We start from the raw sequence: 72,089 nt of genomic DNA on the forward strand, positions 1-72,089 counted from the left end.
TCGGTATTATCTTGTGTACCTATTTGTCTACACTTGGCTTTGTTTGTAAGCCGAGTGTAGACAAATGGCTTAATTCATGATTTGGACCAATATTGTTGGTAATATTTTTATTGTATGAATTTTGAACAAGTCTGTTCAATGTATATACAGTATCTCATAAAAGTCAGTACAACCCTCACATTTTTGTAAATATTTTATTTTATCTTGTCTCCTGACCCCCACCCCTTCGACCTCTGCAGCAATGCTGGCAGCACTCATACAACCTCTGGATATGGTGCTGAGCATGTGCACTCAACTTCTTTGGTCGACCATGGCGAGGCCTGTTCTGAGTGGAACCTGTCCTGTTAAACCACTGTATGGTCTTGGCCACCATGCTGCTGCTCAGTTCCAGGGTCTTGGCAATCTTCCTATAGCCTAGGCCAGTGATGGCGAACCTTGGCACTCCAGATGTTTTGGAACTACATTTCCCATGATGCTCATGCACTCTGCAGTGTAGTTGAGCAGCATGGGAAATGTAGTTTAAAAACATCTGGGGTGCCAGGGTTCACCATCACTGGCCTAGGCCATCTTTATAAAGAGCAACAATTCTTTTTTTTCGGATCCTCAAAGAGTTATTTTCCATGAGGTGCCATGTTGAACTTCCAATGACCAGTATGAGAGATTGAAAGCAATAACACAAAATGTAACACCTACTCCCCATTGATACCTGAGACCTCTTAAAACTAACGAGTCACATGACACCGGGGAGGGAAAATGGCGAATTGGGCCCACTTTAGACATTTTCAGTTAGGGGTGTACTCACTTTTGTTGCCAGTGGTTTAGACATTAATGACTATGTGTTAAGTTATTTTGAGGGTACAGCAACTTTACACTGTTATACAAGCTGTACACTCACTACTTTACATTGTAGCAAAGTGTCATTTCTTCAGTGTTGTCACATGAAAAGATATAATAAAATATTTACAAAGATGTGAGGGGTGTACTCACTTTTGTTAGATACTGTAGAAAGTATCAGCTATATATGAAAGGCAAAACATTAGAAATACTCTTTTTTTTTCTCTTTTTTATAAGGGATCACATTCCCTGTTCTCAGCTGCAAAAATCAACAGAAAGCCAGGCGCAAAAATAGATGATCAAGGAAACCATATTGAAAGGGTAATACCAAACTAAGGCCGCTGCTCCCAAACTCAGAGGACCAAGTGAGAGGGAACAAATAAAAACAACTAGGGGAGCGCTTTTCCAACAGATGGTATGCAGTCAATGATAATTAAATCCATAGGATTCCGGTAAACTTTATTGGTGAAAAAAAAAAACAAATAGTGTGTATTGCTGCCAACGAATACATATATATATATATATATATATATATATATATATATATATATATATATATATATATATATATCCGAAACAAGGTAAAATTCAGCAGATCAGATAAAAAAACTCACGATAGCCACAGTAGACACTGAGGAGCCAGGAGGGATGGATGAATGACTGTCCCACGTCCAGTGCTGCCTGGGGGATGAGGCGGGTGCACCAGGTGTCTGAAGGGACCTGATGGAACTCTATCGTGATGTAAATGCTCAGGACCATTGACAGAAGATCCAGAGATGTTAGAAGCAGATTGCTGTCCGCCAGCCTGAAACTCCAGGGTGCAGGACGCCCAGGGAGAAGATGGTCCGGCTACGTTCCCTATGGTCCAAGGGAAAGTGCAGCACATGAAGTCAACCGGAGAAGTAATGAGAGCCGCCTGCAGCTTGACTCCTGGGTCTCCAAGATCGTAAGCACCTGACCGGCCAAGTCAATTGCAGCAGATGCAGACAAGCATTCACTTTGTAAAACAACCCATTCAGTTTCAAATTTAAATGAAAGGCAAAACATTATAAATACTTTTTCCCCCTTTTTTTAAGGTTGAATATTTGTTTATTATTAAGGTTCAGTTAACATTGAACACAGTAAGAAATAGTGAGGTACTCAGCAGTGAAGGTCTCGTAGCATTTTAATGATTTACATTCTATTTTGAATCATTTGCAGGGCCCCCAGAGTGAGGGGATCGCGTCTTTCTGCCTTTCGGCATACCACAGTTGTAGGGCCTCCCTCTTACGCAGCCTTGCTGTTGAGAAAGAGGTCAGATGAAGAATGATGGAGCCAAGGATACCATAGAGAGGTGTATTTATCCCATGTATCATTTTGTTTTGCCTGTAATTCTTCCATGAGCATAATATCGTTCATGGTTTCTGCCCACCTCGTAATTCGGGGGGGGGGGGGGGAGGTGGTATCTGTCTTCCAGAATTGCGATATAACGTGTTGAGCTGCAGACAGAAAAAAACAAAGTAGGCTCTTTCTGTGTGAGCTTAGCGGCCCTGGGAGAATGGATAGCAAAGATATGTGTGGTGACGGTAAAGAGACATTATAAAGATTATTGTGAATATTAAATACCTTGTCCCAAAACGGGCGAACTCGATCACAGTCCCAACATACATGTTTGTATGTGTCCTCTCCTCCGCGGCAGCGCCAGCATCTGTCCAAAGTTCCTGGGTACATTTTGCTCACCGTGACTAGATCCCTGTACCATCTTACCAACAGCTTATAATTTTTTTCTTGTGAAAATCCGGATATGGAAGACTTGTGAGTTAGTATGAATGAGGTGTTCCATTGTGCAGGGGAGATTTCCATTCCTAGATCTCTCGACCATTTTTGTGTGAAGTTCGGAGGTGTGTTGCATGTGTGTAGTTGTATGTCTTTGTAAATCAGTGATAGCGGATGTTTGATAGAAAGGATGAACCACTGCTCCAAAGTAATCCTCGAGGACTGAAGCTCTGTCTCCTATTGATGAGCCCCAGGTGCTGACCATTACACACACACTGAGCAAACAAGCAGGACAAAACTCTGGACAGCCGCACACTGGAAAAAGACTTGAAATCCCATCTTTAATTGAAACAACGTGGGTCACATCAAAACAAAATAAAAAAAAATCCACAGCAAAATGAATAACAGGGTACAGGAAAATGTTGACGCGTTTCGCACCGTAATCAGTGCTTACTCATAGCGAATGTTTGGGCGTCCGAGAGAGACCACACATATTCTCAAAGGTTGTGAGAGGTCTATGGACCTGTCCAGAGAGATGAAGTGTCTTACAGTGTTGTGTTAGGGCTAACATGGAAATCCAATCTATTGGGGTGGAAGGTTGGGAGTCTGCTTGTGGTTGGAATAGACCTGTGGAGGCCTGTATGAATTGCCTGGCTGTGGGCCATTGTTCTCTAGTGTATGAACCACATTGCCCTCCTATGTTGGGAGTGCGGAGTTGTCAAATAGAGACAATAGTGGGCTAGGGTCTGTGGAGATGAAGAGGGTGGTTTGTTTACGGGACCAAGTAGTTAGCACTGCCACCATCAGTGGGGAGAATCTGTTCGTGTTGCAAAATTTCGTATGGTAGCCCCATAGGAGAGCTCTGAGGTCTACCTGAGCCATGTTTTGCTTGATAATTGTAGATGGTTTGGTCAGTTCGCCCTTTTTTTAAAGGAGATCACATTCCCTGTTCTCAGCTGTATATGTTCTGGGGGGAGGAGATACAGCATCATACAAATCTTCCCAGCAAATCATTGTGCAGGAGGAGCATGTCAGGACAAGTCTGATCACTGGAGGAGAGCAGGCTGAGTTCCCAGCACACCTAGAGAACTGATCTCAGTGTGTTCTCCTGCTTAGTGTGGTCAGTTTTTAGTAGGAAAGCAGAGGGACTGGCATGAACACCAGGGATTTCACATAAATGAAGCACTACAAAGAGAAAGGGATACTTTTTCATACAAGTACATGGTACAGCAGGCACATATCAGAAATATGAAATGCTGGGGTAACAAACACTGTAAGGTTTTTATTTTTTTTAAACTATACAAAAATAATGATAAACATAGTTAGCAAGATTTTGAGATCCAGGAACTTTAGTAGCCAAACTTTGAAGTCATACATTAAGTCAGGACTGTTCCCAAAAACCCTGGATGGGCGAGCCAGGAGGAGTGGAAGCAGGCAGAACTGACCCAGTGCCCTAAAGCCTAGTACACACAATGAGAATATCGGACGAATGATGGTCTGTTTTTTTGTTTTTGTTTTTGCATGCTAGTTTCATACCGAAAAAACAAATACAGTAGGTTACTAAAGTTATGAAAATAATTCAACCTCGGAAGTGATGCAATTTATTATATTGTATTGTAATGTATTCTTTCTTTTCTGAGCGTGCATTGGTCTTGTTTTTTTGCCTACAAATACTATTCAAATTTCACAAAAGTCGCTCATTCTGTTATCTTATGAAAAAAAATGTTCATGCTTGGCCCTTCGGATATTTTTGCGAGAACTGTTGTGATAGGCTATCGAAAGCTGTGTACTAACGATCAGATTAACAGATTAATCGCTCCAAATGTGGGATTTTTTTGGCCAATCTTCTCATCATGTGTACTAGGCATTAGTCTCAAGACTAATGAAAAAAGTAGAGTAGTAGTGGTTTGCAGGTGTGGTCTCAAAGGTTCACTACTATGCAGTAAAAAAACAGCCCCACCAAGAAATAGACCACCAAGAAACTGTGAAGCCCAGGATCAAACATCACTCTGTCTTGTCTGTTTTTCTGAAGGCATACCTATAGAAAAACTGCTGTATTTAAAGCACCAAACATAGAACAAAAGGGGTACGGAGAAAGGGAAGGTTGTGGTGGGGGGAGAATAGGGAGGGAAACCTAAAGACAATTTGTTCTTTGCATTTCAAGACCCTATAAGTAAAGTTTAAAGTATAACTAAAGGCAAAGTTTTAGTTTTTTAGTTTTGGATAGAGTGGAGTGGAAATAGAACACCTGTCAGATTTATTGCTGTCTGTGCCCCCGTTGAGTAGAGTTTCCCCTCTCTATTCCTCCCCTCTATGTCAACCTTACCAACTATGCAACTATACGGGGATATGGGAAATCATTTTTCTACACACACATCTATACAGGTTGAACTGGATGGACTGTTGTCTTTATTCAACCTTGCAAACTTGGTAACTATTTGTCCTGTTTACCATTATTATTGAAAGTGAAAGTAAAAGTAAAAGAAAACCCAAATTTTCCAAAGGGGACACTAGTTCGGGTCCTCTTCCTCTTTGATTACCTGCAAAGGTAAAGCATAATGGACTACTATGCATCGCATAGTAGTTCATTATGTGTCACTTACCTGACACAGGAGCCAGCGAAGTCACCGCTGTCCCCTGTAGTCCGGAGCCTCCATCTTCTTGGTGGGTCTTGCTGCTCCGGCGCTGTCATTCGTTGGAGCTGTGATGACGTCACTCCCGCGCATGCGCACGGGTGCCGCCACTCGCGGCATATCGCCGTTAACTGCTGCACGCTCAGTTTCGGCAAATATCTCCTAAACCGTATAGGTTTAGGAGATATTTCTGGGTCCTACAGGTGAGCTGTAGGTCAAAGTGGTTAATAAGGGTTTACAACCACTTTAATATATCCAAAATGAAAAACAGTTTTGCCTATAGTTCTACTTTAATCATTAGTGTTGAAATATGCTTAGCATTATTACCTTTATGAGGACTCTGCCAGCAAAAAATCCAAACCTGACATGAGGTCAAGTGTCACTGTCAGTTAAAGTAGAACTAAAGGCAAAACTTTTTTTTTTTTCACTTTGGATGGAGTAAGTGAGGATTGTAACCTCTGTAAGTTTTTCGCAATATGTGTCCAATTGAGGAGATTTCCCTTGACATCCTGTCCCATAAACAAAAAAAAAAAAGTGAGAGAAAATGAGGGAATCCCTATTTATCACCAAGATCACCAGAACCAGTGTCACCATTGGAAGATTTCCTCTTTATTAGTGTTCTAGGAACAACTCCAAAAAGAGAAATTATCTTTCACTTTAATTTTCAGTAATAACTGCAAATATGATAGGGAGGGTGAATCTCTTGAATGGGGGCACAGACAGAAATAAAAACCTGAAAGGTGTTTTTATCCATCTCCACTCCATCCAAAACAAAACTAAAAATACTTTTAGACTGGGTTCACACTATTGCGAATTGGGGGCGGGTTTCCTTGCCTCCAATTTGCAAGTCAGGAGCCTGTGACCGGTTCTCAATAGAGCCGGTTCACACAACTCTGGGATGGCTGCCGAGTGAATTGCACAGGGGTCCTGTGTATCTTCTGGTCCGTTTCAAGTCCGAATTCAGCCAAAAATCCAGATGGAAATCGGACCTGAAGCGGTGAACAGGGACGCCCCGGACCCATGCTGTGAGCTGCTCCACACGGAGATGTGAGCCCAGCATGTTATACTTTAAAATGACCCGTCAATCAAACAAGTGGATAGCTGCACACTGTAGTAACTCCAAACTTTGTTGAAACGATATCCACAAATAAAATATCACAATACCAAACCTAAAGGAGATGTGTTGACATGTTTCACGCTAAAGGAGCCCTTACTCATAACCTAAAGCAACTCTGCTGTTAAGTTTGATATGAATGCTGTCTCCAAAATGAAGATAATAGATACTATCCTGCTTTGTGTAGTGACATAGGGGTGGATGGGACAAAACACTAAGCTCAGCATTGAACAGAGAAAATTGACACTTCCAGAAGTGTCAGTTTCCGAAGAGACGTCAAGGGATGATTTCTATCATTGGAATGGCATTTCAGGTCATAGGCAATAGGTAAATATCCATTATCCTCTTTGCAGGAGGAGCATTTATTACAAAACGGGTACGACGACAGAGTTTAGATGGTATATTTAGATGTTCAGACAAGCTGGCCAACAAATGGATGCAATGTTATAGCTAATACAGACTCCCCTCACTTGATGACCAGGTTCCGTTCCACTGCCCAGGTCATTAAACAAATTGGTTGTTAAACGAGGAGCCACAAGTAATCAATATTTTAAGCTTTCTTAACTACTGTACTGTATTGTGAAAAAAAGGTCTAAACACAAAACTCCAGCTCAATAACGTTGTTTTAATTTGCATAAGTACAGAACACAAAATTCTGTACTGTACATTACAATGATGTACACCGCGTCGTTTGGTTGAGAAAATCTGGTCATAAGTCCAAGTGGTCATTAAGCAGGTAAGTCCTTAAACGAGGAATATCTGTAGTAGATATTAAATTGAATTTGTCCTGTAATATTGAAGATGTTTCGCCAAAGGTGCAAGTGGCTTTGTCAGTTTTGGGAGCATACTCCCAACATGTAAAGCCAAACAAGTAACTCAGTCATCTGGTGCCATTATTGGGTCAAGGCAGATGTTGATTGTCCAAAAACATTACCGTAGGTGCTCTGTTTTTATAATCCAGTCACCATAGTGATGATGAGTGGTGAAATGTCTTCAATATTACAGAACAAGTCCAGAGAAATGAGACTGACTATTCCTAGCTATACCATGACCTGGATAAATGAGAACCTTCACAACGCTGTCTTCCTTTTTCTCACTATACACTAGATTCCCTTCTTGCAAGGCATAATCTATCATTCACTTCCAACCATAACATGCACTGCATAAAATAATATTGGTCTGAGAGCCAGCAGAGAAAAATGGATGTCCCTTTGAAAAATAGAGGACAGTATAGATCTGAGCATAGTGACAATACATGCAGTCTGATAACAGATTGTGCTGCAAAACCCATTTAAAAGTTGTCACTTTATTATATGAAATTTATTTAATACAAGACCTAGCTATGCAGACCTTAAACATTTGGAACAAAACATGACATATTCAAAATTAAATCATAAAATACTGTAATTTTTTTTTTTTTTTAGCTTTGTGTTTATTTTAATGCAAGCATCTTTGTTTTCTTATATTCAAAAATAATTTATTCACACACACACAAAAGGAGCATGCAAAACAAAGGCGCAGTTTTAAAATCAAAGAACTCGATGAGGAATGATGTACAGTATGAATCAAAATGACATTGACATTTAATTCAATGATATAAAAATATAATACATTTTAGGGAAAATCCCAATTCATTGAAATTGAAGAGTAACATTTTCGTGGCATGCCTCAAAAAAAAGGTAAAAACCAGTGTTGTCAGAAGGGGTTAAAAAACATGCCATAGTTTAATAAGTGAGGCTTAATAAGGAACTTCAGTCCCTGTAATGATGGCCCCACACCTTCATAAACGTCACCACCTTTTAAAATCTGGTGCATGTGCAGATCAAGCAGTGTTAATGTAATCGAACGAAAATATTTTAGTCAACAAAATTAACACTATTTTAGTCAACTAAAATACAACTAAAATGAAAACAATTCAGATGACTAAAATACGACCTATGCTATGTACACACAAGCATTTTTTCAGTCGGAATAAACTGTGAAGGTTTTTCCAACGGAATTCCAACGGAATTCCGCCCAAACTGTCTTGCATACACACGGTCACACCAAATTCCGATCATCAGCATCTACAACGGGACTAGAAAAAGGAAGTTCAATAGCCCGTAGCCAATAGCTTCCGTCATTTTTAGAATGTCAGAAACAGCATACAGACGAGCAGTTTTCCCGATAAGAATTGGTTCTGTCGGAAATATTTAGAACATGTTCTCTTTCTAGGTCTGTCAGAATTTTCGATGTAAATGGGGCATACACACGATTGGAATATACGATGAAAAGCTTCCGTCTGACTTTTTCTGTCAGAAATTCCGCTCGTGTGTATACGGCATAACACTAACATTCCATTTTAGTCAAAAAGAAATAAAGAGGGGGAAAACACTGCGCTACAGCTTGTGAAAAGATGGCCACAACGGCCACAACAGCAGCCAACACCAAAAACAAACAAAGTTCAACAGATAAAATAATAAAAACAGTGTAGCGCTTCAATAATAATAAATGTAATCAACACAAATTATAAAAATAATAGTAGCAAAACAAAAAATCGCACAGAACCAAATGCCTGGAAATAAAAGTCCAACATAAGGCACTCATTCCACTATGTTGATGGCATAGAGGTGACCAATCCGTCACATGGAAGGAAAATGGTGTACTGGACGAATATGTTCATGCAGGTAAACTTGATTGTAAACATCAGTGAATAGTAGATAAATACTTCTTACCGGAACAGTTGGACTCACACAGTCATATGACGGTTGAGTCTAGAGGGCTTGGGGTCACAATCAAGGACCAAAGAGTGTGAGGAGAGAGGTCAGTTGAGCTGGTGGAGGAGCTCCAGGCGGTTGTAGGCTCAAAGATGGATCCTTTCAGATGGAACATCAAAGGTCGAAGTAATCAAGCTCAAACGCAGCCCGTTGGACCAATACTCCAGCCTCCCCCGAATGGGGAGGGGGGTGTTTGTGAAGTTTTAAACCAGAACAATGGAGAAAAGGAAAAAGAAAAAAGAAAAAAGAAAAAAAGGCTCCACATGGTGCGGGTCAAACGATATAAAAACGTTGGTTTATTGAAGTCAAAAGGTAATAAATGACTTGGTGATCACATAAAAAAACGAAATGAACTTAAAAGCAATGTGGGGTACCAACAGCTCGCCCGACGCGTTTCGACATATGTGTCTTCAACTGGGGCATGTTGGAACCCACCACATTGCTGACAAATATATAGAGAATGAGAGAGAGGTTCCGCCTAACAAGAGGCGGGACATCCAATCTCAGACAGCCTCTTAAAGCTACAGTGTACAATTTAGTCAAACCAAAGTATGCCAATTCAGACACTATAAGCAAATACAAATAACATCTCAAAATGTCACTCATGCAGACTGTTAGATAGGTATTGATGGCAATAAAATCTAGAAAATAAATAAAAAATAAGCCGCCATGCTCACGCGTGGATAGCACTGAATAGATTACATTATTCATAGCCTAATCAGATATATAGATGCAACATGATTCAATTCACTTATAAAGCATATGCAAAGAACACATCAAGCATTAATACATAAAGATCAAACCTGCGTTGTTAGTTATACATAAAATACATTAAACCTTTACCAGAAACTGTCAGTTTGTATTTGCATTATTCACAGCCTCATCAGACTTATAAATTGCAAACAGCCCCAATGCACATACAGAGCGCATACAGAGAGCACATCCAGTTCTAGTACAAACAATCAGATATGCACTGTCAATTATACATAAGCTGCACTATACTGTCCCAAGAGCAAGCTGATTTGTTTATATTATATCATAAATAGAGCTGTAAAGTTCTCAGTGGTAATGTCTAATAGAGATCTATCATTAGATGTCTCTTACTTGTTGTACCAGCAATGTGTAACCTGGGGATGTGCATAAGTAATCGTGGTGATAATTGATACGTGATGATCGGTTCTGTAAAGTTTAGATCAGATAATCTGAAGTGTCATGACATGAAATGACACAGGAACGACTAAACCAATCACTCAATGCGCGTGTCATGTGATTAAATGTGGGAGTGGTTGAGAAAGGCTCAAATCTATGGAGTAGAAGCGTGTATATTTGCATATCATTAAACAAGAGTGTAAGGAGGAGGTGTCATTCAAAGCTTGGCGCCAAATTACTCCTTGTTATGCGTTCCACGCTGCGGGTCACAGCAAGCTTCGTGAGCACTTATAGGTGCATGACGACGAAATGGGGCGTGTGCGTACAAACGTCACATGTTACGTAGTCATGCAAAAAATAAGTAAGTGAAAGGGGGCGTGTAAACGTCACGCTCTATATCTCTCCACGGAAGTGTAAGGGAGGGGAAAGCATTTGCATCTGGCGCCAACTTCACACATGGAGAGCATCACACGCCACTGGGCGTGGCCGGCAGCAGAAGGGCCAATCCGAGAGTCTGTCACTCTGCACATGCGCCCTGACTAGTGACGTAATTACGTCATGTCATGCGCAGTGATGGATCGGGGGTGGATGCAACGAGGTAATCACGGGGACTGTAGAAGCTCCCATTTTAGTCAAAAGACAATGGCTAAAACTAAATCAAAATGTTATGTCAAAATGAACACTGCACTACCCCATAAGAATAAATCAGGGCATCTACTAAGGTGCCGAATGAAAAAAAATAAAATAAGAAAAAGGCTTTTTTTCTTAATATTTGATGTTGGTAATATATTCAGGTAATATGTGCAATGGCAATGCAGCCATTAGAGGTTATAGGTTGTTTGTTTGTTTCTTTTTAAAGTTGCACTTTTGTTTGCAAAAAGCAATATTTATGTTTGTTTGTTAAGGGGAACCCCATACCCAAATTAAAAAAAGGAAAGGCGTGGGGCCCCCAGGCCCTATATACTCAGAACAGCAGTATACAGTCGGTGCAAACAAGACAGGGCCTGTGTAGGTTTGTTTTTAAGTATAATCTGTTTGTAATTTAGAACTGGTACATTTTTAAAGTGTAGGTCCAGTCAAAAAATCTATTTTTAAGCTTTTTGGAAACCATAGGGAAGGGTTATCACCCCTGTAACATTTTATTTGCTGTCTGTGCATCTCTTCAGAAGATGTCACCTCGCTTTCTGTCCCAAAGACAAATGTTTTTAGAAAATTTGGGGTTTTTAGTAAAACAAGGATTGGGATAAAGCATCAGGGGAGAGGAGACATGTTTTCCCATATCAACTCTTACAGGAGAGAATTTCCCTTCCTAGGAGTAGATTTCATCTCACTTCCTGTTGTCTCCTTCCGTTTGCAAGTAGGAGACGTTTGTAAGTTGGATGTTTGAAAGTAGGGGCCTGCCCTATATACTCTGCAGAAATTTGGGCCTAAGGTGTTGGTGTTGCCACAACACTGTAAGCCCTCAAACTGACTCTTGGTGGGTGCTGGAACGCCCTGCTGTGAACTATTATATCAAGAATTGTAATTACATGCCATTGTTGAACAGTGGTAGAAAAATTTGGCCTTTGGTGGTGGTGGTGTTGGTGCAGGTGCCATAACACTGTAAGTCCTCACAGTTACTCTGGGTGGGCGCTGGAACGGGCCCTGCTGTGAAATATTATATCAAGAATTGTAATTACATGCACCTGTTGAACAGGGGCAGAAAAATTGGGCCTTAGGCACTGGTGCCACAACACTGCAACACCTCCCAGAAACTAGTTGGAGAGCAGGAAAGAACCCTGCTGCAAAGTATTGCATCAAAAATTGTAATTACACACACCTGTTAAACAGGGGCTGGAAAATTGGGCCTTAGGCACTGGTGCTGGTGCCACGACACTGCAACCCCTCACAGATACTCTAGTTGGAGCCCAGGAATGAGCCCTGCTGCAAAGTATTGCATCAAAAATGTATAATTGTAATTACACGCCTCTGTTAAACAGGGGCTGAAAAATTGGGCCTTAGCCTTAGCCCTTTGCCCAGAACCAAAAATGTTCTTCCAAGCTATCAGCAGGATCATTGAGGAGGAAGAGGATAGTCAGTCAGCATAACAGGATAGTCACTCAGCATCAGATTAGGCAGTCAGTCTTGAAGGGATCTGACATTTCAAAAAAAATATTTGGTTACATCAGCTTCAGGTGCTCTGTAGCTGGTGGTGATCCAAGACTGATTCATCTTTATGAAGGTCAGTCAATCCGAGTCGGTGGACAGGCTCACCCTGTTACAAAAGAACCCTGGATGTAGGACAGGCCTGGACAGGACAGGCCAGTAGCTCAATTGCATACTGTGCAAACTCTGGCCAGTGATCCATCCTCAAGACCCAGTAACCCAGATTATTTATGGTGGGAAAGGTGTCCAAGTCTGATCTTGCCCCTAGGTATTCCTGCACCATGTAAATCAGATGCTGGCCGATCATACTTTGGGGCTGTGGACTAAAAAATTGTCTGAACGCATCAGTCAAATGGCCACCTTCTCCACTGCTCCTTCTGTGACTGACCGAAGCCTCAGCAACACGTTGTCCAGGACAAGGAATTTGTAACCTCCCAGTCTCTGGAAATGCATTGCACAGACCTTTCTGCAAGGCCTCCCGAAGATGTCTCATCCTCTGCTCCTCTGCGATGGCAAGATAAGGTCTGCAACCTTACCCTTGTACCGTGGATCAAGGAGAGTTGCCAGCCAGTAATGATCCCTCTCCTTGATCTGCTGAATACGAGGATCCTTCTGCAGGCTTTGCAGGATCAGGGAGGCCATGCAGCATAGGTTAGCTGAGGCATTTGGTCCGGAGTTCTCTGGGTCACTAAGGACAACATGATCCACAGTCACCTCCTCCCAGCCAAGTACAAGTCCACAGGTTTCTTGGGACTGTAAATCATCCCTAAAAGACTGCTGCTGATGCTGAGTGCCAGGCTCCACCTCCATGCTGACACAATCTTCCTCCTCCTCTTCCTGTGTGATGGGTCAGCAGGAACACTGTCTGGATATAGGGGGCCTTGATAGCCAAGGAAGTCCTCCTCTTCCTGACTCTGTTCTGCCTCAAGTGCCCTGTCCATTATTCCACGCATCGCGTTCTCCAACAGGTGGACAAGAGGTACAGTGTCACTGTTGCATGCACTGTCACTGCTCACCATCCTCGTGGCCTCCTCAAATGGACAGGATGGTGCATGCATCCCTGATCATGGGCTACTGGCATGGGGAGAAAAAACCGAGCTCCCCTGACCCTTTTCTGGTTCCGAAGTTGCACAGGTACTCAATGATGGCCCTCTACTGCTTGTGCAGCCGCTGCAGCATGGCCAAAGTTGAGTTCCACCTGGTGGGCATGTCACAGATTAGGTGTTCTTGGGCAGGTTCAATTCCCTTTGCAGGTCGGCCAGCCGAGCACTGGCATTATATGACCACATAAATGCACACAGACTTTCCTGGCCTGCCTCAGGGCATCCTGTAAGCCCGGGTACCTGCCCAAGAACCACTGCAGCACCAAGTTAAGGATGTGAGCCACACAGGGCACATGGGTCAGTTGCCCCTGTTGGAGGGCGGAGAGGAGGTTGGGGCCATTGTCGCAAACCACCATTCCTGACTTAAGGTGGCGTGGCATCAACCACCTCTCAGCCTGCCCCTGCAGAGATGACAGAATCTCTGCCCCAGTGTGGCTCCTGTCCCCCAAGCACACCAGCGCAAGCACGGCATGGCATCCTTTTGCCTGCGTACTTGCGTAGCCCCTTGAACGCCTATGGAGCACCGCTGATTTCGAGAACAAAGCACAGGAAGAAGTCATGGAGAAAGAAGAAGAGGAGGGGGTGGAGGAGAGAGGTGTGTCACAATCACCAGTAGTACATTTTGGAGGCGTGGTGGCGGAACAACCTCCAACACTACTGCACCTTGTCCTGCATCCTTCCCAGCTGCCAGAAGAGTCATCCAATGCGATGTGAAAGATAGGTAATATCCCTGTCCATGCCTTACCTCTGACCGCCCTGTCCAGCGAGGCATGGACATTGCCTTCCACATGCCGGTAGAGAGACAGAATCGCCTTCCTTGAGAAAATGGAGTTTGGGAACCTGCCACTGAGGAACCGCACATTGCAAAAACTCACGGAAGGGGGCTGAGTCTACCAACTGAAAAGGCAGCAGTCGAGGTGCTAGCAATTTAGCCAAGTTATCTTTCAACCGCTTGGCATGTGGATGGCTGGGAGTGAACTTCTTTCGATGGTGCAGCAGCTGGGGCAGGGAAATTTGCCTGGTACAATTGGACGTCGGTGGACCGCTAGCAGATTGCCTGCAAGTACTTGGCTGTGACACACCTAATTCTACACCTTCATTCCTCTCAGTGCAGGTTTCAGAGAGGACTGAAGGTATAGTGGGGTTGGAGATCCCAGCTGATGAGGAGCAAGGAGAGGTCCACTTTGTTCTTTGGTGTAGGTCTGTTAGGTACGCTTGCCACCAAACTGCATGGCAGGTCGACATATGTCTGGTCAAGCATGTGGTGCCCAAGCCGCTGATGTTTTGGCCATGTGAGATATGCTTGAGACATATGTTGCAAATAGCAGCGGTGCGATCTGATGCACTCGTCTCAAAAAAGGACCACACCAAAGAACTTTTGGAATAACTTGCCCTGTACAGACGGAGCTCTGCAGTGTGATGTAGTCAGTGTGCTGCCCTTAAGCTGGCCCCTGGAGGGCATCCTGCCTCGTTGGAGATGCGCCTTCTCCTACTCCTCTCTCCTATCAGGCACCCACGTGGAGTCAGTGACCTCATCATCCCCTCCCTCCTCATCACTGGAGCAAACCTGGCAGTATGCTGCAGCTGGGGGAACATGACTGCCAGATTGCTGTTCTTCTTGGGCATCCCCTCTCTCTGGGCTCACATTACTGCCTTCCTCTAGCTGGGTATCATCATCAGAGCCTTCAAAACGCTGGGCATCCTCATGGAGCATGTACCCAACACTGTGCTCAAACAGTTCAGGAGATGGGGCTAGGGAAGGAGGGACTGATGCCATTGAAATGAGGGAAGAGGCCGCATTGGCAGCTTCTTTGCCAGTATCCCAAGCCTGGATGAGAGAGGATGAGGAGGATGAGGAGGGCTTGGTTATCCACTCTACCAAGTCTTCGGCATGTTGCAGCTCAACATGTCCAGCTGCCGAAAATAAGGAAAAGCATGTCCCATGGCCACGTGCTGATGAGGCTGTACCGTGTCCATGACCAGCACTGTTACCTCTAGACACAGAGCCTGCTTGCCCTCTTTTATTGGCTTGTGACTGTCTGCCTCTCCTTGTTGGCCTTCCAGACATACTAATGGCCTGCAGTGAGATGTAGCTGCACAAAGCTGGGACGTATATACTGATTATACTGCAGCTAGCAGAATCAACTGCCTGTCTGTAGTATTATTACTATGAGAACACCAGCAATTGGGGTAGCTTTAGGCGTACACTGTGCATATGGCACAGTACACCGCCTGTAATTGCTGCAGCTGCCTACCTGTGGTATAGGATCAGCAGAACACCAGCAATTGGGGTAGCTTTAGGATCACATTGTGCAGATGGCACAATACGCCGACTATAATTACTGCAGCTGCCTGCCTGTGGTATAGGATCAGAAGAACACCAGCAATTGGGGTAGCTTTAGGTGCACACTGTGCTGATGATACAATGCACCGACTGTAATTACTGCAGCTGCCTGCCTGTGGTATAGGATTAGAAAAACACCAGCAATTGGGGTAGCTTTAAGTGCACACTGTGCAGATGACACAGTACACCGACTGTAATTACTGCAGCTGCCTGCGGTATAGGATCAGTAGAAACCCAGAAATTGGGGTAGCTTTAAGTGCACAATGTGCAGATGACACAGTACACCGACTGTAATTTCTGCAGCTGCCTGCGGTATAGGATCAGCAGAACACCAGCAATTGGGGTAGCTTTAGGTGCACACTGTGCAGATGACACAGTACAGCGACTGTAATTACTGCAGCTGCCTGCCTGTGGTATAGGATCAGAAGAACACCAGCAATTGGGGTAGCTTTAGGTGCATACTGTGCAGATGACATAGTACACTGACTGTAATTACTGCAGTTGCCTGCCTGTGGTATAGGATCTGAAGAACACCAGCAAGTGGGGTAGCTTTAGGTGCACACTGTGAAGAGGACACAGTACACCGACTGTAATTACTGCAGCTGCCTGCCTGTGGTATAGGATCTGAAGAACACCAGCAATTGGGGTAGCTTTAGGCGCACACTGTGCAGATGACACAATACACCAACTGTAATTACTGGAGCTGCCTGCGGTATAGGAACAGCAGAACACCAGCAATTGGGGTAGCTTTAGGTGCAAACTGTGCAGATGACAAAGTACACCGACTGTAATTGCTACAGCCTCACTCTTCCCCCTTCAGATACAAATATATTGTTTAACTGACATATTATACTAAATATTGTTACTATTTATGTCTTTGGTCAATTATATTGCCATCGATCATTTGTCAATCAAATTACAGATACCCTCCTGATGAAGCAGAATTAGTCCGTGAAACTAGTTGAGATGTTATCAGTGATCAACTATCCCACTGTGCTCTTCCCTGCTTGGGGATCATTATTTTGGTTATACACATGGATTGTTACCATGCTTTTAACCTGTAACTGATTATTTGTTATGCGTTATTAATTTTGTATTAATAAACTTTTGTATTGTTTTATATATCTACTCACATACTTGAACTCACCCCCTTTTTTTTTACTGTACGGAGATAGTGCAATTTCCTTATTCCTTTGGGGAGGCCTGGTTGGGGACCAAGCTCCCGATCCCTTTGTCTAAAACTGAAATGGCATTTTAGTAAAAAAACTATGACTAAAACGAAATTTGACATCCAACACTGGTGCCTTTCTTGCAACTCACTTTACTGCTGCTGTGTTACACAAGACTGCTCTCATGTTCTAAGAGATAGTTAGAGAATACCATGCAGTGTACTAACACTGTGAAGGACAGCTGCCATATACCAAATGGTTGTTATAAACATGGGACTGCTCATACATCAAGAGGTAGAGAAGAAACCTATACTTATGACCAACCAATGTCCATCCATTGTAGAGATTTCCAAATTGTAGATAGATAACATCTATTGGTTGGAATGGATGAGGGGTCTCTAAACTACAGCCTGGGGGCTTGCCTTTATCTGGCCCTTGGGGTACCATTCTTCCCACTGATACGCGACACAATTCTGCCAACTGACACCAACAATGGGTCGCCATTTCTCCCAATGACACCAGCAACAGGGCACTATTTCTCCTAATGACACCAACAATGAGGCACAATTTTTCCCAATTACACCAATAATGGGGCACTATTTTGCCCAATTACACCAAATATGGGTCACCATTTCCCCCACTGACACCCACAATGGAGCACCATTTCTCCCACTGACACAAACGATGGGGCACTATTCCTTCCAATGACACCAACAATGGGGCACCATTTCTCCCACTGACACCCACAATGGGGCACCATTTCTCCCAATGACATCAACAATAGGGCACCATTTCTTCCACTAACACCCACAGTGGGGCACCATTTCTCCCACTGACACCAACAATGAGGCAGTATTCCTCCCAATGACACCAACATTGGAGCGCTATTCCTCGCCCAATACCAAATGTGGTGATGTTTACTCCAAATGATGCCAGTAAATATTCCACTCCCACTGACCACAGTTCGCCCCCCCCCCCCCCCCTAAATTCTTAAGGAAAATAAAATGGCCCTTTGTTTAGAAAGCTTGGAGACCCCTGAACTAGATGGATGGACCTTTGTTTTTTTTCAGCCTAACAATTTGAGAACCATAACCTTGGTTAGGCAAAATTAATTATAAATGCCGATATAGCAAGTACTCAACTCCAGCCAAAAGGAGCACACATCAAATAGACAACTAAGCAGGCAAATGATTCTCCTGCACAGAGGCTTTATGTAAAAGAAAAATGATGTGCCCACATGTTTCAGAGTATTACAATGTTCCCTTCTTCATGGCTTGTTTTTGGAGAAATGCCTTCCAGTTGAAGTTGAGAACAATCTTTCTAGTCAAGTTGCAAGAGGCTTCCTCTGTGTTAAAGCTAACTGATGTTTAGATGGCATTTTCCTGGACCTTTGGAAGAAGGTAAATTGTATATAAAATTAGGTTTGGGCCCCTGTGGAAAGCTGATCTCTATTGGTCTATGTATTACACTCTTGTCAAGATGCTGCTGTTTGACAGGATGCAACCTCACTCATTTGAAGGAGTACCTTCTTCCTCAGAGCTCTGAGGAAGAAGGTACTCCTTTGAAACGCGTCCACCAGCAGTGGTTCTGAGGTCCTCCTCTCTGCTCTCTGGAGACTGTCAACTCTATGATTGATTTCCACATCCAAGTGGTCTTCACAAGCTTTTTATTCATCACATGTGTCACGTACCTTCTAGTAGCGAGCCCGGATTGCGGAGAGAGGCCTCCTTTACGACTCCCACTACCGGTTTCCTGGCAATGTAACAGGGAACACAGGAGTAAGGAGGGGTACAGGTGCCTGGCAGGATCAACAGATGGGTAGGATGGGTAGGCGAGGTTCAGTGGAGCAGGTAATCACAGTGAAGGGATCAGCAGGTAGTTTATAGCAGATACACAGTTCAAAGGAGCAGGTAACTTGGCAATAAGCAGTGCAGGAAAGCAGGCCACTTGTAGCAGGTGAACAGTGTAATATACACAAGTGCTTGCAGCAGATAAACAGTCAATATAAGCAGGCACTAGGAGCAGATGGACAGTGCAATACTAGCAGGTTACTAGTAGCAGATGACACAGTTCAGTATAAGCAGGTGACTTGCAGCAGATAGGTAGTTCAATATGAGCAGGCACTTATAGCAGATGAACAGTTCAATACTAACAGATTACTTGTAGCAGATGACACAGTTCAGTATAAGCAGGTGACTTGCAGCAGATAGGTAGTTCAAGATGAGCAGGCACTTATAGCAGATGAACAGTTCAATACTAACAGATCACTTGTAGCAGATGACACAGTTCAGTATAAGCAGGTGACTTGCAGCAGATAGGTAGTTCAAGATGAGCAGGCACTTATAGCAGATGAACAGTTCAATACTAACAGATTACTTGTAGCAGATGACACAGTTCAGTATAAGCAGGTTACCCTTTTAGCAGACGGATGGTCAGAGCAAGCCGGATCGGATACCAGACAGGAACGAAGTACAAGGGAACAGGCAGGAGAATAGTCACAACAAGCCGAGGTCGGGTGCAGGCGGATAGCAGATAGGTCACAGGCAGGCCGGGTCAAACAGGAACAAACAATACGGATCAGGTCTCACAGATATAACGCTGTAGAGCAGACAGCAAAGACTGTTGGCAAGAAGCTGGTTTAAATAGGCCGTTTGGCGCCAATACGGACGCACGCACGCGACCGCGTGCGTGCCCGCGCACGAGCACCTGTGTACGAACGTAAGGGCGTTCGTACGATCGTGCGTACCCGCGACGATCGTACATCAGAAGACCTCGAGGACAATCTCTTCGTGAGATTTTCATGACAACATGTTTGTGAGTAGTATCTTTCTGAATTTATTTATTAATACATTATCTTAGGATAATGCACAAGGCTGGTGCGCCCTTTTCTTTTTTTATCTTTTTTGTGACTACTAGGATATCCCCTATCTGGGAGGGCAGCCAGGCCAAAGACACTATCCCTTAAGTCATCAATGACCCGGCCATCACACTAATGCTTAAGAGTGTTTGTTTGCAACCTCACTATGCATGACTCTCTATCGCAGGCTTGACACTTGCTTTACCACAAATAGAAGAAACCAACTTGAGGTCCAAATTGGTCTGCATGCTTTTTTTTTCATATTCTGAATAGAATACAGTATGTCTGTTTCGTTATTTATCTTTTGCTGCTTTCTCTGTAGCTAAATTGAAAAAAAAAATGATAAAACCTATCACAAACCCCTGCCATCACCTGTCTGCCCTCCAAACATCCCAGGGTGGTAAGTAACCTTCGCCTTGAAGAAACATTACATGTTGGCAGTTCAAGTTGAAAGCATTAGGTTGTTATCACAGTAAACAGCAAAGAATAAATAGCCATTCATGCCTCAAAATGTAAGTCTGTTGTGTGATGAAAAGAATTGTTTGAGCCTGACCTAAGTAACCCAGTCTGCTATTCCAGCTCCCGCCATATAGGATTATGATAGTCTAGCATTAGTCTTTTTACGCAGTAGGACAGCAGCACGTGATCAGCATGAAGAGCTCCGGGCAGATCAACAACAAATAGACAGAGCTGCTGATAGGAAGCTTCCAAGATTTATTTTGTATTTGAACAACAAAGCATTTACTGTGAGCATATGGAAGCCTACCCCATGTTCCCTGATATACCAAGTCTAAAGCCACATCACATAGGCACATGCAGGCCCAGCTCTGAAGATCAATCCTCTTTTAATTATCCATCTGTCGCCTGCTCAATAAGTAATTAACATGTTGATTATCTTTACTAGTCTTCAGGTTTGTCTATTTTGTCCTTTATTGAAAGTCCAACTCTGACAGATGAACTGATTCAAAGCAGGGCAGCTCAACAATCAAACTATAAAAAAAATATTAATTAAATTTAGTTCCTCACTGGCTTATTAGGAAAGACTTCGGAGAGTACATAGATCCATTCATATCAGCCCCTGCTCCAGAGATGCTCGCAGTCATCTGTCCCTAGAACAGTCATTCAAGTGTGAACACACTGACTGGCAATACTATCCTTGTAACAGATGGCAGGGATTCTGTTGTGGGTGTTTCTAGTTGCATTGCAGCTCAGGCATGGTTCTAACTTAAGCAAGCAGCAGGGCTCTGCCTCCCTGCCCCATCACCGTGCCAGGGCTAATGATCTCTATGTAATGACTGTGCTCAGGTGACACCTTCACCTTCCCTTTGTCTATGGTGCTCTACTTCCCATTCTCAGAACATCATCCTTTCTGATTAACCCTCATGGCCAAAGCTCCTTTCTGAACCCATTACTTACTGTACAGCTTGTGTGATAAGCTGGTTCCAAGTTCCTTACTTATAAAGGTTATGAAGGCTATAACTATCTACAACTCTGTTGTCATCTTGCTCTTGTAGCGGCGAGCTCCTGAAGAGCACGCACTATAGGTTTTTCAAAGTTAAACTTTAGCCAAACTACAGTTTGGTTTGGGTCTATTTGCCTAAATTGGACTTCTGTGTCAGTCTGACTGGGCTGTGAGCAGTGGCGTAAATAGAACCTTCAGGGCCCCTGATGCAGGAAACCATGGCAGCCCCCCCCCCCCCCCAACCTCCGGACAGGGCTCTTTTCTCTGAGCTCGATGGAAGAACACCAGGGCCCAGTCCCAAGTGGGTGGCTGCATATAAAGGAACCGATTTAAAACACATCAATTACAGCTACTGTGCCCATCAAACGCCACCACTGTACCATCAAACGCCACCACTGTACCATCAAATGTCACTACTGTGCCCATCAAATGCCACCGCTCTGCCCATCAAATGCTGCCAGTGTGCCCATCAAATGCTGCCAGTGTGCCCATCAAATGCCGCTACTGTGCACATCAAATGCTGTTGGTGTGCCCATCAAATGCTGCCACTGTGAATCCCCACTGCCCGCTCGCTGTCTGCCGCCACTTACCCTGTCTTGGTGGGGCAGCGGCTAACGGCCATGAGCGGGGTCCTCCATGCATCTCCTGTCATCCTCATCTCCCGTCATCTCCTCCTGATGGGCGTCCAGTAGCTGTGTCTATCATTTCTAGGCGGTTCAGTGTTAGGAAAGTGAATATTAATTCACTTTTCTAACACACCTGGGTAGACTGTGAGCGTCAAGCATGGCGATCGCAGTTCACCTATTTTTAAGTCTATTAGAGCCCATGGCTCTAATCAGGTGCTGCAAACCCCCCCCCCCCCCCCCGCCGCTGTAATTCAGGCGCCCGGCACCCCAAAAGGGACCAGACACCTAAATATGGGGGTGGCAGCGGTGGCCATGGATAGATTCATGCTATGCTATGCATGAATCTATCCATTGGTCATAGAGGGGGTGAACCTGTGCACCCTTTTGGATGCACCGCCACTGATAAACACATGCACATTCACATACATACATATTCATACATGCACACTCACATACATGCGCACACACATGCATATATACACATACATATATGAACACACACACACATACATGCATGCTCTCACACACACACATACAAGTATGCTCACACACACAAGCATGCTCACACACACACACACACACACACACACACATACAAGCATGTTGACACACACGCACATACAAGCATGTTCACACACGCACATACAAGCATGCTCACACACACATACAAGCATGCTCACACACACACATACAAGCATGCTCACACACACACATACAAGCATGCTCACACACACGCACATACAAGCATGTTCACACACGCACATACAAGCATGCTCACACACACATACAAGCATGCTCACACACACACACACATACAAGCATGCTCACACACACACATACAAGCATGCTCGCACGCACACACAAACATGCTCACACACACACATCCATGCATGCTCACACACACACGCACATACAAGCATGCTCACACACACACATACAAGCATGCTCACACACACACACATAAGCATGCCCACACACCCACATCCATGCATGCTCACACACACACATACATGCATGCTCACACACACGCACATACAAGCATGCTCACACACACGCATATTACAAGCATGCTCACACACACACATACATGCATGCTCACACACACGCACATACAAGCATGCTCACACACATGCCTCTACAAGCATGCTCACACACACGCACACGCATGCTCTCACACACACAAGCATGCTCACACACACACACAAGCATGCTCACAAACACACATACAAGCAGCTCTCACACACACATACAAGTATGCTCACACACACAAGCATGCTCACACACACACACATAAAAGCATGTTCACACACACACATACAAGCATGCTCACACACACGCACATACAAGCATGTTCACACACGCACATACAAGCATGCTCACACACACATACAAGCATGCTCACACACACACATACAAGCATGCTCACGCACACACATACAAGCATGCTCACACACACACACACACACACATCCATGTATGCTCACACACACACGCACATACAAGCATTCTCACACACACACACACACACACACACACATACAAGCATGCTCACACACACACATACAAGCATGCTCACACACACACACATAAGCATGCCCACACACACACATCCATGCATGCTCACACACACACATACATGCATGCTCACACACACGCACATACAAGCATGCTCACACACACACATACATGCATGCTCACACACACACACATACAAGCATGCTCACACACACGCACATACAAGCATGCTCACGCACACGCACATGCATGCTCTCACACACACAAGCATGCTCACACACACACAAGCATGCTCACAAACACACATACAAGCATGCTCACACACACGCACATACAAGCATGCTCACACACACATACAAGCATGCTCACACACACGCACATACAAGCATGCTCACACACACACACACGCATGCTCACACACATACAAACACAAATACAGTAGCTAGTCTTATTAAAAAAAATGGCAGACATTTACCTTGGCTCTTCCTGCCAGGTACTGCACTGTAGGGGGAGACAAAGAGCACACACTGTGCTTTCACTAAAGGCTAATGTGAGGAGCTCCCGTACAGTGCCGATTTCAGTTCGGCTGATGATCGGGGAGCTCCTCTCAGCCTCCCCTCCTATGGAAGAGTACAGGGGGGCCTCAAGGGCCCCCTGCAGCAAGGGGCCCGGTCGCCATGGAGATCTTGGTGACCCCTATAATTCTGCCACTGGCTGTGAGATGTTCAGCCTAGCCACAGGGGGCACTGTCTCTTGTGGTCCTCCTGACCAGCCCCCAGGAAGGCTATGGCCTGGGGTGTGGATCCACCCGACTTTGATACCCTGGGGCTGGCTAGCCCGAGGCAGGGAAACTAAAGGAGGATTCTGAGGTGGTTGGGTGCCGTCCCCGGTTCGGGAGAGACCCATTGTACTTCAAGCATTCCAGGGGAGGACTCTTTAGAGGAACACCACGTGTGAGTTTGGTTTTCTTAACAAGAGCCTGAAAGGGCTGAAGTAACCGAGAGAATCCGGTCTTGTGGATATCGTCAAGTGGGCTGAAAGATCCAGGTATCCTAATGCCGTGTACACACGTTCAAACAATCCGGTGGAAAAGTCCGGCGAACTCAAGTCCGCCGGACAATCCCCCCGTGTGTAGCCTCCGGCTGACTTTTTTTTACCCAAAAGCACTCCAATCTTCCCGTCGGACTTGCATTTCGGCGGACAATCCGGCCATTGGTATGCCAGTCCGCCGTACTTTTGAAATGAGCAGACTTTTCCCGCGCGGAGAAAAGTCCGCTCATTTTGAGCACGTCTCCAGGTAGACGAGGCCAGAGAAGGAGGCGTCGCTGGCCCCGTCACCTGGTATGGACTTAAAGGGGAACCCCAACGGCGAAAAAATCGGTGAGGGGTCCCCCCCCAGGTCCACACCAGACCCTTGTCCGAGCACGCTACCTGGCCGGCCAGGAAAGGGGGGGGCGAGCGAGCGTCCCCCCCATTCCTGAGCCGTACCAGGCTGCGTGCCCTAAACACCCCCACCCAAAGCACCTTGTCCCCATGTTGATGAGGACAAGGGCCTCTTCCCGACAACCCTGGTCGTTGGTTGTCGGGGTCTGCGGGCGGGGGGCTTATCGTAATCCGGGAGCCCCCTTCAATAAGGGGGCCCCCGGATACCGGCCCCCCATCCTATGTGAATGAGTATGGGGTACAATGTACCCCTACCCATTCACCTGTAAAAAAAAGTACACAACACACAAGGGTTAAAATAGTTTATTGCACAGCTCCGGGGGTCTTCCGTCTTCGGGGGTCTTCTCGCCGGACTCCTCCGCTATCTTCTGCTAGCTCTTTTGCTAGCGGAGGAGCCCGGCTTTCTTCTTCGCCGTCGCCCTCTGCTTCCGACTTTGGGGGTTTTGTCCCCCTCTTCGGTTCTTCTTGCCGGGCTACCGCGCCTTCTTCTAGCTCTTTTACAGGCGGTGGCCCGGTCTTCTGTCGCCGCCGTCGCCGCTGTCGACGTCTTCTGTTCTTCTCTTCTTCTCTTCAGATGTTGCCTCGTCGCTCTCTCTGCTCACAATGACCAGGACACGGCGCGCGGTGACTTATATAGGGACATCACCGGATGATGTCCCCGCCCAGTATGATGTCACAGTCCCAGCATCCTCTGTGTGTTGTGTTTTAGACAAAGTGGTTTGTAAGGGTTTACAACCACTTTAATCATCAACTCTCCAGACTGTTTTTATGGCAGGATCAGATCACATTAAGCCCTTGTACACACGGTCGGAGATTCCGACAACCAAATCCGTCGGATTTTGTCCGTCGGATTTTGTCAGACGGATTTTGTCCGAAACTGTTGTATACACACGGTCAGACGAAGTTGTCGGACAATCCAACGTGATGACGTTATTTCGTTATGACGGGACTATGTTCAGGCTAGTAGCCAATAGCTTTAATGTAGGAATTTGATCTGAACATGTGTGGCACTTTGTCCGATCGGAATTCTCTACACATGATCGGAGTATGTCCGATCGGAGCATTTTGTCAGAAAATATTTCTGGCAAGTTGGAAAATTTGGTCCGACGGATATTCCGACGGAAACAGTCCGATGCATACCACACACAGTCGGAATATCCGACAAAATGCTCCGATCGGACACATTCCGTCGGAATCTCCGATCGTGTGTACAAGGGCTTAGGACATGTTTACACTTGCTTCAACTTCAACACACATTAAAGCGTCTACTGCTTCAACATGCTTTTTTATGTGTTGTTGATGTGTCAGTGATGCTTCAGTGATGCTTCAATTATGCTTCTTTGAAGCTTTAATGAGGCTTGGAAAATGCCCTGTGTGTGTGTTGATTTTCTATTTGTTTTAAAGGAGCCCAGTAGAACTCCAGCTCAGTAGTACCCCACTCAGCAGATTCCCTACTCATTATATCCCCTGTTCAGCAGATTCTCCACCTCATTAGCACCCCTCATTCAGCATATCCCCAGCTTATTAGTAGTCCTGACAGCTCTGCTGATGCCCCACTCAGTAGTATTCCCAGCTTTCCTGATCCCCCACTCAGTAGTAACCCCCAGCTTTGCTGATCCCCCACTCAGTAGTAACCCCCAGCTTTGCTGACCCCCCATTCAGTAGTAACCCCCAGCTTTGCTGATCCCCCATTCAGTAGTAACCTCCAGCTCTGCTGATCCCACACTCAGTAGTAACCCTCAGCTTTGCTGATCCCCCACTCAGTAGTAACCCTCAGCTTTGCTGATCCCCCACTCAGTACTAACCCTAAGCTTTGCTGATCCCCCACTCAGTAGTAACCCCTAGCTTTGCTGATCCCCCACTCAGTAGTAACTTCCAGCTCTGCTGATCCCCCACTCAGTAGTAACCCTCAGCTTTGCTGATCCCCCACTCAGTAGTAACCCCCAGCTTTGCTGATCCCCCACTCAGTAGTAACTTCCAGCTCTGCTCATGGGGTAATACTCAATGTGTAAACTGTTAGTTTACCATTTTACTTAGTGACAGGTGCTTTGATTGGCATTCAGAGAACTTTAAAAATGCATCCCAATGCCACATTTTGAAGCAAGTGTAAACAAGTCCTAAGACACCAACAGAAGTTCTGTCTCTTTCATGGTGCCCAAAGCTTTGTTCTACTTTAGGTTGCATGTTTGCTAGAGGTGGTTCCTACATGTTGCTGAGTGTCAAAGAAGTAAGGATAACTGATCACTAGACCCTCTCTGACATCACCTAATGAGCCACCAGATACTTGGAAAAGTCTTCTTTATCGCTTTCTCTGCAAACTCTTACTTGACCACAAAAAGTCTGATTCATGCATCAATCTCCTTTCAGACACATTTATCAATCTGAGACAGGCTGCAGGTTGTCTCTAGAACACGCAGATGTAAAAGGCATTAACCCTTTCTACTAGTGGAATAGTTACAGGAACACTTACAATGACCTGGAGGATGGGGTAAACAGTTCAGTATTATTCTCTCTGTAGAAGAGACGTTTGAGAGGGGATATGATTTCAATATACAAATACCGTACTGGTGACCCCACAAAATGGATACAACTTTTTCGCAGAAGGGAGTTTAACAAGACTCGTGGTCACTCTTTAAAATTAGAAGAAAGGAGGTTTAACCTTAAACTACCTAGAGGGTTCTGTCATGATTATGCAGTGATGTGTGTCTGTCAGCTTATCCTCGCCATGTGTTTCTTAAGAGGCCAGTCACTTCCACCGGGTGGTTTTTATAACCTCTCCTCTAAGCATGGCTCCACCCCAGGCCCTATCAGGGAACCCTATATTAACCTTTGCACTGCAAGCCAGCGGTGCTGATCAATCATTGTTTATACTTTGTGTGTTTGGCTCCCTGTTTCCTGCTTGCCGTGTGCTCTGCATTTGCTTCTGTTACTGACCTTGGCATTCTCTACTATTCTTGTCTGCTCATTACCCTGACCTTTTTGGCGCTATCCCTGTTTGCCTGTGACCCTGAAACTTTGACATGAACTCTGTTGTCCTTATCTGCTTGTGGCCCCAACCTTGGCTTATTCCCTTACTATCCCTATCTTCCTGTTGCCTACTGTGGGAGTGAGCTGGGGGACCTGGAGCCAGTTGCAGCCCAGTCCATCCTCACCACTAGAGGCTCTGGTGAGCACCAGCTGGCTCTTAGCCCCTGTACACACGGTCGGAGAATCTGTCGGAATGCGTCTTATTGGACCGTGTCGTCAGATAATCCGACTGTGTGTGGTATGCATCGGACTGATTCCGTCCGAATCTCCGTTCGACCCAATTCTCCAACATGTTGGAAATATTTCCCTACCAACTGGGCCGGTCGGACCTAATCCGATCATGTGTAGAGCATTTTGATCGGACCAAGTGCCACGCATGCTCAGATCAAATTCCTACATCAAAGCTATTGGCTACTAGCCTGAATGTAGTCCCATCGTAACGAAATTACGTCATCACGTTCTGAAAGTTCGGATTTTTCGCAAACTTGGCCCGACTGTGTGTATGCAACAGTTTCCGACACAATCCGTCGGACTAAATCCGACGGACAAAATCTGACGGATTTGGTTGGCAAAATCTCCGACCGTGTGTACAGGGGCTTAGACTCCGCGCCCTAGAGAATTTTACGTTCTAACTCCGGTGGGATCCGTCTTGGTGTTCCAGCGGCCCTGCCTTCCTTACCACCTTGACTCCCATTCGCAGCAGTCAGCCGTAGGATCCACTAACTTGCGGTGCACTCCTGATCTCAACAGTGTGCACCTGTCACCTAGCCTCAAGGTGACCTGACAGGTTCTTTACTGTAAGAGTGGAAAGGATGTGGAATTCCCTTCCACAAGTGGTGGTCTCAGCAGGGGGCATCAATAGTTTCAAGAAACTATTAGATAAGCACCTGAACGACCGCAACATACAGAGATATACAATTTAACACTGACATATAATCACACACATAGGTTGGACTTGATGGACTTGTGTCTATTTTCAACCTCACATACTATGTAACTACTGTATGTAACTTACTGTCTAGGGTTAATTTAGTCAGTAGCCCGCATCCAATTCACATGTCAGGAGATTGTGTCCGGCTCTCTATGGAACTGGTTCACGTCTCCGGTGTAAATTGCACAGGAGTCCTGTGGGTCTTCTTATCCGTTTCAGGTCAGAATTCAGCCAAAAATTCAGACTGAAATCAGACCTGAACCAGTGAACAGGGACACACTGGACCCGTGCTGTGAGCCGCTCTGTGATTCAGTGTGAACCCAGCCTAAGACCCTTTATACACTATACAACTTTTTTTTCTGATTTTCTTTAAATTTACCAAAACCATGTAATGTAAGGGCCTGCCTGATTGCATACAATTTGAAACTCTTATGCCACGTACACACGACCAGACCTTTCGACAGCAAAGGTATGACAGAGTGAATCCGTCGGACAATTCGATCGTATGTGGGCTCCATCAGACCTTTGATGTCCAAAAATCTGACGGACTTTAGAAATAAAACATGTTTTTTCACCGGAACTCCGGCGTATCCAGTTCCTATCTAGAAATTTGCTCGTGTGTATGCTAGTCCGACGGATGAAAACCGACACTAGGGCAGCTATTGGCTACTGGCTATGAACTTCCTTATTCTAGTCCGGTCAAATGTCATCACGTTTGAATCCATTGGACTTTGCTGTGATTGTGGGTGCCCAAGTCCATTCATTCGGAAAAGTCAGTCGGAACTCCGCCGAAAGTTCGTCGGGAAGACCGCCGGACCTAGTCCTTCGAAAAGTCCGGTTGTGTGTACGTGGCATTAAGTTTTGACCTCATATACACACACATGAAAAACATACAAATCTATGCAAATAGCACCACTGAGGAAAACTGAAATCCAAAATATTTGTTAGCTATTGAATTCATGTATGTCTCATTTTATGTTTCGAACAGTTCTTCAAATATTCTGTGTGCCAAATGTCAAGTGGGTGTTGTCCATAGACACCGGGGTCAGGTCTGCCTATGGAATAGTCACTGAATGGCTTTCAGCATTTACTTTTTGTTATTAGATCTAAATTGCACCAAACAACTTATCACTTTGTGCACACAGGATAGTTAAGCCCGCATTAGCATTATGGAAAAAATAATTAATACTATACATTAAAGTTGATAATATCAGTGTTTGGTCTTACAGTATTCAATTTGTTAGTAAGGTAATGTGCCATGCCACAATCAGAAGAAACAATAAAAAGCTTAATATGTGGTAGCTGCATTAGTTTTAGTTTTTTTTTAGTTTTTTTTTCCACCCGACCAGTGATGCCTTGTACACACATTCCGACAACAAAATCCTTTGGATTTTTTACGACGGATTTTGGCCCAAATTTGTCTTGCATACACACAGTCGCACAAAGTTGTCGGAAAATCCGATCGTTAAGAACGAGGTGACAACCAACACATACAACGGGACTATAAAGAGACCAGTAGCCAATAGCTGTTGTCTCATAATTTATTCTGAGCATGCATGGCACTTTGTGCGTCAGAATTGGCTACACCGGGGGGCCGGTCACTGCCAGGTGTTTTTTCACCTCAATGCATAGGATAACATGAGGGTTTACAACCCCTTTAAGTAAGCTACAGTCCAATCAGTGGCGGAATTATCAGGGTCGCACCAGTCGCATTTGCGACTGGGCCCTTGAGTTCCGCCAATGTAGGGGGGCCCGCTGCCGCCCGGGAGATAGACATGCCCGGGAGATAGATGGGCTGCTTTGCCTATCTTCTCCTCCCATCCTCTGCTCTCAAACTCACGGGCACAGTCCCCGCCTACTCTGCCCATCCTCTCCGCCTGCACATTCCCCACCCACTCCGCCCATCTTCACTCACAGTCTTCTGTCACCGCCTGTACTCACGGGATCAGTCCCCGCCCGCCCCGCCCATTTTCTCCGGCTCCGCCTTCACTCAAGGCCACGCCCATCCTCTGTCACCGCCTGCACTCATGAAATCAGTCCCCGACCGCTCCGCCCATCTTCTCCGCCTTCATTCAAGGCCCCGCCCATCTTCTCTGTCACTGCCTGCACTTATGGGCACAGTCCCCGCCATCTTCTCTGGCCCCGCCTTCACTCACAAGCCCCGCCCATCCTCTCTGCTCACCCAAGCAAGACAGCAAGGAAGAGGAACCACAAGTGATCTGCAAGTGAGTGGCACCCATGCCTCAATATCAACACTGCCACTGATCCCCCCCCCCCACACCACTACTGTCACAGGCACCCCCCACACCACCACTACTGTCACTGATTCCCCCACACCACCACTACTGTCACTGATCACCCCCACACCACCGCTACTGTCACTGATCCCCCCCACACCACCGCTACTGTCACAGGTACCCCCCACACCACCACTACTGTCACAGGCACCCCCCACACCACCACTACTGTCACTGATTCCCCCACACCACCACTACTGTCACTGATCACCCCCACACCACCGCTACTGTCACTGATCCCCCCCACACCACCGCTACTGTCACAGGTACCCCCCACACCACCGCTACTGTCACAGGTACCCCCCACACCACCGCTACTGTCACAGGTACCCCCCACACCACCGCTACTGTCACAGGTACCCCCCACACCACCACTACTGTCACTGATCACCCCCACACCACCACTACTGTCACTAATCACCCCCACACCACCGCTACTGTCACTGATCCCCCCCACACCATCGCTACTGTCACTGATCCCCTCCACACCACCGCTACTGTCACACGTACCACCCACACCACCACTACTGCCACTGATCACCTCCAAACCACCACTACTGTCACTGATCCCCCCCACACCACCACTACTGTCACTGATCCCCCCCACACCACCGCTACTGTCACTGATCCCCCCCACACCACCGCTACTGTCACTGATCCCCCCCACACCACCGCTACTGTCACAGGTACCCCCCACACCACCACTACTGCCACTGATCTGCCCCACACCACCACTACTGTCACAGGTACCCCCCACACCACCACTACTGTCACAGGTACCCCCCACACCACCACTACTGCCACTGATCACCCCCACACCACCTCTACCGCCACTGATCCGCCCCACACCACCACTACTGTCACAGGTACCCCCCACACCACCGCTACTGTCACAGGTACCCCCCCACACCACCACTACTGCCACAGGTACCCTCCAAACCACCACTACTGCCACTGATTCCCTCTCCCCACACCACCACCACTGATACCCCCAACACAACCACTACTACCACTGATTCCCCCCTCCCCCACACCTCCACAACCACTGCTGCCACTGATCACTGCTGCCCCACCATGACCACTACTGTCACTGATCCCCCCACACCACCGCTACTGTCACTGATCCCCCCCACACCACCACTACTGTCACAGGTACCCCCCACACCACCACTACTGCCACTGATCCCCCCACACCACCACTACTGTCACTGATCCCCCCCCACACCATCACTACTGTCACAGGTACCCCCCCACACCACCACTACTGCCACTGATCACCCCCACACCACCACTACTGTCACTGATCCCCCCACACCACCGCTACTGTCACAGGTACCCCCCACACCACCACTACTGCCACTGATCACCCCCACACCACCACTACTGTCACAGGTACCCCCCACACCACCACTACTGCCACTGATCACCACCACTACTGTCACAGGTACCCCCCACACCACCACTACTGTCACAGGTACCCCCCACACCACCACTACTGTCACAGGTACCCCCCACACCACCACTACTGTCACTGATCCCCCCCACACCACCACTACTGTCACTGATCCCCCCACACCGCCACTACTGCCACAGGTACCCCCCCACACCGCCACTACTGCCACAGGTACCCTCCAAACCACCACTACTGCCACTGATTCCCTCTCCCCACACCACCACCACTGACACCCCCAACACAACCACTACTACCACTGATTCCCCCCTCCCCCACACCACCACTGATACCCCCCACACCTCCACAACCACTGCTGCCACTGATCACTGCTGCCCCACCATGACCACTACTGTCACTGATCCCCCCCACACCACCGCTACTGCCACTGATCCCACACTCCCCACCGCGGCCACTCATCCCATCTCTCCCTCACCACTGCCACTCATCCCATCCTTCACCACCGATGCCACTGATCCTATCCCTCCCCCACCACCACCGCTGCCACTCATCCCAGGGGCGTAACTACAAGGATCACAATTGCATTAGCGCACATGTTGCCCCTGAACACCTGGATGGGGTGGGGGCATTTAGAGGAACAAATCCCCTCAATTTTTCTCCTGCAGCCACTAAAAGTCTGCATCTCCTCCTCTCCCTCTGATAGGCATTAAGTGGCTGCAGGAGGAAAATGGAGGGGATTTGTTCCCCCTTCTATCCAGGTCCTGTTCCCCCGGGATCAGTGGGAAGGGCCCTGGCTGGAGGTCAGAGGGGCCCTCCGTGGTTTCTTGCACCGGGGCCCTGAAGGTTCTAGTTACGCCACTGAGTCCAATGAATATTTACATAAACATTCTTTTTTATCTGCCGGGATTTTCCTAACAGCAAACACAATACATTATAATCTCTGCAGGTCAAAGTTCTAAAAAGCAAAGTAAACTATTTCGACAATTCATTTTCTCATTGCACCTATACAGTGCGTTTTGTCAAGCACTGATGGATTGCAAGGTTATGAACAAAGAGTATGGTTAATTGATGAAATGCTGCTGCTGATCCAGGTAACCTCAGGAACCTCGTCTTGCATCGAGGAATGAAGATGTTGAAAACATGGAAACATGTTCATTACTTTAAAATCATTTTCAATTGATATTTATGTGTCTATTTTTTGTCCATTTGTTTTTTTTGTTTTTTGTTTTACACAATAGAGCTATGAAATAAAATCATATAGTGGAAAAATATGTGGAAAAATAATTGAGGTGGAAAAAAGTCATTAATGGCCAGCGGCGACCTGTCTATTAGGGGCGTTCTGGCCCTGCCCCCTCTCCCCACACCACCAAATGGATAGATTCATGCATAGCATGAATCTATCCACACCCGCCGCAGCCACCCCCTATTCATGCATCCGGCCCCTTTCAGGGCTTCGGGCATATGAATTATAGTGGCAATGTTTTTTTTTAAGCACCTGTTTAGAGCCAGAGGCTCTAATAGGCTTCAAAAAAGGGTGGGCTTAGGTCGCAGAGAATGAGAAAGGAGCCCACCCAAGTGTGTTACAACAGCGAATGAATATTCGCTGTTGAAACACTAATCCTCAATTTGGCCAATCAAAGGTGGGTGTGAAACCCGTTTTCTGTTTTTGGCCGAAAAGAGAAGACTCCCGATTACCGCCAAGGAGGAGTGAGGAAATGGAAGCCGCCGTCACCGTGATGACCTGTTGAGAGCAGGAGAATGGGAGGCTGCCACCTCTGAGCAGGGTAAGCTGCCGTTGATGGGGTAAATGCTACCGACCGACCGACTGAAGGAGGGTTTGGTATACTGTTTGACCCCCCCAAAAAAAAATTCCACTGCCTGCCACTATTAATGACTTTGACTGGTAAGTGTTCTTAACCACTTCAATACAGGGCACTTTCACCCCCTTCCTGCCCAGGCCAATTTCCAGCTTTCAGCGCTTTCACATTTAGAATGACAATTGTGCAGTCATGCAGCACTGTACTCATTGATAACATTTTTATAATTTTGTTGAGACAGGATTTTCTTTTGGTGATATTTATTCACCATTGGGTTTTTTTATTTTTTGCTAAACAAACAAAAAATGGCTGAACATTTTAAGAAAAAAACAAAAAACAAAACAAGAAACGTGTTTCTGTTATAAAATGTTGCAGCAAATAAGAATTTTCTCTTCTTCACTGATGAGCCTTCAAGAGACTGTACGGATGGGCACTTATAGGCTGATCAGTGCTCTGATTATCAGTGTAAACAATGTACTGACTGCCTTGCCAGTTATCGGCTCTCCCTTCCTGATTCAGACACAGCAGATGAGGAAAGGATTGTTTACATGTGATCATCTGGGATTGGACACAGCCAATCACATGGTAAAGGGCTGCTGTGATTGGTCCTTTACTGAAATCTGTGATCAGTTGTATGCTAAGGACACTGTAGTCACAGAACACGGCCGATGTGCGTCCCTGGAAGCAGGTCCTGGAGTTCTGGGAGGACATCCACGAATGCCCTACCAGAAATGGAGGACCGTGCTGTAGCCGTGGAAGTGGTTAAAATTTCTCAACTTGCTGATGTCTCTTCTGCCCTGTCCACCAAGCACTGAGAGTGAGCAGGGCTCAGCCAACAGAGTGACAGCAAAATCATTGCCTTTCATTATACATAGAGGCAGCATTGAGGCCATCAATAACTCAAGTCAGGAATAGCAATGGACTACAGTCCAGTGGGCTAAGTGGTTAGCACTTCCACATAGCACTAGGATCATTGGTTCAATCCCAACCACGACACTGTTCTTCCTATGCCTGCATGGTTTTCCTCCTACACTCCAAAGGCATGCTGGTAGGTAAATTGTCTCTAGTATATGTATGTATGAAAAGGATTTAGGGATCTTAGAGTGTAAGCTCCTTGGGGGCAGGGACTTATTTGAATGTACAATATATGTGTAAAGTGCCGTGAAAATTGACAGTGCTATATAAGTTCTTGTAAAAAGATAAATATGGTAGGAAATAGGAGTTGGGGGCATTATATATATACAATGGGACCTTCTGGGTAGGTTGAGTGGATACAGGGTGCTTTTCTCATTTAGAGGAAGCTAGACTTAGTTTTCTTAGAGGTTGGTAAAACACGGTAAAGTCCAGAGACTTTACAGAGACTTGGGAGGGATGAAGTCTCAAATCCTGGGTCCAAGTTTTGTATACAACCAGCACACTGGGCTTTTATTAGAGGCACGACTAATAGTTCAGGGTTCCATCCCCACGCACAGAGGAGGTCTTGGCCCAGGAGTCAGGAGGGCTCTACCTAGGAAATATTTGGGAGCCAGCGCAGCAGGGAGCTGCAAAATTTTTGCTTCATTATGTCCAGAGCTCCCCCTCAGAGACTGGTGATTTGCTGACTGTAGGGGAGATATTTAAAATTTGTCAGGAGAAGATCAGAAAGGATGGATCCAGAGAAGGAATGAAGCAAAAGCAGGGAGATCTTTGCACTGCAGGTTCTCAGGTACGGTTTCCTTTCTAGTAGTGAGTGTGAATCGCAATGGTGACATTGGCAAATCTTTCTCCAGATCTCCTGGATGATCTCACACAGTAGACCTACAGTTTTGAGACCTTGGGCACAAGAGTGTTTTGACATTTTTTAGGAAAAAAATCAAGGTAAAGGTACATGTTTCAGGGTACTGCTTAGGGAAAATTAACTTTGTTAAGGTCACATCTTCACTTTTTGAGGGTAGGTCCACTTTCATGCATGCACTCTAAATGAAACATAATTGTAACACTTGTATGTATTTTTTTTGTCTCTCGCAGAGATCACAGAACTCTGACAACACTACCAATGCGTTTACCTACCTTTCTCATTAAAAGGGCAATGCTGTCTTTGTTCATACATCATTTATGGTCTGCATCTTCTTCCTGGACTGACATACTGGCCCAATGGGAAGGCTTCTACCTGCCTGATGACATCATTCTCCCAGATTGGACCTCTAACTAGGTTTAGTCCCTTCATTCAGAGTTAAAGGACTGATTTTTAATGATAATAGCAACAGTTTTGTCACTGTTAGACATGTGTGCCTTCAATAAATTTGTTTAGTTTTGTCCCGTTCCATTTCGTGTTAGAGTTAATTAATATTTCGTAATTTGTGTCCGAAATTCCATACGAAATAAGAATTTTTGTTAGGTTCGTTAACTTTTTGTAACAATTACGAATGTTCGTTATTATGAATTTATCATTATGAGGGGCTCCCACCATCCCTGTGCTGTGCTGAATTCCTGCAGTTTTAACTTTTAGGTTTGTGTCAGGGCTGGCTTAGCCCTTCCTTCTCTGGGCTGGCTGCTCAGCTGTCAGCTAATTGCCAGCTCTCATCTCTCTCCACAGTTACCAGCTGTTCCTGATCCTGCTCGTCTGATCCGCCTACTTAAAACTGTCCAGCTCACTTCATCTCTGCCTTCGACTTGGTCACATCACAAGAAACCATCTCCTGTGTACCTGTTTAAAGACTGGATTGCTGACATCCCTTCTGGCTCCTTATCCTGCTTGCTATTCCTCAACTTGGATCCCTGACTTCTGGCCTGGCTGATTACCCGATCTGGTTATTGAACTCTGGCCTGGCTGACTACTCGATATGGTTACTGGACTCTGGCTATGCTTTGACTACGCATACTCTATTTACCTTTTTATTTTTATTTAATAAACAAGTGTGATTTAATTGTATTTCTGTCTTGGTTTGATTCATGGTTTCTGACAGTTTGTTAGGAATTTGGATCCCTAATTTGTAAAGTAAATTTCGTATTTCGTACAGAATTCGGAAGCATAGCAATTCGTATTTCGGATCCTCCTGAATGTACAAATGTATGGAAATTTGCACAAATTTTCGATTCGTACAAAAACGAATTGCAAAACGAATTGCACATATCTAGACTGTATATTTTAACATATTTTAACATATATATGGACGATTTTCAAAAAATTACGAAAATTCACGGAATAACATTCTATTTTTGCTACTAAAAAAATTAGTGGCCTTCCAAGGATTTTTCGTAATTTTTTGAAAATAGTCCATATACTGGATATTGAAAACATTCTGGATATTTGTACACGAGGCTCAATTGGTTAACAAGACAGTAAGACTCGTTTTCTCTTTTTGTGTCATCTTTTTGAAGCTTGACCGTGTCCTGAAGAAGCCTTACGGCGAAACGCATAGACGTACAAGGGCTCACTGTACAAACTGTATAATTTTATATGATTTTTAACACTTGTGAACACTGTGTATATATTATGTAATTTCTTTTTTTCAATAAATATTTTCTCTACTTCTCCATTTTTTCCATGCCTCTAAAGTCCGATTCAAGGCTACTCTTTGAGTACCCTTTTTTTTCTCCTAACTAATAACTAACTATTCAATTATAGGTATTGGAATTTCCATTCAAATTTAGCTGTTGTTTAGTGAACGTAACAAATACGAATTTATTCGAAGTTACGGATTATCCGAAATAACAAATGTCGCATCTAAACAAATGGAATGGAACAAATTAAAAATAAATAATAATAATAACAGAAAGTTGTTATTATTATTATTATTATTATTATTTATTCATATTAATTTGTTACGTTCCGTTTGTTTGGATATGGCATTCGTTATTTCAGTTAATTCGTAACTTCGGACACATTTTTTTCGTTACGTTCAATAACAGCCAAATTTGAAAGGAAATTCCAATACCTATAATTTAATAGTTAGTAATGGTTAAGTTTTATTAGGTATTATTTCAGATTTTTGAGTTTTTGAATTGACAAATTTATGAATTTACACATTTTTTAATTCACAAATTTTTGAATTTACAAATTTAAAAATGTAAAAATTTTCATAAAAATTTGTTAAACGGCTTTTAGTTAATTGTGATATTCATAAAAATTTGTTAAAAGGGTTTTCCGTTAATTCAGATATTCCCGAATTAACAAATTTGTTGAAATTCATTAAGAAACTAATTTGGAACGAAACTAATTGCACATGTCTATTCAGTAACTGGCTCCCCGTATCAGAGGCATGGGCAGACAGCCACACAGACAGTCTGCAGGAGAGTGGCATTACACCCATGATCTGCTGATTGTAAATGCAATGCTTTACAGGCTCCTAATAAAAAAAAAAAAAAAAATGAATATTGTTTTAACCTGCAAAAAAATTTACATTTTTTTTTTTTTTTTTTGGAGAGGTGAACTTATTCTTTAAAGCAAAATGAAAGCTGTTGACAAAATGTATTAATGGCTTCTGACCCATCAACTTTCAATTATCACAGACGATTTGGCTGAACAACACCACAATTGAATTTCAGGATTTGGAATTTTATTTAAAAAAAGAATAAGCAAAAGACGTTAATACATTTAGTGTTGCCATTCGTGTATGACTTTATCATTAGGTTAATGATTTGAGGTTATTATTTCAAAGCTTTTTACTCTAAATCTTCAGATTACATTAAACCAAGTGTGTGCACTCTGTCTCACATCACATAGCGGTACCTTAATGAAAAGAATGAAAAAAAATTATGAACAGCCAGGATTTTTAATGCAGAAGAAGAGACATTCCTTGAAAGATTGTTATTAATAATCCAGAACTTAGTAAATGGGGTAAAGCTTCAATTTGCAAGGAATATCCAATCACATGCAAGGAGAATAAAAAAAACAGCAATTTTACCTGCATATGATTGGATGAAAGAAATTAGCAGAGCTTCCCCTCATATCTGGAGTAATAGCATTTGCAGTGCACAGTATATTTTCCTTTAGTAAATCAACCTCTAGGTGTACTGGTGATTAGTGTTGGGTGAACGGTCTGGTCCAAGCATGAGTTCAGGCCAAACATTGGCTGTTCGCCCCATTTGGGGAACCCCCAAATTTGCTGGGTGTTCAACGGGTGTTTGCCCCACCGAACGCCCTGCAATGCACAACATGCTGCAGAGTGCGTTCTGCTCCCTGATTGGGCAAAGCTTTGTTAAAAGCTGGTTGTTAAGGAGCAGGGCCAGGAAGCCGGCCACACAATCCTTAACAACTAATGAGCCATCAGCTGTAATGGGATTCCCCACTGACAGCTGATTAAAAATAAAAGACATTTCCGGTAAAAAAAATAGTAAAAAAAACAGCAATTTTTTTTTAAACGCTTTGTCCCCACCCCCAAATCCATACCAGACCCTTACCCGAGCATGCAGCCTGACAGGTCAGGAAAGGGGGGGTGAGTGAGCCCCCTCTCCTGAACCATGCCAGGCCACATGCCCTCAACATGTTGATGGGGACAAGGGTCTCTTCCTCATAACCCTGGGCTGTGGTTGTGGGGGTCTGCGGGCAGGGGGCTTATCCAAATCTTAAAGCCCCTATAACAAGGGGGTCCCTAGATTCCGCTCCCCCCATGTGAAGGAGTAGGGGTCACCAAAAAAGTGTCAAAAAGTATTAAAAACACAAACAGTTTTTCACAATTCCTTTTAAAAAAAAAATAAAGAAACAGTGCCCCCCCCCTCTCCATGTAAATCCATAATCAATCACGCCGCCTGCTGCACCCACAAAAGAACAAAAAAAATGCTCTGCCTTCATTGACAGCCAACTGCCTAATGCCTCTTCTGCCATTTAACAGTTCTTATATAGGTAATGGCGAGGCCACCTGGTGACATCACCTGGTGGCACCTCCCTCTTGTGACTTCATCAACCCAGCATGCACCGGTCTGCTTTTTTGTTTATTTTTTTCAATAGTTGGGTGCCAGCAATTGCAACCACGAGTCCATTTAAATATGATTTGACTTTTTTTTTTCTTTAGGAATGTATTTTTTATTTTTTTTGTAATTTTTGCTGCATGCTACAGATGTGCCACTTTACAGGCAGACTAAGGGAACCCCCCAGGCACTATACGGTGCATCTGGAAAGTGTTCACACGCGCTTCACTTTCCACATTTTGTAGTGTTACAGCCTTATTCCAAAATGGATTAAATTCATTATTTTCCTCAAAATTCTACAAACAATACCACATAGCAACAAAGTGAAAGAAGTTTTTTGAAATCTTTGCAAATGTATTAAAATTAAAACAATCTCATGTACATAAGTATTTACAGACTTTGCTCAATACTTTGTTGAAACACCTTTGGCGCCAATTACAACCTCAAGTCTTTAAGTTTGATCCTACAAGCTCGGCACACCTATTATGTGGGCAGTTTCTCCTATTCTTCCTTGCAGGACCTCTCAAGCTCCATCAGGTTGGATGGGGAGCATTGGTGAACAGCCATTTTCAGATCTCTCCAGAGATGTTCAATTGGGTTCAAGTCTGGACTCTGGCTGGGCCACTGAAGGAGATGTTGACTCGTCGCTGTCTCTGGCAGCAATGACAGGGACGCGGCGTGCAGCGACTTATATAGGGACATCGCCGGGTGATATCCCTGCCCCTTATGATGTCACAGTCCCAGAGGATGCTGGGACTGTGACATCCTAATGGGTGGGGACATCACCTGGTGACCCCGCCCATTGTCCCTATATAAGTTGCAGAGCGGCCCCCCCTTCCCCAAAGCACCCCCCATGTTGAGGGCACGCGGCCTGGTACGGCTCAGGAGGGGGGGCGCTCTCTCGTCCCCACCCCCTGACCGACCGGGTTGTGTGCTTGGATAAGGGTCTGATATGGACCTAGGGGGATCCCCACGCCGTTTTTTGGGCGTAGGGCTTCCCCTTCAAGTCCATACCAGGTGACGGGGTCAGCGACGTGTCAATCTCCCCGCCAAAGGCTAGTCCCGGCTACCTGGAGCCACGTTCAAAATGAACGAACTTTCCTCCATGTGTGGGCAAATCCGTTCATTTCAAAAGTATGGCGGATAGTCCGGCTGACCCAGTCTGCCGGAAAAGTCCCGTGTGTGGGCAGGTCCGCTCGTTCGGACAGTCCGGCAGACTTTACGGCGGTTTGTCCGGCGGAAGTCTGCCAGACTAAGTCCGCCGGATAGTCTGATTTTGTGTACGCGGCATTAGACTTTCTGTTCAGGAGTTCTGCTGCAAACCAAACAGGGGAGTATTCGGTCCATCTCTTCTGGTGATATTTGGTGATATTTTGTACTGGCATTTATCAATGTTCTCACCCAAGATTCACACATTTTTCACAGTTGATTCAATCATCTGTGCAAATCTTGAGACCAATGCACTAATCTGACTTGTAAATTATAGGAAGAATTGTAAATTGCAAACAAGGAATCCAGAAACCAAAACAAGACCAGTGTGTAATATTGAGAGAAAAGGAAGCTTAAAAACAAAAATGCAAACTTTACTGTGAGCAACACAATAAGAAATATAATGATAAACAGAAACCCAGCACAATTGTTGGCAAACGTAAGTAAATGAACAAAGAACCGGTGAAAAAGCCAACTATGCACTACTATTTACTGTACTCGCAAGGTAAGAGTAGAGAAGAATTGAGGACAATGCAAGGCTTAAGCAAACTGAAAAAGAATAAGAAAACTACTTAAAGCAACTTTGTTGATAGGATAAAAACTTAAAGCAGAACTTTACCTGTTAAGAAATTGCTAGAAGGCAGGCTTTTTATTGCAGAAGAGACATACTTTGTCTCTTTGGCAATAAAAGCTTCTTACATGCCTGCTCGCAAACTTCTTTAAATGTACACTGAGCTGTGCCACAACTTGGTCTGCACATCTGTTGAGGCTATTATGAAAGGTTCTCAGATCTCCTATTAGATCATTTTTTTTATATTTTGGAAACAACAACAAGAGGAACTAGAACATATAGACAAGGGTGGGAACACCTAAAACTTCCAGGCAGACACTAACCGCTTGCGGACCAGCTGCCGCTGCGCAAAATCACATTATTGTACATGATCACGCGAGGTCCGCATAGCAGGCGTGCACGTGCCACCGACGGCGTGCACGCTCACCCGCCGTGAGTCCGAGCGTAGGTTCCGTGGACTCGATGTCCGTAGGGATACCCGCAATCGTCTCACGGAGAGGAAGAATTGGGAAATGCTGATGTAAACAAGCCTTTCCCTATTCTGCCTAATGACACTGACACTGATCACAGCTCCCTGTGATCGGGAGCGGTGATCGGTGTCGTTTCACACATAGCCCAGCCCTAGGACACATTTAACCCCTGCAGCGCCCACTACTGGTTAACCCCTTCACTGACAGTCACATTTACACAGTAATCAATGCATTTTTAATCGCACTGATCGCTGTATAAATGTGAATGGTCCCAAAATAGCGCCAAAAGTGTCCCATGTGTCCGCCATAATGTCGCAGTCATGATAAAAACTGCTCATCGCCGCCATTACTAGTAAAAAATAATAATAATAATGCCATAAAACTATCCTTTATTTTGTAGACACTAGAACTTTTGTGCAAACTAATAAATAAATGCCTATTGTGATTTTTTTATTTTTACCAAAAATATGTAGAAGAATATGTATCGGCCTAAACTGAGGAACAAAATGTTTTTTTTATATATTTTTGGGGGATATTTATTATAGCAAAAAGTAAAAAATATTGCTTTTTTTTTAATTGTCACTCTTTTTTTGTTTATAGCGCAAAAAATAAAAACTGTAGAGGTGATCAAATACCACCAAAAGAAAGGTCAAGATGTGGAGAAAAAAGGACATCATTTTTGTTTGGGAGCAGCGTCGCACGACCGCGCAATTGTCAATTAAAGTGACGCAGTGCCGAAACGCAAGAAGTGCTCTGGTCTTTGGCCAGCCAAATGGTCCGGGGCTGAAGTGGTTAACAGACTCTGGACTATTGGCAAGGAAATTTGACTGTTGGGGGTATACAAGTGTAGCGCTACACCGTAGGAGCCACTGGTGAATGTTGGATATCTCCCACCCTGCACAACCAGGCACATACATTTTTCATACACTCTAGAGTAAAATAGTAGTCCTTGTAGCTTTGTTTTTTTTTTTTTTTATTAGAAATATTTGAACTTGGATGGAGAAGGGTTAATATGGGATGCCCACTTGATCAGCAGAACTCTTCAAGGACTCAACCTATATACATCCGGTATATACACACTCCTTTCTTCTACCTCCAGCACACACTTGCTTGTAGAACTACAATTCCCAGGACCAGCTAGCACTTTGATTTTGATCCAACACTAACTCAGTCAGATCCTTGTAATTGCCCTTTTCAGGCAGGGAACGTGGACCCCTTTTGGTGTAGCAAAAATAGAGAGGTCTTTGATGCTAGCTGTCCTTTTCTGTGGCTACTTCTCACAACACCACCTCTTTGGGCACTGTCAGCCTGCCTGGCTGCAGCTGCCCCTTTCACTAGCCCTCCTGGCTACTTCTCCCCAGTACTCCCAGACAGTCTCTGCATCCATTGCAGACTGCTTGCACCCAGTCCCTTAAGGCATGCTTCTCAGTCCTTTGACTGTATCATTCACCAGCCTAAGTGGCTGTCTTTCTCCTTGGAGATTAGCCCAGCAGTGTCCGCCTGCTGTCCCCTCATACTCAGTGCTTTCTGGTCAGAATACCTCTGTGTTTCGTGAAGAGGGTCCCTTCAGCACCTGAGCCCAGGCCCAAGATCACACCCCCCAGACTGGGGAGCTACACTCCAAGGCCCCTACAGCCTAACACTCCATCTTTATCTTCCAACCGAACTCTACACTGACCCTGCTGGGCTGATCCTTCTGTTGGGGATTGGTCAGGGCCCTCAGAACCCTCCAGCTAGCTCCTCCTAGACCCCTCCCAACTGCTTCTGGAATCTTCTCCCAGTTCCCAGATAGCACAGGGGGTCACCAGAGAAGCTGCTTATGAGTCATCCAGCTTGTATGTATGTATTGTATGTATGTATGTATATATATATATATATATATATATATATATATATATATATATATATATATATTGTGGCAGCACGCAGGTAAAATCACCTGGTTGTATCCAGGATGGGAAATATGTGTGCCCTAGATTCAGGCTTTATGCAGACTTGTACAACTAGAGGGGAAGAGTTAATGAGCCCAGCTGAAGTAAGTGGGCTCATTAAGACCTCTACAAAAAACCCCAGCATGCTTAGGGAGATGCTCCATCCTGGAACCAGTTTTTGTGTTGTATAGACTGGGGAGTGTGACACCTGTTCTGTGCGGTGAGTTAACGCCTGTGTGGCAAACCTCTACAACAGGGACAGGGACTGGGGCAGCACAAGGCTGCACTCAGTTGTTAGATAGGGAATCTAAGTGTGTAATTAGAGGTCAAGCTGACCAGGATTTATTTTCATGTTTTATTTTTGTTTGGCTGTTATATGTTTCACTGCATGTAGCATAAATAAACCGCATCTTTTGTTTTTTTGCACCTACAACGCTTTCTGCTGTGCCTGATTTTGTGTTGTGAACCCATCCAGGGGGTCACACACACCCGCTGCCGAGCTAACCCCTCACAGTTGGTGGAGAATTTTGGCAGTTTTTTTTAATTTATTTTTTTAAGGTCAGCATGGAGGAGATACTGAGACAGCTGGCTCTAGCAAATGCCAATCAGCAGCAGACAAATGCGAGTTTACAAAGGAGCCTTGCAGCTCAACAACAGAGCCTTGCAGCCCAGCAGCAGACAAATGCAACTTTGCAGCAGAGTCTGGAAGCTCAGCAGAAGGCTCACCAGCAGAGTTTGGAAGCTCAGCAACAAGCCCAGCAGCAGACAAATGCAACTTTGCAGCAGAGTCTGGAAGCTCAGCAAAAAGCCCAGCAGCGATCTGAAGCCCGCTTCATAGACCTGTTGCAGAAGCAAGAGCAGAGTTTTCAACAGCAAATAGAGACATTGATACAGCAACGTCCGCAGACCAATGAAGCAAGTGGTTACAATAATACCGCATCCTTTGGTGTGAGCCGTTTACTGACAAAAATGACTGGAGAGGATGATCCGGAGGTGTTTTTGACCACATTTGAAAGGACTGCTGAAAGGGAAAAGTGGCCTAAGGAGCAATGGGCTGGACTAGTGGCCCCTCTGTTAACTGGGGAATCGCAGAAAGCTTATTATGACCTAGAGCCTGACCAAGCAAAAGACTATGTGGTACTAAAAACAGAAATATTGGCATGGCTGGGTGTCACCCTGGCCGTCCGGGCTCAGCGTGTGCATAATTGGACTTTTCAGGTTGGAAAACCTCCCAGGTCTCAAATGTATGATCTCATTCACCTGAGCAGGAAGTGGTTGCAGCCAGAGACTTTGACCGCACCAAACATTGTGGAACGTGTTGTTATGGATCGTTTCCTGAGAGCTCTTCCTACTGCCATCCAAAAATGGGTAAGCCATGGAGACCCAGAAAATGCAGATAAACTTGTGGATCTGGTTGAGAGGTACTTGGCTACAGAGAACCTGACCACCTCTTCCAGGGACTCACGGACTTTCTACCCTAAGACCAGATCATCCCCAGTGGCGGGTAAGATGACTCCAAGGGGTGAGGGTGGAGAGAGTGAGAGGGTGGGAGTTCTACCTAAGGTCTGGCAGGAGCAACCCAGGAAGCCCATGCTGCAAGAGGCAGCGAAAAAGATTATTTGCTACCGCTGCCGGCAAGAGGGACATATTGCAGCCAATTGCCCAGTTGTGGATGAGCCTATGCAATGTGACTTTATAAGGGAAAGACGTCAGTCGCTGTTTGCAACAGTTGCATGCACTGCCATTCGGGGACCTGAGAAACATTTATGTAAAATGTGTATTAATGGTAGAAATGTTGATGTGTTGCTGGATTCAGGTAGCCTGGTAACATTGATAAAAGCTGAATTAGTTACTACAGAGGTCTCTGGGAAGAACAAGGTGGCTATTATTTGTGTGCATGAGGACACCCGAGAGTATCCTGTAACTTCAGTGTTTTTTGAGACCCCCAAAGGTAACCTCTCTCATCAGGTGGAGTTAGTGTCTCACTTACCACATGATGCTATTGTGGGAAGGGATTTTCCAAAGTTCTGGGAACTCTGGGATTGTCCAGAGCCCCCCACTGGTGCCCCTATAGACCAGGAAGATGACCAGAATTCCTCTGGGACTGGTGAGGACTCTCCTGAATTTCCCTTGTCGGTATTGGCGGGGGAAACTCGAGAAACTGGGGAGGAGCCAACATCCTCAGATGAAAACATGCCGTCTGTGGAGTTTTCAGATCTTGAGGTTCACAGGGAAAATTTTGCCACAGAACAGTTAAAAGATCCCACCCTAATAAAGGCACGGGAAAATGTGGTGAAAATAGATGGCGAGTTAGTGAACCCAGATAAGACCTGCACTTATCCGTACTTCACTATGGAAAGGGACCTGCTGTATCGAGTGGCTCAAAGGGCAGAAGAAACCATTGAGCAACTTGTGGTGCCCAAACCTTACAGGAAGTTGGTGTTAGAATTGGCCCATGGGCACATTCTGGGAGGTCATCTGGGGACAGAGAAAACCAGAGAGAGGATATTGCAGAGATTCTATTGGCCTGGGGTCATGAAGGAAATAGAAAATTATTGTTCCTCCTGCCCTGTGTGTCAGAAGTCGGCACCTATGCCACATTTCCGTAACCCGCTGGTACCTCTTCCTATCATTGAGGTCCCCTTTGAAAGGATCGCAATGGATTTGGTAGGTCCGATAATGAAGTCCGCCAGGGGGCATCAGTACATTTTGGTTATATTAGACTATGCCACCCGTTATCCGGAAGCAATTCCTCTTCGAAATACCTCGGCCAAAACCATAGCCAAAGAGCTATCTCTTGTTTTTAGCCGCGTGGGTATTTGTAAGGAACTGCTTACGGACCAAGGTACACCCTTTATGTCCAGGGTTATGAAAGAACTATGCAAGTTGTACAAAGTGACACAATTGCGTACATCTGTGTATCACCCCCAAACAGATGGGTTGGTTGAAAGATTCAACAAAACCCTAAAACAAATGTTAAAGAAGGTGGTGGATAGAGATGGAAAGAATTGGGACTGTCTAATACCCTACCTGATGTTTGCCATTAGGGAGGTACCCCAATCCTCTATGGGTTTCTCACCCTTCGAGTTGCTCTATGGGAGACACCCAAGAGGGCTGCTGGATATCGCCAAGGAAACTTGGGAAAATGAGAGTTCTCCTCACAGGAGCGTGATTGAGCATGTCGCCCTGATGCAAGATAGAATTGCACAGGTAATGCCAATCGTAAAGGAACATTTGACCCAAGCGCAGTTAGCACAGCAGAGAGTGTACAACCGTGGGGCCAAGACCCGTACTTTTTCCCCGGGGGATAGGGTCTTGGTGCTAGTCCCTACGGTTGAAAGCAAATTTCTGGCCAAATGGCAAGGTCCATACGAAGTAATTGAAAAAATTAGTGAGGTGAACTACAGGGTTAGACAGCCAGGAAGGCAAAAGCCGGAGCAGATCTATCACGTCAATCTGCTGAAAGCCTGGAGGGATAGGGAATCCCTAGTCGCAGAGACTTTGCCACAAGCACAGCCTAATTGCTTAGTTCCTGAGGTTGGAATAGCAGACACCTTATCGAAAGCCCAACAACAGGAGGTTAAAGAGTTTGTACTTCGTAACAAAGAGATTTTCTCTGAGCTGCCGGGACAAACATCTGGCGTAGAGCATGACATTATCACCCCGCCAGGAGAAAGGGTAAAACTAAAACCTTATAGAATACCAGAGGCCCGATGGGAGGCAATACGTGGGGAGGTTCAAAGGATGCTGGAATTGGGTGTGATAGAGGAGTCCCAGAGTGACTGGTCCAGTCCTATCGTACTAGTGCCCAAACCTGATGGAAGCTGGCGGTTTTGTAACGATTTTCGACAATTGAATAAAGTTACAAAATTTGACACCTACCCCATGCCGCGTATAGATGAGTTGATTGACCGGCTGGGAACAGCCCGATATATGACAACTCTTGATCTCACCAAAGGGTATTGGCAAATTCCCCTGGCCGAGTCGGCCAAGGAGAAAACTGCGTTTGTAACCCCAGATGGGGCATTCCAATATAAGAGAATGCCGTTTGGGTTACAGAATGCACCGGCAACATTCCAGCAAAAAATGGATACGATTCTGAGGTCCCATCAGAAATATGCTGCAGCTTACCTGGATGATGTGATTATCCATAGCACAGACTGGGTCTCACATTTGCCAAAAGTACAAGCAGTCCTAGACTCTATCCGGGAAGCTGGGTTTACGGCCAATCCAAAGAAGTGTACCATTGGACAGGAGGAGGCCAAATATCTTGGGTACACTATTGGGAGGGGGGTGATAAAACCCCAAGTCAATAAAGTCGAGGCCATACAGAGTTGGCCACGTCCCAACAGCAAGAAACAGGTACGAGCCTTTCTGGGAATCACTGGCTATTATCGACGATTCATTCCCCATTTTGCTTCTCAGGCTGTGTCCCTCACCAACCTGACAAAAGGGAAAGAGTCGGTCATGGTTAAATGGTCCCCAGAGGCTGAAGAAGCATTTCAGTCCTTAAAAACAGCCTTATGTAGCCAGCCAGTGTTGTACTCACCAGACTTCTCTAAGGACTTTGTGGTACAAACTGATGCATCAGACGTTGGGTTAGGAGCAGTGTTATCCCAGGTCTGGAACGGGGAAGAGCACCCAGTCATTTACCTCAGCAGGAAGTTGAAGTCCCATGAGGTAAATTACGCCACGATTGAGAAGGAATGTTTAGCAGTGAAGTGGGCTCTAGATTCCCTTCGGTACTATCTGCTAGGTAGGCACTTTGACCTGGTGACTGATCACGCTCCTTTAAAGTGGATGGCTCAGAACAAGGAGACCAATAGAAGGGTAAATAGGTGGTTCCTGGCCCTACAGGAATTTAACTTTACAGTTAAGCATCGCCTTGGTGTTAAAATGGGGAATGTGGATGCTTTGTCTCGGATACATTCGTGTCTGACTGCTTGTGTTACAACCCCAAGGTTGAAACAAGAGGGGGGGGGGTATGTGGCAGCACGCAGGTAAAATCACCTGGTTGTATCCAGGATGGGAAATATGTGTGCCCTAGATTCAGGCTTTATGCAGACTTGTACAACTAGAGGGGAAGAGTTAATGAGCCCAGCTGAAGTAAGTGGGCTCATTAAGACCTCTACAAAAAACCCCAGCATGCTTAGGGAGATGCTCCATCCTGGAACCAGTTTTTGTGTTGTATAGACTGGGGAGTGTGACACCTGTTCTGTGCGGTGAGTTAACGCCTGTGTGGCAAACCTCTACAACAGAGACAGGGACTGGGGCAGCACAAGGCTGCACTCAGTTGTTAGATAGGGAATCTAAGTGTGTAATTAGAGGTCAAGCTGACCAGGATTTATTTTCATGTTTTATTTTTGTTTGGCTGTTATATGTTTCACTGCATGTAGCATAAATAAACCGCATCTTTTGTTTTTTTGCACCTACAACGCTGTCTGCTGTGCCTGATTTTGTGTTGTGAACCCATCCAGGGGATCACACACACCCGCTGCCGAGCTAACCCCTCACAATATATATATATATATATGTGTGTTTATGTATGTGTATATATTATATGTACAGTTCCTTTTTTTCTTCCACCACTTCTCATATTCTGTTGTACTATCTTGTTCTACCCTTGGCCATTTACATTATTGTTTATCAAATTTTATGTTTTATTATTATGAATTACATATATTGTATCTTTATTTTTTATTTTGGTTTGCTTTCTTAAAGAACAACATTCAATCCCCCCTTCCTTCTGGTCTCATTGCATCAATTTGAGGATTAAGAGGCTGGAAGTCTCTGTGACCAATGAAGGGGGGGGGGGGGGGGGGCGTGGTGGGGAATGTTAGTTAAAAGTATATATTTTGTGCTGTTTTGTACATTAATGTTGTGAACAAGGCCATTGAGGCTGAAATGCGTCTACCTCTGCTGTACTTTTATCGTTATGGAAATATAATAAATTCAGAGTGATTTAAAGAGCCTGTATGGAGTTGCGGATTGCCCTTTATCGAGACATCCAGCCTGCCTGAGTCACTCACCCAACCCATTAAAACACACAGGCTTGGCTGCCAGCAAGCCTGAAAGTTTACCTACACTAACACAAAACTCTAGCACTCTAGCAACACAGCTACAAAAGACATATATAAAAAAAAACAGGGACAACCTCATTCAAAGTCCCACCTATCCTTTCTTTTTTACATGAAATAGGGATGGAGGCACACCACATATGTGCCTCATCTAAAGTCCCAAATTCCCCCCTATTTTTTCATAACACCATAATGAAAACTGCTTACCTACTCCTTTACTGTGTTGACTCACACTAATGAACTTCTCTTTCTTCTCTTGTATCCCATGCCACCATTTTGAACAACGTGATGTCATAATTGACCGAATTCTTCTTCCTTGTTCTGTGCCTGCCCACCAATGAAGTTTCTTCTGGTCTTGTGCATGCACTGTATGGAATCGGGACAGCTTATCATTGAGCAATACCTGGCTGTGAATGTGTTGTACCGGATCTGGTGCATGCATAATACGTGGTCTGACAAGCTAGGTATTGCTCAGTAACAGGTCATCCAATTTCATACTGTGCATGTGTGAGATCAGACCAGATTTCCCTTGGGCACTGGTGAGATGGGTGCACCGGTGAAGCCCCAGGACTTCAAAAGGTTTTAATTGAAGGGCCTGCACTCTTCCACTGTCATATGATCACTCTGAATAAAACCTTTGGACAATAATTGAAGATCCATGGTTTCTTGGAAAATATGTACATTGATCTGTAAAGTTTCCAGTCTCCAGCTGGATTTTGCTGCGGCACTCAATATCCCGAAATGTACACCAGGAACATATACAATGGGAACATTGACACGCCTTAGGAAAACCTAAAAAAATTAAGAAAATATAAGTTTGTTAAAAGTGTTTTATATAATAAATTATTTTTTGGTGGCATTTTTGGTTGGGCTTGCAGTGCTGCATGAACCATGATTTTTTCTGTAAGGTGGTAAAGGGCCCATGAAAGGTCATAGACAACTTTCTAAACAGACAGTAACTAATGTCAAGTGAATGGAAAATGCCTCCGATTGTTCATCATTACAAATATTGTAAACATATCAGGAATGACTCTAGTGACCTATCAATAACACACATACTTTCCACTTTGCTTTGTACGCTAATGAAGATTAATTAGGAAATAAATATTTTGTCGTTGTCACTATTAATTTCCCTAGTGCCAGACAGTTCTACTGCCATCCGTAATAAGCAAATGAACATTAAGGACTGCAGCTCCAAGGTACATCAATACAAGGGTGTCAGTGAGTAATATTTCAATATTATTCTTTCGCAGTACTGGAAGATCAGCTAATGAGGTTCTACAGATCACAGTTTTGGAATAAACTTGCTGGGTAGTTCACAAAGGTTTGTAGGAAATTGGAATGATAGAGGTACCAGAACTGCTCCTTTCTGAGGTCAAACACCTCCTCAGCGCCCTCGCCTACAAAAAACAAAGCTGGGGAAGGCAGCAGTGAAAGTCTGTAGTGTGCTTGCTGTGCTGCCTGCCAGGTTCTATGAGGATTTGGCGACTGTACTGAGAAATACATGCTTCTCATCTATAAAGGCTGAAATATGTAGGGGGTCCTTTTTTTTTTTAGATGAAACCACAAACATCAATATTTTATGACCTATTATTTATTTATATTAAACATTTCCATATTCTTGACAAATTCCATAGTGTTTTACAGAGTACACAAGACATTCATGTAATTCTCTTTTCTCCAGGGAGCTTGTGACTTAATGGCCCTACTGCAGTCATTCACAGATATACAAATACAAATGATGGCCAGTCCAATTGATATTGTTTTCTTTAGGGCCCATTTGCAATTTTAAGGTGTGTTGCATACATGTACATTTTTAAATTAACAAACATGTCTATACTTACCTGCTCTGTGCAACAAAATCAACAAATCAGCCGCAAACCTCCTCTTCTCAGGTCCCCTGCCCACGCTCCTTGCCCCTCCTCTCTGTCCAGTATTTGTAATACACAGTTAACTTGTAAGAAAAGTACCAGGTAACATGGGGAACTGGGGAACTGCGGGAGGAGCCGGTCTCTAGGAACAATCCTCCCTTATGGAACTTGGGACCAAACCCAAAGTTTAATCGGGGTAAATGGCACTTCAGTCTAAAAACGGTAGATTGGTCCCAATGCACAGTTCCAAAGGAAATTGGGAGATTGAAGCTGCTTTGGAAGATGGTGGATGACCTCATGGAGGGATGGACTCCTTTGATCTTTAAGGGTGTTTTCCTGCCACATGTGAAACAGCGTGCTAGTTGATGACAGACATTTTGATGACGGTGCCCCTCTATTGGTAGGAGGGGGAGGCAATTCTTGGTTAATCAGCCCTAGATGTAGGAGAAGTCGTTCACCTTCAGGGAATGAGGGGAAGTTGTATGGTTTGTTGTGGTACGGGAAGTTCAGGCGAAGCACGAATGCCCATGTGTAAATGATGTCTTTGTGTGCAAGAACTTGGAGTAATGGTTTCAGAGCTTGTTGCTTTTCTACCGTGTATGGTGAGAGGTCCACAAAGATTTGGATACGGTGACCCATGATCGACAGCCTCTCCGCTGAGCGCGACAGCTTCACCACTTCCTCCTTGACTGCCAGAAGTTCAGTTTTACTATGATGTCTCTAGGGAGGCCATCAGAGCGTATGGGTTGTAGTGCTTTGTGGGCTCTATCCAGCTCCAGGCAGTGAGCCGGTATATCAGGTATTCGATTTTTTGATGAATCCTTGAACTGCTGGGTGAACATCTTTAAAATCTTTAATTCCAGTAGGCCCCTGATTCTAAAGTTATAGCATCTTGATCTTTTTTCAAGGTCATCGATTTTGGCAAAAGCCGTTTCTAATTGGTCCTGGAGATCCTGGATTCTGGCTGTGTTCTGGTTAATTCTTGAGGCTGCTTGGTCAGTTTTCTGCTCAATAACTTCTATTCTCGTGCCTATCTGCTGCAAGTCAGCATGGATAGAGGCTGTGATCTGGGCCGCAGTATGTGACAGGCCCCTGGTTAGCATTTTGAAAAATCCAGCCATCATGGAAGGGAAGTCTGAGGGTGGGAGAGAGGTGTCCCTGATCTCCTGTTCCCATAGGTCCAGGCTGTTCAGTAGCTCCTGCAGTAGTGTTAGGGCAGGTTCTCCCAGTGCTTTCCTTAACAGGGATTTAGGGGATTCAGTTGATGGGGCCCCTTGCTGTGGGGTACTCACTGTGGCTGACGATTTATGGGAGGCAGGGAGGTCAGCATGATCCTGGTCTGAAATGGATTCCTTTGCACAGGCAACGCCTTGTTTGGATGCGGCTGCCATTCAGGCTCCTCTGGGCAGATCATGCAGTCATCAGGCGGTGGCTGAGAGTGTCCCCGAAATGAGGGCTCAAACGGATGCGGTGCGGACTATAGGGCTGGAGCGGAGTTTTCAGGCTAAGTGGCCATCTTGGATGCTGCCACGCATGTGCCTCCCCAGCCCAAAAGTTTTTGTGTTGTAAAGAGTAGAATAGGATTATAAGCCACTGTCAAGTTCATATTGCTGTCGGTTTTAATGTATCTGGTAGCTCTGGACCTTCTAAAGATTGATTCTTGGGTCTGCTCAACTCATGGAGGCATCCCAGATGTGTTGGCCCCTACAAGGTACAGTGTTTGTCACATTGGATGAATTTTAAAGTGCTTTTGGTTGCTAAAAAATCTTGTTAATTTGGAGAATGTAAATAGAAAATGCCCAGCATGTGTCTGGATGAAAAGCTTTCCTCAGAGCCAAAGGTTTGAAAATGTGGGTGTGTCTGTGATGGAGATTTGGTGTGTCTAAAATCATGGTCCTTTAGCCAATATACATTTTCCTTTAGTTTAAATCCCAATTCTGGGCAAACATGTTTTTTCTCTCCCATGCAGTGGGGCTGTGCATTGCATGGGTTAACTGCTCGTTTTGGTCTATGCTCTCCGGATCCTTCTAAAATGGTGCTTCCTCACGTTCAACGGTGGACTGTTCCTGACATCTGAACGGCCAGAGCCGGTCTATGAGTATGATGACATCAGGAAAAGGCCACCACACAAGACCGCAGAGGGGACAGTCTTGCGCTGGGAGAATCTGAGGATTAGGTGAGTATATCTTGGCTCTCTGAATTCCTAGACCAAAATAAGCTGTTAACCCATGCAGTGTGGGCACAGGCCCACTGCATGGTAAAATTAAATATTTGCCCAGAGCTCTGCTTTAAGGTTCTTCAGGCAAGTTCAATGACATCACAAGTCATTCTTCTTCTGTGTGTTGTGTTATTGGGTGGGGTGAATAAACTAAGTGATGGTGAGCGTTTTCAATGAGTTACCTCAGTCTGAAGTGTGATTAAGGCCTTGATGGCCCACTTTTTATTGGAAAAGGAAAAGACCAATTCAATGGGTGCCCATTCAGCATTTTCAACAGCAAAACAATCAACAGAAATGCCGAGCCACCTGGTACTCTTGTCTGTAACACTGCTGCTATTGGCACTTGTCCCACAGTCCCTCAGACCTAGTTACTCCTGGCCTCTAGATAGCGTTTTTTCTGACACCCCAGGCTCTCTTACTTACAGAATTAGTCCCCTGTACTCGCTAGTTGCCTCAACTCTCTCAATCTTGCAGACTCACTCACCTGTCCCAGCTCTCCTAGTCATGCACATAGGGAAGCTCTCCAATATGTAGTACTGTCTCCCGAGTGCATCACCTCTGCTAGCTGGAGGACACCCCACTATCGAACAAGTGCCTTAAGCTATGGCTAGCTCCTGCCTTATAACGAGTGTGCACACCTGAGCACTCACACAGGATTGAAGGCTTCATCCCACCGTAGCCCCTTTAAAGCCCTCAAGCTCAAGAATCTGATCCGAGATTGCAAAACCCAGAGAAAGCTGTAAAGATTTCTCCTTTCAGAATCAACACACTGCATAAGTATGAATCCTGAGTGCCTTTTTCCTATGTTCATACCATGGCAGGGCCTCGCACTGTCACAGTGTATAGAATGTAGTGCAGATAAACCTATAGCAAATCAATCCATCTTACTATGTATAACCAGCAGTTTTTTTTTTCACGGTTGCCAGGCTTGCCTAACTGTTTTTAAAAAAGTCTATGGTTTATAATACTGGATATCTGAAGCTCAGATCACAGACACAGCTGAATATGTCAAATATGTTGACATGGCTGCAGTTGTTCGCCCTGTAAAACACCTACAGGAGATTATTGCAAGGCTCGTAGGACCTTCTATATGATAATGATCATATGGTTGAATTTTTGCTGACTGGATGCTACCACTCTGATCTATAAGGGGGAAATTGTTCATCTCAGATGAAGGAAGTAATTATCTTGATAACCTAGTCCCTATCAGGCCACATGTCATTACTTTAAGTAGATCCGTGAAGTGACGTCACTATTGATCCCTTATTCTCTTGCTTCTCCATTTAAACAGGGTTTGTTTTGAAGGGATTTACTCCCTCTGTGGCTCACTGATACTCCACTAATTTTACGGCAAGGCATTGATGGTCTTCTGAAGGTTCTGTCTCTGTTTTGGGTGATTTTGCACATAGGGTCTTACAAAATCTTCTGAAGAAGCCATGATTATGGCGAAACATGTAGAGGCTACTTATTTTTGTATCTTGACCATCTACCTTTATGTGTTGGTTTTAAACTGAACGCTTTTTTAAATCATGTTTTGTATAAATAAAATTGATGAAATTGTTATTGTTTCCTAAAGTCATTTATTTTGCACCTTAAAGTTCCCCTTTCCGTTTCTTGTCTGTTCTATTGTCAAATATGTTGCTGCCCTCCTTCCAGGGGCAAACTGACAACTCATGTGGCCCCAGGCAATAAGAGATTATGGGGCCCCCAGGCAATCAGATTATGGGACCACACAGTAAACACACACACACACACAGTATACAATCACACAGTATACACAGACATGTTTCTATTGGCTGAGAAGGTACTGGAGAGGTGGGGCAGCTATAATCTCAGGATTTTTAGACCAAAAGGATGTTGGTAAGGGACATTTCAGAGACAGATGTAAAAAAAAAACACACATTTTTACATACTGTCCCTGGTTTTACTTAGGCTGGCAACCCTGATGGGGCCCCCTAGGGGCATGGGGCCCTTGGGCAGTGCCCGAGTGGCCCAATGGTCTGTCCGCCCCTGCCTCCTTCCCCTCTCATTTTGTCTTGTATGGCCCAAAACAGAGTACAGTATCAATAAGTACAAGTTTGAAATAAACCAGATAATTCTGATCTTGCTATTGATTGTAGTGTATCTTTATTATTGGACTGATGTGGTGCTTGCTGGGCATTGTAGTTTTTAGAAAGCAGTCACCTGGGTAGAAGGTGGTAATAAAGCTGTTGCAGTCTACACAATTCTTTTGCTGCACCTGAAGGAATTATGGAAGTCAAATGTTAACAATTAATGTCTATTGCAGTGCGTGGTCTCTGTAGCTTTGCATTATAATACACAGATATTGATATTTTGGCTTACGCACTTCTTGTAGATCTGCAGCTGAGAAATGTTTTTAATTCAGCACTTGTGTGTCTGAGCCAGAGACAGGACAAATTGCCCAGGCTGACTCTCAGAGAAATAAAAGGGTCCATTATTATGTAGTAACAAGCTCACAGCAATCCATACTGTACATCATGATACAGATCTGTTAGCCTCGGGCTGAATGTTTCACTGGCTGTTAAGTAATTTCTTTTGTGCTAAGCTTATGTAGTGCTGGCATGACCCAGGAAAATCTGACTCATGAATCCAACATCTTCGGCTGGACTCTCTTCCAGGGGCTAAATCACAACATCTGCCAAAGAAAAGATAAAAAAAAAAAAACAGATTTTTGTGTTATATATCCTAATTGGAATGAGTGGTAATTTCGGATATACTTTTTTAATAAATGTATATTGATCGAGGCTAACAATTTATATACAGTATTTCAAATAAGTCTTATAGACCCCGGATCCTTCCATAAAGAGTACCTCTCACATGCCTATTGCTGTCACAAAGGATGTTTAAATTTCCTGTGACGGCAATAAAAGTGATTAAAAAAATAAATAAATGAAAGCAATAGTGTATAAAAAAATTAAATAAAATTAATAATTAAAAAAAAAAATTGCTAGCGTGCTAAGGCAAACGTGCTCGCATTGATCCCGCACACGCACAAACAGCGATCGTCCCACACATGTGAAGTATCGCTGCAAATGTCAGACCATGGGCAGTAATTCTAGCACTAGTCCCCCTCTGTAAATCTAAAGTGGTAACCTGTAAAGGCTTTTAAAGCGTTGCCTATGTATAGTAAAATTTATATTGTTTGTCGCTGTTGTATGGGCGTGCGCAATTTTGAAGCGTGTCATGTTTACTATTTGGAATGAATTAGAGCAGAGAATGCGAGCCAGGCCTTCTCACCCAACATCAGTGCCTGACCTCACAAATACGCTTCTGGAAGAATGGTGAAACATTCCCATAGACACACTCCTAAACCTTGTGGACAGCCTTCCCAGAATCGTTGAAGCTCTAAGCCCTTGTACACACAGTCGGAGATTCCGACGGAATGTGTCCTATCGGACCGTTTTGTCGGATATTCCGACTGTGTGTGGCCTGCATCGGACTGTTTCCGTCGGAATATCCGACGGACCAAGTTTTTCAACTTGCCGGTAAAATTTTCTGACAAAATGCTTCTATCGGACATACTCAGATCATGTGTAGCCTACTCTGACGGACAAAGTGCCACACATGCTCAGATCAAATTCCTAGGCCAAAGCTATTGTCTACTACCCTGAACGTAGTCCCATTGTAAGGAAATAACGTCATCACGTTATGTTCAATCGGATTTTCCGTCAACTTTGTCCGACCGTGTGTATGCAACATCACTTCTGGACCTCTTCCGTAATTAATCCATCGGAATTACTCCGATGGATTTGGTTGTCGGAATCTCCGACCGTGTGCACAAGGGCTTATAGCTGCAAAGTGTGGGCCAACGCAATATTGAACCCTATGGACTAGGACTGGGATGCCATTAAAGTTCATGTTCGTGTATATGCAGACGTCCCAATACTTTTGGTAATATAGCGTATATTGTTCCCCCTGGGTTTAACTCATTTTATTGCCAAAAATGATTACATGTGTGCGAAAAATGAAAACATTTGCTCTAGAGCCAAACTAGTTAAACAAAATCTTTGAGTTTTCCAGAGATACATTATTTTAGATCATGGGTCTTCAAACTATGGCCCTCCAGTTGTTCAGGAACTACAATTCCCATCATGCCCATTCATGTCTGTGAATGTCAGAGTTTTACAATGCCTCATGGGATGTGTAGTTTCGCAACAGCTGGAGGGCCGTAGTTTTGAGGATCCCTGCTTTAGATCTACCGTGTTTCCTGGAAAATAAGACCTACCTTTAAAATAAGACCTACTGTTATTTTCGAGAAGGACTGCAATAAACCCTAGTTTAACCTCTTGAGATCCGCGCTATAGCTGAATGACGGCTACAGCGCGGACCTCCTTTGCCGGGACTACGTCTATTGACGTCGTCCCGTGCACGAGCGGCCTGCGCGCCCCCCGAGGGGCGCGCGCGGCGCGCTCTGTGATCGGCGAGTCAATGAGACTCGCCTCATCACCGATCCGAGCAAGGGGTCGATCCCGACCCCTTACCACGTGATCAGCTGTCAGCCAATGACAGCTGATCATGTGCCAAAACAGAGCCGTAATCGGCTATTTTTCCTGATCGAGAAAAAAAAAGTCGATCACCGGCGGCCGTGATCGTGACATCAGTCCCGATCACAGCCAGTGTATCAGGACCCACATGCCCCCTGCCAGTAACCCCCAGAGCCTTAATAAAGTGCCACCCAGCAGTGCCCCCCATCAGTGCCCATAATGCCACCCAGCAGTGCCATAGCTCAGTGCCCACAGTGCCATAATCAGTGCCCGCAGTGCCACACATCAGTACCCACAGTGCCATACATCAGTACCCACAGTGCCACCTATCAGTGCCCACAATCTGCCTCAACAACATTGCTGCACCTCAGTGCCACATATCCGTGCCCATCAGTGCCCATCAGTGCCCATCAGTGCCGCCCATCAGTGCCCAGCAGAGCCACCTATCAGAGCCACCTATCAGTGCCACCTATCAGTGCCCATCAGTCCCATCTATCAGTGGTACCTATCAGTGCCCCTTAGTGCCACCCATCCGTGCCACCCATCCATGCCATCTATCAGTGCCCCCTTATCTGTGCCCATCAGTACTGCCTTATCTGTGCCTATCGGTGCCACCTTATCTGTGCCTATTAGTGTCGCCTTAACTGTGCCTATTAGTGCCCACCAGTGCCGCCCATCAGTGCCCACCAGTGCCGCCCATCAGTGCCCACCAGTGCCGCCTCATCAGCGCATTTCAATGAAGGAGAAAAATGACCTGTTTGCAAAATTTTATAACAAACTATTAAACATGATTTTTTATTTATTTTTTATCTTGCATCTTTTTTTGTTTGTTTAGCAAAAAATAAAACTCCCAGCTGTAATTAAATACCACCAAAAGAAAGCTCTATTTGTGGGAAAAAAATTCTAAAAATTTCATTTGGGTGCAGTCTTGTATGGCCGCGCAATTGTCATTCAAAGTGCATCAGCGCTGAAAGCTGAAAATTGGTCTGGGACTGAGGGGGGTTTAAGTGCCCAGTAAGCAAGTGGTTAAAATGCTTGTAAAATCCTATAATCCACTCTATTACTGTAATACATAATGTACAATGTGTGTCTCTGTAATATAATTGTGCCAAATACCTTTAGTACAGCGCTGTTCTGCACTCCTGCAGCTCTCCTCCTCATCTTCTCCCAGCTGTAAGTGGGGGATCTTGCCTCCCCCCTGCAGTGCTCGGAGCAGGGAAGAAATCTCTGGGGGGTGCTATAAAAAAAAGGTATTTGGCACAATTATATTACAGAGACACACACATTGTACATTATTTCATTCTTAAACAATGGTGCACTTGTTCTGTATCTTGTAGTGATTAGTGAACATAAAGTGACATGTGCATAAATAAATAAATCAACTATTATGGGTTCCCTGCAAAGATCGCCCCCCCCCCAATACTTTTGCTTATCCTATCACAAATCCTAAAGCCCCATACACACTATCAGAGTTTCTGCTGATTCTTTTCCTTCAGATTTACCAAAACCATATAATATGAGGTCAAACCTTAGGAGTTTCAATTTGTATGCAATCAGGCAGGCCCTTGCACTACATTGTTTTGGTAAATCTGAAGACAAAAAATCAGCAGAAAATCTGATAGTGTGTATGGGGCTTGACTCTCTGGGACAAAATGAGATCTGAGACCTCACTGACCTCTGAGTGCCGCCCCTTGCACATATCTTTCACAATACAGACTTTATCCCCGGTCTAAATATTAAATCCTTTAAATGGTGACTGGACAAAGGGTTTTATTGCATTCGCCATTTCTTCACTCCCTCTGGACCAATTTGCCAGAGCTACTGTGTTCAGAAGCTTGAAATTGTGGCCTTAGAGCAATTCAGATTCCAACAAATTCAATACTTTCTCCATAAGATATGGAAGAGTGAACCGGTCCTTCTCAAAATCACAACTTATGAACAATGGTGTGGACAAGCCATGGATCAGAGGGGTGGAATCTCCATTATCTACCAATCGCTTGCTCACTGTCTTGCAAATCACCTTATATATTGGCTTGGGAAAACGACCTCCAAATTCATTGGGATTTAGAGAGGTGGCAAACCTCCTTCTCTAGATCCTACAAAGTGATTAAGAAAATCTCCTTGAATGAATCTAGCCTTAAGTAATGACCAGTTGGTACCTTACCCCTGCAAAGCTGGCTGCCATTTTTCCCTCAGCAAACCCTCAGTGTTATCGTGGTTGCCAACTCATAGGCTCCATGGCCCACATTTGGTGGAAGTGTCCCAGAATTAGGACGTTCTGGAACAAGATGTTCACCTTGATCCAAAAAGTAACAAATTACCAACTCCCAAGAAGCCCAGCCATCGCTCTTCTGAACTCGAACCTTCCAAAGATTTCCAAAGCCATTCACAAATCGATCCATTTTATGCTGCTATGGGCCAAGCTGATCATAGTCAAGGCATGGAAACAACCCCAGGTATCCTATCCTCCAAACGTAAGTAAGATCTCTTGGATTATGTCCCAGGAGAAATTGGCTAGCATCTTAACGGATACAGTTTCGACATTTGAAACCATCTGGGAACCTTGGGCCCTGCACGTAGGTATCTCTTTCATACCTAGGGCTTAGGTCTGACAAACAGTTGCATTAGTCTATATCTCCCTTCCTGTTGATTGGCTCTTCCTTTTTATCTTTTCTCTTCTCTCGACCAACTATTATCCTCTTTTCTTTCCCTTTCCTTCTGCACTGTAGTCCATTCTAACAAACCAAGTGATCCTATGGGTTTGAAACCAAAATTAGATTATGACAAGCGGTAATTCTCACTATCCTCTATGGTTTGATTCTAGTGCTTAACTACCCTCCTCAAGGCTTTTCGGTTCTTCCTGGGTTATTGGGGGAGGCCCTCTGGCCCAAATATGATCCCGCTGGGGGTGTCGGGAGTGCTTCCCCCAAAGATCCCGCTACACTAACCAAAATCTCTATGTCAAATCCTGGTTGATTGTCTTACTCAAACTTGACATCTTGTATTTCATGTAATCACTACACTACATCTCTGGAAATGGTGTATTTCGTGTAATTCTATTAAATAGATAAAAATCTTCGAAAGTAAATAAATAAATCAATAAATTGATGATGCAATTTCAACAATTATTAAAATATATATATATAAAAAAAACAGTCAATATATTTTTTTATATAAAAAAAATAACATTAAAAGTCCAATGCAATTTGTGTCCTTAGAATGCCATAGCAGCGCTTGTGTAAATCAATCCAATTATGACACACTTTTATAAAGTTCCACACATATAATAATGTAAAAGTGAAGTGATTTCTTTTAGCCCTTGTACACACGGTCGGAGATTCTGAGGTAATGTGTCCGATTGGACCGTTTTGTCGGATATTCCAATTGTGTGTGGTCTACATTGGACTGTTTCCGTCAGAGTATCCAACGGACCAAGTTTTCCAACTTGTTGGTAAAATTTTCAGACAAAATGCTCCGATCGGACATACTCCGATCATGTGTAGAGAATTCCGATCGGACAAAGTGCCACGTATGCTCAGATCAAATTCCTAGACCAAAGCTATTGGCTACTAGCCTGAACGTAGTCCCGTTGTAACGAAATAACGTCATCACGTGGGATTTTCTGACAACTTTGTCTGACCGTGTGTATGCAACAGTTTCGGACAAAATCCGTCGGACAAAATCCGACGGATTTGGTTGTTGGAATCTCCAACCGTGTGTACAAGGGCTTAGAGGTATAAAGTTCTTGCTACTGTGATCCTTGTTGCTGTCACTTGTGTATCCAGCGCTGTCTTTAATGTTGATTAAACCCCGGGCAAACATTTTCTTGGGCCCCCCCCCCTGCAATTTTGCTCTCCACCTGCTCCGTGACATACAATAAATGGCAGCTAGGCTCAAAATCAGTTTACTGAATCAGATCAGACAGCAATTGCGATTGGTTGCCAGAGGTTACAGCATATCATTACTGCTTACTGACTGGTTGCTAGAGGTTACAGCACAGGATTTATGCTTCTTGATCAGTTGCTAGAGATTACTGTACATAAATACTGCTCACTGATTGGTTGCTAAAGGTTACTGCACATCATTACTGCTCACTGATTGGTTTCTAGGGGTTACAGCACAGCATCTCCTCACTGCCTGCACACCATGGACTGGGGAGGTAAACAGACCCATCAATAGACAGAAAACTCCTGGGGATCCTAGAACTCCTGGGATCAGTGACAGTGCTGAGGGGAAGGGAGGGTGTGATCAATGGCAATGCAGATTTTTTTTTTTTACCAACTACCAATATAAAGTGGAGTTTCAACACTGGCCCCCAATGTAATGAGGATTTACACTGACCACTAGTGATGATCCAAATGTTCGAGTAGAATGTAAGTTAGACTCGAACATCAGGTGTTCACTAGTTTGCCGAACGGTGAACAATTTGGCATGTTCGCGGCAAATTCAAAAGCCGCAGAACACCCTTTAAAAGTCTAAGGGAGAAATCAAAAGTGCTAATTTTAAAGGCTTATATGCATTGTATTGTCATAAAAAAGTGTTTGGGGACCTGGGATCTGCCCTAGGGGACATGTGTCAATGCAAAAAAAAAGTTTTAAAAACAACAGTTTTTTCAGGAGCAGTGATTTTAATAATGCTTAAAGTGAAACAATGAAAGTGAAATATTCCTTTAAATTTTGTACCTGGGGGTGGTCTATAATATGCCTGTAAAGTGGACATACTACTGTAGTAGAGTGGATTATAGGATTTTACAAGCATTTTAACTCGGTTCACACTAGGGCTGACAGGCAGGGGGGGAGAGGGGGAGAGAAGACAGTACATTACATGGTAAGACCTATCCCAAAAATAAGCCCTACTGTGTCTGTTGTTGCCAAATTTAATATAACACCAGGGTTATTTTCGGAGAAACACGGTAGTGACATCACTGGGTCTTTATGCGTCTCGATGCAATGCAGGCAGATCATGACTGGTGGGAGGGGTCAGCAGGGTGCTGTACATAGCTTCCTGAAAACATCACTCCCCTGAAGAACCCTCAGTCCTGATGCAAGTAGTGGCCTGGCTTCTGGGAGGAGTTATGTAAATATCAAAATCATACAGGCCATCCTTAGAGCCAAGGTTGTTGGCTCTAACTTGTCTTGCATACACAAGGTCACACAAATGTTGGCCAACAATTATGAACGTAGTGATGTACAGAGAGCGGATAAAAAGGAAGTTCAATAGTCATATGCCACCCTTTGGGCTCCTTATGCTAATGTTATGTTTGGAGAGTATTGATTCCGAGCATGCATGGACTTTTATGCGACGGACTTGTGTACACACGATCGGAAAGTCCGACAACAAAATTTTGTTGACAGAAAATTTGAGAACCTGCTGGCCAACATTTGTTGGCAGAAAGTCCAACAACAAATGTTCGATGGAGCATACACACGGTCGGACATTCCGCCAACAAGCTCACATCCAACATTTGTTGTCGGAAAATCCAATCGTGTGGACGTGAAGATTGCAGTATGCATTGAAATCAGAGTAAGTATTTTGTGGAGGAATCTGTACAACTGTGCAAGACCGAATTTAAGTCCAGAGAATCACAAGAGAGATATACACCACCGCTCAAAGGCAGGTCCTGGGAACTCAGAGATAATTGCTCCAGGTGAAGGGATTCGGGTGCGAGCTACAGCATGCAGATAATGTGGATAATGACAGAACTCTGGATGGCCGCACTCCAAAGCTAAAATGATGCTTTATTCAAATAATATTTAGGACACAGCAAATTACATCACAGCGAAAGATGCTAACACTGACGCGTTTTGCACTAAGGCTAGTGCTTACTCAGTTAGCATCTTTCGCTGTGATGTCATTTGCTGTGTTCTAAATATTATTTGAATAAAGCATCATTTTAGCATTGGAGTGCGGCCATCCAGAGTTCTGTCATTATCCACATTACCGAATTTAAGGATTTAAATACTGTATGTATAATGAATGCATTTGTGCATTTTACATCTGCCTGGACTTTAAGTCACATTGTGGTCATGTTATATGGCCAGTTTAGAAATAAATATTGGTTAAAGGCATTATTTTTAACAATATACATTCCTAGTTCTCTCAGAGGTATTTTGTACTATTGACAACAACATAATAAAAGCCGGACTTTCACTTTAAACTGTAGGAACTGAAATGAATCATAAGCACTTCTAGTGAATATAGAACAGTGTGTGACTTACTAATGGCCACATAACTATGTACTGTATATACAGAATATTATTTTGAATTGCCATGGAAATGTGCACTTGGCCTTCCCATTACAAATAATTACACACATAATGATGGTTTAATGTTTTTTTCTTGGAACTGTCTATGCCGTACGGAAGACATTAATGATTTTGATTCTGTTCCCCCCAGAAACATGTGATATCTGATACATTTACATGATCTACTACATCTAGGGATATCAGTCTAGGTATTAAAGGTCATGACGGAGCGAGACGCAGCAGAACAGATGCGTGCAAAGTCGAAAAAGACAGAGGCTGTTTCATTGTTGGCCAGCTCTGCAGGCTGAAGGTCAAGTCACAACCCCTTAGTGAACCATAATGTGAAATATATATCCTAGAGCATGGAGGTTAAAGGAAATATTACAGTGCTTTTCATCATGAAAAGGTTATGGCTCTCTCACACTACTGCACCTTTTTTTTTTATTGCATAGCAAAGGGCATTGGCCATGCTATTTTCAGGGCTGGAGCTCTATGCAGCCAACATAGGCTGTGGCCCAGATTGGAAGGGCTGCCAGGGGTGGCACACAGCCACCTATCACAATTCTCTTTTATAAAATATTCTAAAATGTTTTAGGCTGCCATCTTGCCTATCAGTGCAATCTGGTTGGGTACCCGTTGTTGAAAATTAAAGAAGTCGCATCACCACCATATCCTTTCTTTGTTCAATAAGCAATATTCTACAAGGAACAATGCATAACAAGCAATGCCATCCACCAAACTCTTCTCCACTATGAAAAAGCCCCTCCCGGGGGGGGGGGAAGAACGCATTCGGTAAGGTTGAACAGAGTAAGATGGATGCACTGGAATAGCTCTTATTGAAGAGAAAAAGCATTTGGCAGTTAATGCAACTTCTTTCTTTGTTGGTTGGTTCATCTGTAACTAGGATGAGTCCAATGGACCTTTAACACCTGCGGCTAGTGGTGGGGCTACTTCTAATGCCGCGTTCACACGACCGGACTTTCTGGCAGACTAGGTCCGACAAAATCAGTCCGTCGAACAATCTGATAGTGTGTGGGCTAATCCGATAATTTTTCATTTTAAAAATCAAACAGACCGGGCGTGGCTTGAGCTTAGACAGTGAGCTCCGCTATCCAGACCGGAAAATAGCGACTACCGGACGATCGCTCTGCCGCCATCAGCTCTAAAAGCTCCTACAAATCTCTCCCGAACCTCCGCCACAGCGATGTCTCGCAAGCGGTACCAGGAAAGAGGCCCGAAACGCCTGGAGTCCTTCTCCTTTCAGCCACGCAACAAGGCCCAAGATGGCGCCGCCGGCACAGCACGGGCCGCCCTGAGCTACACGGACCTCCCGGACGACCATCCTCAGGACATTCCAACAGACATGCAAGCACCCTACCCTCCTGATTCGTCCCCCTCAACCCCGGCATCGCAGAGCCCGGTGAAATCAAAGATGCGGATGGATCCTCACAACCAGGCCTCAGGCGCAGTGAGTACCGGCCTACATAACGAATCTGCTATATCTGACTTACAATCATCCATTGCTCAATTCCCAACTACTGGTCAACCGGTTCTTGACACAACTATGAAAGATATGCTTTTATTTTTGCAATCGTCCCTTATGTCCAATCTTTCATCCCTGATCAATACTTTCTCCCTAGAGCTGAAACATATGGACAATAGAATGCAGTGCTTAGAGACCAAGATGGGGGAATGTACTGACACGGTCAATGAATTGGTTGACGCATATTCTGAGCAAAGAGATGACGCTCTTTGGATCAAAGCCAAAATCGCGGACCTCGAGGACCGCTCACGGAGAAATAATGTAAAAATACGCGGTACTCCGGAATCTATTCAACCCGCAGAGCTGCATAACTTTGCATCCACCATGTTTTCCAGCATAGTACCTGAGCTCACACCTATTGAACTCACTATTGATAGAATTCACAGACTGCCAAAACCACGCCACCTTGAGGCGGATATACCCCGAGACGTGCTCCTCAGGGTCCACTTCTTTCAGGCGAAGGAACAAATATTTCAGAAGGCTAGAGAGCTATCTCCATTACCTGCGCCATACTCCAATATCCAACTGTACGCAGACCTGTCTCAGTATACACTGCAATTGAGGAGGCAATTACGTACCATAACTAAAGCCTTGAACAACCATAAGATCACTTACAAATGGCGTCACCCAGCGACCATCCTGACCAGCCATAATGGTATTCCACACACCATCTCTACACTAGAGGGTGGATTGAAGCTCCTTCACGCATGGGGTATCCTAATAGACCCCCCTCGCCCTCAACAGGGTCCTGATGGACAACACAATCCATTTGTTTTTGGCCCCTCTCGGGAGAAACCCAAAACTACACGACGGTGAATGACATGTCCGCCCTACTATGTTCCACGACTATCATAGTCCCGTCTTGAGCTGCGGCTATACACCTGATTGTTTAACTCTTCCCCACAAAATAGTCAGTTGCTCACGAGAGCGGTTGGATACTGACATTCTTGTATTTTCTTTTGTTTTTATTGTGTTTTATTTTTCTTCACCTGTTCATAGTTCAGTGTTTTCTTCTCCTCTGGTACACTTTTTATCAATCTGAACCTGCCGATATCTAATGACTTCCATGAGTGTCTGACACACACACTCCGAACCTACGGCCTGTTGTTATCCTGAAATCCTACCTGGTATTTTCATTTTCATTACAACTGTACTGCCGTTTTCTTCCATCTCTTCTCACTAGGACTTCCTGATTCTGCTCCTAACGGATCCGCTAGTACCGGCTAATACCCTAGACTGGGAGCTGCTACACCCGTCTACTGTAAGTACTCAATCTGACAACACACATCCCTCCAGCATACCATGGGCATCACCATCCTTTCTCTTAACGCAAACGGTCTCAACCACCCTGTGAAACGTAACTCTCTTTGGAAATCAGCTTTGGCACACAATTGTGATATTTTATGTGTCCAGGAAACCCATTTTGCCGCAGACGCCACACCTAAATGTCAACACAGACTGTTCCCACATGTCTTCCACTCCTCTTCCTCACAGAAGAAGCGGGGAGTATTGATAGCCATAAAGAACACGGTATTATTCAAGGTGCACGATTATACTACTGACACGGATGGGAGATATATTATATTGAACTGTACAATCAACAATGTACCCTATACTCTTGTTACAATTTACGCTCCTAACCAGGGTCAAATGACCTTTCTTAGGAAAACATTGAAAAAAGTGAGAAAAGTACAAAAAGGTCTTTTACTGCTTTGCGGGGACTTTAATCTAGTCCCAAATAACTTAATGGACTCGACAGCGGGGTCCAAACGTTATGCCTCCCCTTTGGAGTCTTTTATTGTTTCTAATGACTTGTATGATGTTTGGAGGTGTTGTCATTCGAGCGAGAGAGATTTTACATTCCTCTCGCCGCGTCACAACACCTACTCACGTATTGATTTGTTTTTGGCCGATAAACGAGTTCTTCAGAGAACTTTGGGTTCCAGCATCCACACCACCACCTGGTCGGACCATGCCCCCATCAGCATTGACATCTCTGATGACTCCTATCATACAGATTCTTTTATATGGAGAGTAAACAATTACCTCTTTACTTCACCACAATTCTCCGTTCAACTCAAGCAAAGTTTAGAAGAATACTTTCTGGTTAATCAATCCTCAGTTTCCGACCCGGGGGTGGTGTGGAATGCTCACAAAGCGGTCATGAGAGGTGTGTTCCTCCAATTGGGGGCGAAAGCCAAAAAACAAAGAACCCAGAGGTTAGATAAACTCACAAATGACATTGCCTCCGCTGACTCCCTAAACAAAACCAATCCCTCCTAAGCCCTCCAAGCTAAAATATTTACGTTACGTAACGAGCTTCGGTCACTATTACTAGAAAGACAGGTAAAAACGTACAAATTACTTAAGGCCACATCCTACACTACAAGTAATAAAGCAGGTAAAATAATGTCACTAAAAATCAAAGGGCATAGAGATAAAACGAAAATCCCGTATCTTTACCATCCACACACCAACGAAAAACTACTTAAACCTAAATCCATAGCCGATGCCTTTAGCACATTCTACCAAGACCTTTATAACCTTAACGAAGACTCAAACAGCACCCAACCTACCCCTGAGTTAATTCAAACATTCCTGAAAGACCTGTCCCTTCCGACCGTGTCTCCAGAACAACTCTCAGAATTAAATTCGCCCTTTTCGATCACTGAGATCATAGCAGTGATAAATAAACTTCCTTGTTCCAAATCCCCAGGTCCGGACGGCTTCACGGGCGAATATTACAAACAATTCAAAGATATACTAGCCCCTGCCCTGTCCCAAACACTCAACCTAGCAGCCAAGTCCGCATCCTTCCCAAAAGAAATGCTTACTGCCATGATAGTGACCTTGCCCAAACCAGGGAAAGAACCTACATCTCCTAAGAACTTCCGCCCCATCTCATTACTAAATATTGACTTAAAAATATACGCAAAAATGATAGCCAACAGACTAGAAGACATCCTACCCTCCCTAATCTCCCTAGATCAATCTGGATTCACCAAGGGGCGCCAAACGTCGGACGCCACAAGACGAATACTTAATATCATACACCACGCAGAATCCTCTAAACTCCCCACCATTCTCCTATCCCTTGACGCCGAAAAGGCATTTGACAGGGTCCATTGGGGTTACTTAGCAGCAGTACTAACCAAGTTTGGAATTGTTGGCCCAATACAAGATGCTATACTGGCTTTATATTCTTCTCCCTCGGCCCGAGTATTCTCTGCAGATGTCCTTTCAGCACCTTTTCAAATTTCTAATGGCACAAGACAGGGCTGCCCACTCTCACCTATCATTTTTAACCTAATCATGGAACCTCCAGCCGAAAGAATTCGAGCGAATACTGAAATTACTGGCATTCCCCTCGCTGGAATGGTCCACAAAATTAACCTGTTTGCGGACGACGTGATCCTTATGATAACTAACCCTGAACGATCCCTCCCGGCCATCCAAAAGACGCTCGCCTGGTTTAGTGCTGTTTCATATTATAAGGTGAACGAATCCAAATCGTCTATCTTGGACTTAGGTCTAGACCCTTCCATTAGCGCCCGTATCAAAGTATCCTTCCCTTTCACTTGGGCAGAAAAAAGCATAACATACCTAGGTATCCAGCTGCCCAAATCTACAAAATCTCTATTTGCTGCCAATTATCTACCGCTCCGAACCAAACTACAATCAGATCTCACCAGATTAGCGACCCTCGAATTCTCTTGGACAGGGCGCCTAGCGGCTTTCAAAATGTTGCACCTTCCTCAAATTCTTTATTTATTCCGCACCTTACCCATCCCACTCCCTCTTAGCTATTTTAGATCGCTCCAATCACTACTATCCAAGTATGTCTGGCAAGGTAAACGTGCCAGATGTGGACACTCCCAACTAATCAAACACCGACTAGCTGGAGGCACAGGCTACATAGACTTTCAGGACTACTACATGGCCTCTATCCTTACGCAAACCAAAGCATGGTCCCCACTCTCTCCTAGCTCCTCCCTATGGGGACAAATGGAAGCTTCTCTAATCCCAGGGGGAAACCTATCCTTGTGGCTATTCGCCACAAGCTTAGGGGCAAAAACCCCTAGCAAAATCTCTCTGCCCATGGTAGCAACGATTAAAACATGGATAAGATTCACCCAATCAGCAATGTCTCACTCTACAAGGGTAAAAGTTCATATCCCTATAGAGACCCTGCATCTACTGATGCAGTCGACATCCTACGAGTGCTGGAAGTCCAAAGGTATAACCTCTCTAACAGACCTTATCGACAACAAAACCATAAAATAATTTCCGACGTTACAAAAAGAATTCCGCCTCCCAAACTCTGATATCTTTCTGTATCTGCGCACCAAACATTGCCTCGCGTCACTTAAATCATGGGAATGTACGCTACCCCATGCAGTATGGCTTTTCTACAAATCCACCACGGTACGTACCAAAGGTATCTCCCTCTTTTACAAATTACTCCACCATAAAACTACTTTTATTAAATCAGCGGCACTACTGCACTGGGAAAAAATTCTAGACCGCACATTTACACTGGAACAATGGGAGATAGCCTGCCAATCCACCTATGAAGCTACATGTTGTGCCTCCCTATGGGAATTGGCATATAAACTGACTTACGGTTGGTATTTGACCCCTGACAAACTCTCTAAATTCGACTCGACCAATGATGGGACGTGTTGGCGGAAATGTGGTCACTATGGGAACTTAATTCATACCTTTTGGAACTGCCCCAAACTCCAGGGCTTCTGGCACTCAGTATTCAACCTCATCGCTGTAGTCACCAAACAATCTGTAACAGCATCTCCCTATCTAGCCCTCCTATCCTTGACTATTGATCAATTCTCTAACCCGACAAGAAATATCATAATTCATATACTGTTAGCAGCGCGGTTAACTATTGCTCGGAATTGGAAGAACATTGATCCTCCCACACTACTGGAGGTAATTCAAACTATCCAGTCACATTACTCACATGAAACTATACTAGCACTTAAACAAGGTCCTAAAAGTAAACTTATTTCCAGATGGCAACAGTGGAAGGACTGGGTCAGCTCCTCTGACCTAACTCCTCTATTTAAAACCTAAATCTTTGAAATGACTTTCGAAAACGAATATAAGCAGAGGGGCAGATGACCTCGCTCGGGCACAGCATAGATCCCTCAGGGG

The sequence above is a fragment of the Lithobates pipiens genome, unplaced genomic scaffold (assembly GCF_037356315.1).
Source record: "Lithobates pipiens isolate NorthernLeopardFrog02 unplaced genomic scaffold, aLitPip1_a1.2 Scaffold_25, whole genome shotgun sequence".
Taxonomy (NCBI): Eukaryota; Metazoa; Chordata; class Amphibia; order Anura; family Ranidae; genus Lithobates; species Lithobates pipiens.